The sequence below is a fragment of the Thamnophis elegans genome, chromosome 1, assembly GCF_009769535.1.
Source record: "Thamnophis elegans isolate rThaEle1 chromosome 1, rThaEle1.pri, whole genome shotgun sequence".
Classification (NCBI taxonomy): Eukaryota; Metazoa; Chordata; class Lepidosauria; order Squamata; family Colubridae; genus Thamnophis; species Thamnophis elegans.
Genome location: NC_045541.1, coordinates 133751990 through 133824078, shown reverse-complemented (window position 1 = coordinate 133824078; position 72089 = coordinate 133751990).

Sequence of the window (72089 nt, the reverse complement as noted above, 5' to 3'; positions counted from 1 at the left end):
AAGACTGAAAATCACTGCCCTACATAATCTATCTTTAGGGCTGTATGGCATGCTTAATATGGCTTAATAAGTTGGTCCAGATTCAAATCTATCCTCAACAATGGATATTGGTTCCATGGAATTCAGTTTTGGAAAACAATCATTTAGACTATATTTATGATAAGCCTTATGTAACCTCCCTATCACAAGATCCATTACAAGACCCTCACTGATGACTGACACCTGACCCATCAAAATACCCATCACAAGACCCTCACTTGACACAACCACATCTGAAGCCCTTATAAATAGGAGAACACTGACATCCCCTAAACTCTGCTGAAGATGTTACCTAGTCTGGTAACGAAATGTTCATAACCAACCCACAAGCTCAGGCAATGAACCTTCACCGTCGTCCTACACCCAAGCTACAGATATTTTCCACTCTTGCAAAGTTTACAAACTGTTTGAAAACATTATACATGCATATATAGACATGACAACAACAAAATATCAGATTCTATGATTGAGATCAGGGGTGTCAAACTGGTGGCCCACAGCTAGATGCATCATGCATAGGCCATGCTCACCCCAGCTCTGCAAAGCAAAAAAATGCCACATCGAGTTTGACACCCATGATTTAGATAATATTTATATTGCAAATCAATTTGTCTTAATTAGGAATGTGCTTTATCTCATAAAATGGTTTATGCATGGGGGAAAACAATTATGACCCATCATCTCAGACAGGATGCAGTGATTAATAACAAGGCTATCCTGAACACAACATAGTTAAATCATAAGCTATAATTTCATACATAACCCCCAAACCTGGAAAATTATATATCATGACCTAAGGCAATATGTAAACCAATCCTAGTCAGAAATAATAGTTCAATGTTCCGGAAAGAGCCATGGTGGCATAGTGGTTAGAATGCAGTACTGTAGGCTACTTCTGCTGACTGCTGACTTTTGGCAGTTCGATTTTCACTGGCTCAAGGTTCACTCACCCTTCTATCCTTCTGAGGTCAGTAAAATGAGGACTCAGATTGTTGGGGATAATATGCAAACTCTGTAAACCACTTAGGGAGGGCTGTAAAGCACTATGAAGTGATATATAAGTGCTACTGCTGTTGCTATTAAACCATATATTATTTCTAAAACATAATCTTGTTTATTCTTAGAAATTTTGGGAAGTAAATGTAAATTAACCAATTTTGCTTCACTGCAATGGGTCTTATGAAAAACAAAAGCTTCTCTACAAAAGTATTAGCTCACTTCTTTTGTGCTTCCAGATCTATATAATTACTGTGACATTAAGACTTCACCTTCAACATGCACATTTGAGGTGCAGAACTTTCTTGATTGCTGATGTGTCTAATATGATTGAACCAGAAGATGGCAGTATTGCACTTTTAGAGAGCTCCAATCTCAACCTAAATGTATTTAACTGTATTTTTGCATCTCAGAATTTCTTTTTGTGTTCTTTCTATGGCAAATATGCAGATGATATAATATTATGACCATTTTTCACAGATGGGGAGTTCCTACATAGTAAAATGTATTTACCATATAGAACTAATCACTTATGAAATTGTGGCTAAAGTCAAATTAAATGACATTGGTCTCTAGGCTTGATAATGAAAATTGTATGGTTGATTCCTTAAACAAAACAAGAAATTAACAGTGTGGGTTCTCCCCACCCCCTAAATTAAACTGAACTAAACTGAAAGTAAAAGGCATTCGGACTATGTATGCACTGTGATCATTTAGAGTGGTGATCTCAAAAAGTATCTTAGTCCTTGGAGGTTCAGGGAATTGAGAGAGAAGGCTGTCCATAGCTAATTCTAGATAAATAAGAGATATTTAAATGTAAGGATTTCTACAAATTTGCATGAAAACAGTTGTAGCTTTTTCTGGGCAATATAATTACAGATTTAATGGCAGATAATATGTTTTGAATACAAAAGAGCCCAAATTCAATTCATTATAATTTCTCATCTTTTGTTCAAATCATCCCATGCTCATATAATTCCTAAATAAGCACACAAGACATTTTAGGTCAAATGGATGACTTATGCAAAAGAATTGCCTTTTGTCTTTTTTCTACCTTTTATTAGTTTTATTGTAATTCCTTTGGTGAGATCGTTGTGAGCCACCCAGAATCAGGCAACATGCAAGTTTCGTAATAAATAAACCACGATTTCAAGTAGACAAAATGATAGTAGGCTGTTCTTCCTTTTGCTGATATATACAGGTACCACACATGCAGGGGTTGCTTCGACTGAAAAGTAATCTATCAAAGAAATTCTGATGTAACCAGCCAGGAACCAAGTACAACGGGAATAAACACAATCTGATAAGGTTAAAATAGATTTCAGGAATCATATGGAGATGTTCTCAGTTAGGACAGGGAGTGCAGCTTCTTTTTCTTTTCCAATAACTTTTTGTTTTTGTCAGAAAGAATTCTCAGATGTCAATCCTCTCTAGTTGTAAGAATATCAACCATGCTTATAGCTAAATGAAGCTGGATTGGATCAGTTTTTAGTTAAATGCCATCTTTTTTCCATGTATTTAAATTACATCAACAAGTAACCTTAGTGTACCTATTTCTCCATTTGATTTCTTTAATTTAATTTAATACTTACCTAATATCCCCTCTAACCAATACAGATGATTACTGGCCAAGGGTAGTGTGTAAAGCTCATTGGAGGTGGGGGCTCAATAATCCTTCCAATTGAGCAGGGGAAAGTACTTCATTAAAATAATTCTGCTTTCCAATGCAGGGGCTTGTATTCTGCCTTTCGCATTAATGCATTTGTAATAGTTATTCCCCCACAGAAAATAAATTACTACTCGTAGTTTTATTGTATGTATGTTTGTTTGTTTTTTTAAAAGAACGCTACATATTTAAAATGCTGCTGCAAGAGTAAATATCACCTCTGGCATATTTGTCCTGGAAGAAAATAGTGTGATTTGGAATACCTAATTGAAATGTGCTAGAGGAGATAAGACTGGCTGCAGAGACTGACATTTAAAAGCAAGAGACACCAAACAAGACATGAAATATCACTGTTGCTGCCTCAAGCAGAAAGCCACTTTCACAAGACTGAAGCCTTTTTGCCCAGCAGCTCTCTCTGTGCCTGGGTGTTTTGACAGGCAAGGCCAGCAAATTAACCCTTTCCCTATCTCAGTGAAAAGGCTCGCTCTGGGAGAGCAAAGAACTGGTGGCTTCTCAGCTCAATCATGACAGGTCCCATCTCAGGAGTTTAAGTACATAAAGCAAAGCTTCACCATAAGAGCAAGACAAAAATAAAACCATTTATTTACCAAATGCACAAGCACCAAAGATGAGCCCAAACAGGTTTAACAAGACTTTCCAGAAGAGCTCCAGCTTCCTTTCTTTCTGATGCACTCAAGGATGGTGCCAGCGTGATGTCTACAGAAAAACTGTTTCAGAGGATTGGTGATGCCATGGAAAAACATCACCCCCTTGCTTCAATTTCCCTTATTTCCCAATGGTGCGGCACTGCCTTTAGTTTTACCTAAATAAGAGGGCTGATTCAGGCTGATGCTATGCTATAAGGGCTGTAGAGGTGAAAATTTGCTTTATAAATTGCATGCAGATGTTAATCAATACAAGTTATTCTCGCTTACTGTTCACTCGTTCAGCAATGGTTCAAAGTTGCAACAGCGCTAAATGAGTGGTACTTATGACCCATTTTCAAGTTTTGGCTGTCACAGCACCCTGGCACTCATGTGGTTGGGATTTGGACACTTGGGGCCTGGTTCACACTTATGGCAGGTGCAACATCCTACAGTCATAGGATTATCATTTACACCTTTTCCTGCCATTCTCTCAGAAGGAAAATCATTGGGGAAGCCAGAGGGGAAGGACACAAGTTGCTCTGGAAAGTCTCACCTGGCCTCCCTTCACTGCTGCCCTAGTGTACCATCCACCTGTGGCTTCCCTTTTCTCCTGCCACACCATCAACGCTGCTTTCCTGCACTTATTGCCCTAATGCACCCTCCACTCCATGGCACTCCTGTACTCACACACACAGCCTGTGCTAGATTTCCCAAGCTTTCCCCAGTTTCCCTGACCACCATCCAGCACTCTCCTGCTCCTTAACTAAGACGTCTGGTGGCTCAATGGTTAAGACGCTGAGCTTGTAGATCAGCGGTTCTAATCCCTAGCGCTGCGTAATGGAGTGAGCTCCCGTTACTTGTCCGAGCTTCTGCCAACCAGTTCAAAAGCATGTAAAAATGCAAGCAGAAAAAATAAGAACCACCTTTGGTGCAAAGGTAATAGAATTCCATGCTGGCCACATGACAACAGAGACATCTTCGGACAGCGCTGGCTCTTTGGCTTTGAAACGGATATGAACACCGCCCCCTAGAGTCAAGAACAACTAGCACATATGTGCAAGGGGAAGCTTTACATTTACTTAAGTTATACCACTACAAAAATTTTATTGAAATTTAAGTTGCTTTTGCTCAATTGCCTATTAAGTTCTCTTAAGGAGTGATGATGACTAACATCATTTTGTACAATATTCCTTCTTGATCGAAATTAGTTTGGAGCAATGAACCAGTGAGGGAAAAAATGCCTAAGGAGGAAGAGGAGGAGGAGGAGGAGGAAAAAGATTCATTTCATGTTCCAACCATGAGCCCGATCAATATAAAAACTATGTTTTATTGTTAACAATAAAAGAAGCAACGGTTGACACAGATGGACTCTGTCGCTTGACAAACTTTTACAGACTGGCAAACAGACTGGGCCTTGCTGCACAGCCAAGCAATTCTACTCTACCATATAATTAGCAACATTACACAGCTGTGCCTGCAAAAGAAATTAATGCAAAAAGAGGCATTTGTGGCCCTTGCTCATCCACCCATGACGCCGACTGAAGGGTTGCTACCAGCTCCTTCTTGCCATTATGAAACAAAGAGGGAACCTCTCTATTTCCATATGAGAGAACAGTTAGTGATGGAGGAAAGCACTGCATCCCTTCTCCAGGGCCAAACCAGTTGATTCATTTCAGGCTATCAGAAGCAGAACAGCCCTGAGCCTACTTGTAAAAAAAGCCAAATCAAAGCCCTTGACATTGATTTGAGGGAGGCAGTCATGTGGGTTCTGTTGACCTAACAGTAACTCTGTAGTTCCCCAAATTCTAACTCGGGAATTAAAGCAGAAAAACCAACACTACAGTCAATCTCTACTGACAGACAACTAGCTCCTTTCCAAGGAACCATGGCTAGCCTGAGCAATCCCAATTCAAAGTAAGAATGCAGAAGACAACATTGTTTTTCCCCCATCTTTGAATTATTATATATTTGTAATATTTTCCAACTGAGTTTTTAGTTGCTATGGATCGGTATGGTTCTGACAACCTCCATCTATTATTTCTACTGTTAGTCTCATGAAGCAATTTACAGCAACATCTAACTATTGCCACAATGATATAAAGCTTTTCTGCCTTGGTGACATCATTTCAAGATATGGATTATTTTCACTAATGATGATTTTTCTATTACAATGTCTGCCATACAGAACAGCTTTTTATTTATTTGTTTGTCAAACATGTACAAGGTAACAAATATAAGTGTGAACATAAATATGAACAAAGGAAGTAGATACAGATACAGAAAGAGCCGAGGTGGCGCAGTGGTTAAATGCAGCACTGCAGGCTACTTCAGCTGACTGCAGTTCTGCAGTTTGGCTGTTCAAATCTCACTGGCTCAGAGTTGACTCAGCCTTCCATCCTTCCGAGGTGGGTAAAATGAGGACCCGGATTGTTGTTGGGGGCAATATGCTGACTCTGTAAACCGCTTAGAGAGAGCTGAAAGCCTCATGAAGCGGTATATAAGTCTAACTGCTATTACTATTGCTATACAGATAAATGGGGACAGTAAGACAGGGATGGTAAGCACGCGGGTGCGCTTATGCACACCCCTTTACGGACCTCTTAAGAATGGGATGAGGTCCACAGTAGACAGTTGAAGGTTGAAGTTTTGAGGGTTTGAGGATATAAAAATGGAGTCAGGTAGAGCATTCAAGGTATTGACTACTCTGTTGGTTGTATGAAGTCGTATTTTCTGCAATCGAGTTTGGAGCGGTTTACCTTCAGTTTGTATCGATTGTTTGCCTGTGTATTATTGTGGTTGAAACTGAAGTACTCATTTACAGGTAGGACATTGTAGTGGACACTTTTGTGTACTATGCTTAGGTCCGACCACAGGTGGTGCAGTTCCAGATTGTCCAAGCCCAAAATTTCAAGCTTGGTGGTATAAGGTATTCTGTTGCAAGTAGAGGAGTGAAGTACTCTTCTCATGAAATATCTCTGGACCTGCTCAATTGTATTAATGTCCAATATACAGTGTGGGTTCCAGGCAGATGAGCCTATATTCGAGAATTGGTCTGGCAAAAGTTTTGTATGCCCTAGTTAACAATTCAATGTTACCAGAAAAGAAGGTTCACAAAATAAGGTTAAGAACTCTTAATGCCTTTCTTCCCCTTGAGATTCAGATGGGGCAAACTCTGCTAGCCTTCCAGAGAGCTATGAATAGCAGCAATAGCAGTAGACTTATATACCGCTTCATAGGCCTTTCAGGCCTCTCTAAGCAGTTTACAGAGAGTCAGCATATTGCCCCCAACAATCTGGGTCCTCATTTTACCCACCTCGGAAGGATGGAAGGCTGAGTCAACCCTGAGCCGGTGAGATTTGAACCGCTGACCTGCTGATCTAGCAGTAGCCTGCAGTGCTGCATTTAACCACTGCGCCACCTTGGCTTATTCATAAGCATTGGCATCAAAATGTCCGTTGAGTCCAGTATGCATGTTTCATGATATATTACTAGGTTATTGTGCTTCAAGCCTGGCATATTGTATTTTATCCTGTTACATTGTAAATATTCTGGATGCGAAATATGTTCTTATCAATAAGGATCCAACTGCTTGCTGAAAACCATCTTCCAACCTCCTCTATCACCAGTAATATCCCCCAGATGGCTCAGCCTGATTCCAGCAATGGATTGTGTGACATCAGAAAGGAACAAAGCAGCTGCTTTAAGTTTCGTGTTCCCCTCCTCTGCCAAAGCAAAGACAATGACCAAAAATGGACGATGATGAGGGCTCTCCATAAATGGATGTGGCAACTGTCACTATCAACTCAGAACAGCTTTTCACATCATTGAGCCTAATGCATGGGATCCTGTATGAATTGTGGTTGATAAAGGGCTTGGCATTCCTGCAGCATACATGATTTTCATGCATAAAATTACAGATTCTATCAGTGACAAGTCCTCATGCAAATGAGAAAGACCCTTGGCTGAAACCCTGGTGATCCACCATCGGTTGCTGTGGACAAACAAGATTTCCAAATATACTGAGTGGGACATTATGGCAATCCTTATTTTATAGCTACCTGCTGTCCGCAAGCATCAACAACTTCAGGTGGGGGCATATATCATTTTATTATCAGACCTTAACAAATTAATAAGCAAAGAAGCAGCCCCTTAGAAGTGCAGACAGCCCCAAGCGAGATGAAAACACCCTGATTTATATGTGTTGACACTGTGTCCCTCCTTCTTCTTTCCTTGGTGAATGTAGGTGTAAGCACTGTCAATTTTTCCCTTTCCTTCTTCAGCAGCTTCCAGAGCATCATCCCTATTTTTGGAACTGCTGATTGATGCTGACAGGAGGAGAGAGCAGTAGAAGGGAATTTACTACAAATCTCCCCTCCCTCACACCTTCTGATAATTTGATTGAAGCTTTTCACAGAGGCTGATGAGTCAGAGCCATGACAGCTTGCGAGGCTCTCTCAAAGGGGCGCTCATAGACTACATGCCTAAATGAAATTATATAGCAAAGTGTTAGATGGGGTGAGCCATGTGCCTCAGGCAACTCCTGCCTTTACAACATGACTAGTCAGCACACTGTCTCACTGCTCCTCTCCCCTACCTAGCTCCAATTTAGTTGTAAAGATTTGGAGTGCATATTAGCCAGTCAGGTCTCAAAGCAAATTAGAACTGATGTTTTTTCACTAGTGAGAAACAGCAGTCAAATTGGGCATGGAAATAAATAAAACAATGGCGCCCACACCTACTCTTTCCAGGTTTATGTCTGCCTCTGCTTACCTCCCTCTTCCTTCGATCACATGATAGGTCAGGAGTGGGCAACCTTTTTGTCTGAAATACTCACAAGAGAGGAATGATTGGTGAACATGACAGAATTTGCAGAAGTGGCAAAATTGACTTGCTTGGTTAAGGAAAGGACAACAACTACAATTGTTAGTGACTGGGACACCCTTTATTTTATTGAAAACAGAAAAACATGAACTTGGGATTTATGAGTTTAACAATTAGAAAGGGCAGAAAATGGAAAGAAGGGAGCCATGATATACTGTAACTATATAGAGCAGGGATCCCCCAACCCCCAGTCTGTGGCCCACTACAAGGCCGCAGCCCATTTAGAACTGGGCCACAGAAGTGGGGGGCGAGAGTGCATGCGTGCGTGCAGTTCCACCTCCATGCACAGCGGACAGGCAAGCACGCATGCAGCACCATTTGTGTGAGCGGCTTGCCTGGCGCTCATGTGGAACCATCTCATCTCCACCTCCTAGATAATTCACAGTGATCAAGCTCAGAAAAAGATGTCAACATATCTCAGCAAAAGCCCAGGCAAACTCTGCTTTATGTCAATCCCATAACAACCTATGTGACAAGTAATAAATTAACTCTTTGAAATGGTTGCTGTCTAGATTCTTGATAGATGTATTTGGGCTTTTTTTTTAGTTTTGGTTTCTTTTTTAAAGAGCCAAAGTTGAATCATTTTTGTCACAGTCTGCTTCATCTCTGCACTACTCCCCTCCCCCCTCTTTTTTTTTGCCTTCCTTCTAAGTTGAAAGTAGTCATCATTTGGCATTTGAAATACTATGTTGCATTGTCTTTCAGAAGTCCATAAAATTCCCTTAAAAAGTTTTTTTTTTCTATTCAGGAAAACATTATTCTCTTTACTACCACGTCTCCCTGGAGTGTTTGCAAGAACAGCCTGCTCCTTCAATTGTGGTTTCACTTATAAACTGCTGGTGGCATAGAGCATTCTGTTATAGGTATCATGTAGTACTTCAAAACAGCCCTGGATATTGAAAATGTCCCATGTATTAGGGATAGCTAAAAGGAGTTGGGGAGGAAATGTTTTAACCCCCATTTGCTCTCTTAAAACCTCAATAACAGGCAGAACCCCTATGGGCTGACTAGATGGAAATAAAACTTGGTTTTCTCCTAAATTGTATTAAATGACAATTTTATAAAAAAAAATGCTTGCTGCTATTATCTAAGTTTATAAACAATAGACATTCCCTGGTCAGTAATGATAAATAAGGATTGGTTTCCAGATGACCAACATGGGCAACCTTTGTGAAATTAAAGGGAAATTATTTTCTTCCATTACAAATATTAAATATACATTTTTCAAATGATGACCACAAATACAAAGGGGTGTGATGGCTCAGCAATTAAAGATACTGAGCTTCTCAGCTGGACAGCTGACAGCCCAGGTTCGAGACCAGAGCTCCACGCAACGGGGTGAATTCCCATTACTTGCCCCAGCTTCTGCCCACCTAAACAGTTCAAAAGTATGCAAATGAAAGTAGATTAATAGGTACCACTTTGGTGGGAAGGTAACAGCATTCTATGTGCCTTTGTCATATAGCCTTGCTGGCCACTTGACCATGGAAATTGTCTTTGGACAATGTTGGCTCCCTTGACCAAGAAGTGGAGATGAACACAATGCTGTTGAATCGGATACAACTAGCAGAGAAACCTTTACTTTTATCATTTGAAAAATTATGTCCTGACTTAAAAAAAAATCATTAGCACTAAAATGTAAACATACATAAAGAGGAAATGCGTGCGAGTTTTAGTCCCTACTTAAAATCCTGTAAAATATAAATTTTAAATGTCTAAATTTTACATGTGAATCACTATCGGGTCTCTGGAGAAGTCATTCCAGGTAAAAATGAAAATAAATTCTGGGGTAATTGGTAGTCAATAAATATCAAGGTGCAAGGAAGGGAGGAAAGGAAGCAGGGAGGGAAGGAAGGGACGGAGGGAGGGAGGGAAGCAGGGAGGGAGGGCAGGAAGGAAGGGAGGGAGGGAGGCCTTATTTGCATTCCTCTGCATCTCACATCCCTCAGGGAAAGTGGAGCTGCTTGTCATTCTTTTGTCCGTGTCATTTCTGCTGCATTGACTGTCCAGAATGATAAAACAGATGGATGTCCTGATTTTATAGGTCAAGAGCATAACAAAAAGTGAACAATGGTGGTGAACAAGGCAGAGACAAGAGGGAGAGAGCATACAAAGCTTAGGCCCTGAAGCCATCTTTTTGAGGGAACTGTTCAGCAGGGGAAAGGGAATAAAGGTATGCGTTTGTGGCTCCTGATAGCCTTTCAAACAGGGTGAATAACCCTTCCTTCTAGGATTGCAAGAGGCCAATAAAGTTCTTTTTGGCAGTCTCATGATGCTCGTTTGACATTATTTCTAAAAACCGATGCGTTATGGTACTTCTTTATTTAGAGAAAGAAAGAAATGACAGTTACCATGAATGCCAAGAAACAGGTTTAGCATAGTTTAAAGCTAAAATAATTTTTAAAATATTTACCTCCTCCTCCTAAATAAGCTCTCAGAGAAAAGTCCTGCGAATCAGAATTCTTTCCCATCTATAACAATCCCACCTAAAGTATGTCAGATAATTGTTTCATGCGAGACTCCTAATTTTTTTTAAAAAGTTCATATTGTTTCTAAGACCTACTATAACATTGCAAAATGGAGTGAAGCCTAGAGCCTTCAAAATCACCTCTGGCACATTTCTTGGCCACTTTATGAGAGGATATGCATGGAATGTATGGTAAGAGCATAACATTGGAATATCACAATTATAAAAATAAATAAATTCCATCTACCCCAAATTCAAGCCTGCCTACAAATTGGTGTGGTCCCGTTCACTTTTCAATCTTCAGCCTTTATTCTCCTGAATATATTTGAGGAAGGATGCTGAAAAGGTGATCTTCGCTTCAAAAGGCATTGGAGAATAGCACTGTATATTTATTAGATATGGAATTGTTTATCTATAGCTGTAGTCTTAATTGGGGAGTGCGGTGGCTCATAATGCTGGGCTAATTATTGGCAGGCTTGTGTTTGATACACAGTTGCTGCTGCAGAGCGGAATGGGCTTCTGTCACTCTCTCTAGCACCTGCCAATCTAGCAGTTGGAAAGTGGGTCACCGCAAGTAGATAAAAGGGTACCGCATAAGTGGGCAATTTAATGGGGATATAAAAGGAAGCACCAATGGCAACAACATTGTGACCATTCAATCCTTTCAATCTGGAAGTGTTTCGGTGCTGTCGATGTGATTGTGGTAGTAGCCTTAATTTTTTTTGAATGGCGGAATTAGATGTTTCATTTGTTACAAACTATTGAGAGTTTTTGATTGCAATGATCTAAAAAGTCCTATAAAGAAGTCAAGAAATATGATATCAACATTTTGAGGACCTATTTCCTGGACATGTGCACAAGCAGGCTATTTCACATGTTGATGGGTACAATCTTCCTAAAAGCATATCTTGACAGGGCACACTGGCCATCAATGGTACCTGCTTTTTGAAAGATATTCTTTTACCTATCTGCTAATGTGCCAGTGTACTGAAGTATACAATGGTAGTGCTTATCATTACAGGGAAATTACTGATTTATATCCAAAAGGTGTATGCCCTACATCATAAAAGTATTGTTTACTATAGTTCAGTTCTTTAAAATACAAATATGCACTTTTAATTGCTTCTTATTTCAAGGAAACCAAGTTAGTTAAGTAGAGGCATCTGGTAGTGCAAGATAATAAAAGAATTGATCAACTCATGATTACTAAACTCTGGAAAAATGTTCTTCCAACATGGCGTCCTCCACATATATTGGACCTCATTCTTCTCATTCTTTCAACTTTGTACAGGAGGCATTAGAAATTATGGGAGTTGAAAGTAAATGTAGAACTAAGCACAGATTAACAAAAATACTATATGAAACTCATAGTTAAAGAAGAGTGGATGATTTCTCTGAATTGCTTCAAGTGTAGGACAATTTTTCCAACTACATAAATGTCACATATTCCTTATGATATCATCTTTTGGGATTTAATGAACTACAAGAAAGATCACTGGAGAAATGCCTGCACAATGCAAGGTAGGATATTCACCGAGACACTTTACCATCTACACAATAAATGAGTGCAGGGCACCATAGCCTTAGGAGAACTTATCTTTTCCTTGGAAATTATTTTGAAAGCAAAATCTCTTATCAAATTAATGGAAAAAGGAGAAGAATAGAACAAGTAAATTTATCTTTCCAATGTTAAATTTAATAAATGTGGAGAAATTCAGGTTGGGGAAGGCTGCTTGAAAATGTCCTGATGAAAGGGGAAAGGGGCAGCACTGACAGATAAGCTGGTGTTTGACTAACAGTTATGTCAGTCCGCTGTTTCAGCTCTATGCCTGCTATTGTAGCAGCTTTTTCTGTTCCTTCTATATATTCTATCTTTGGAAATTGTGCTTCATTTTAATTCCTTAGTAAACCCATATTAACAATCTACAACGCTTTGGATTTGCACTCATTAATCAGTTCTTTCCTATTCTCTCCTGTTATGGCTATTGTTACAACTATTCAATTCCTTTGCAGACCCACTTAACCATAGAGGTCTATTGGCAACTCAATATTTTGTTATCCTGTTTTTATTTTGCCCACCCTCAAACCCCTTTTCTAAAATGAACTCCTTCCTATGTTATTGTTTCTCTCTTTTTTTTGAAAAAGAAAATGATGCACGCTGTTTAATAATAAATAACTTTTCTCAAAAGCAAAGGGATTAACCAAGGAAAAGAAAGCACTGTGTTATTGTTCAGTACATCCTAATCATATTCATAAGAGCCTCTAATTTACTTGCACCAGGGCATCCTTCAGTGGTAAATTACTTCACTTTCAGACTTTCTCCATTACAAAGTCTGTTTTCTCCTCAGTAGATAATATAGGCAATGCAGGACGTTGATGAAAATGTTTGCTGGGATAACCAACTGCCATCAAAAAGTATATATTAAAGCATGGCTCAGATTTCTTTGCAATAAAGGGCCTTCCTTCCTTCCTTCCTTCCTTCCTTCCTTCCTTCCTTCCTTCCTTCCTTCCTTCCTACCTTCTTTCCTTCCTTTTTAAAGGCTTATATAAATAAACAATATGAGTCTCTGGTGGAATATAATTCCAGAGCATACAACAGAGAAGAATCCCCTTCCACATGGCAGTGTTTTTAATCAATGGGGCACAGAACAAGCCAACTGTGCTATAACATATAGGACGGGTAGCAGTTATGGGAGAACAGAGGATCCTGCATATGATCATGATCTCTGCTATGAAAATGATTTTATAGGGGATCTTTCAATTCTAGCTGGAAGTCTACTGGTAATATTGCAGTTTATGCAGCAGAGGTGTTACATGGGCATACTTTGAAATGTAAGTAACAGTCTATGCGGCTGCATTCTGACCCAGCTGCTGCTGGTCTTTAAGAGATTATGTCTTCAAGAGTAGCCCCCTCTAAAGCAGCAGTACAGTGCATGACTGGCTCTCTAATGGGTTTCATGGTCTAAATATGGACATAATTGGCACACTAGGTGGATTTCAGCAAAGTTTTTCCTGGAGCTGTGACTCTAGGAGGACTCCTACCCAATTGTATGGGAGGAAAATGCAACCCTATTCAGAACTAAAGGTGGAACATCTGCAGGTCCAGATGCTCCAAACATCCCAGCTACTCATATTTGTCAAGGATAAGTTTGAGGCTTTTCCTGTCCATCCAACACCACCACCCCCCGCCCCGATTCTCCAGACATTGGGACAAAACAGTGATAGCATTACCTGATTGGCCTACACTCGAGATTCACAACTGATTATCACCAGCATATTGATGACACCTGACTGCAAATAAATAGATGACCTTCCCAGTCATCTGAAGAGGAGAAGTGATAGTAAATAGCTCATAGATATCCCATATGGCAAAAGATGCTCAATTACTTTTCAACTTCAGGATAATTGCACTTTGTATCTGGCAAAAGACCAACAAGTGTTCTATGACCTGGTCTAAAGCCTAAATCAAACGGGTCTAGATAATCTTTATTCTATAACTAGGGACATGGTGGCTCAGTGGCTAAGACGCTAAGCTTCTCAATCAGAAAGGTCGGCAGTTCAGCAGTTCAAATTCCTACTGCCGTGTAACAGAGTGAACTTCCGTTACTTGCCCCAGCTTTTGCCAACCTAGCAGTTCGAAAGTATGTAAAAATGCAAGTAGAAAAATAGGTATCACTTTGGTGGAAGGTAACTGTGTTCCGTATACTTTCGACGTTTAGTCATGCTGGCCACATGACCACAGAGACGTCTTCGGACAGTGCTGGCTCTTTGGCTTTGAAATGGAGATGAGTACCGCCCCCGAGGGTTGGGAACCACTAGCACATATGTGTGAGGGGAACCTTTACCTTTACCTTTATTCTATAACTAATAAAAAGTTTTTTGGAAGAACTCCATTTAACATGCTTCTGGAAGGCTACCAGGATTGGTGCAACTCTGGAAAAACGTTACACATTAGTGATTACAACAGAGAAGCTCTGCCACCTAGTATTGCAATCTGTTTTTACGATTACTCATTTTGGCTGGATCAAGGATCTTATCACTACCTTATTACTGAGTCATGTCATCAAAACAAATTAATTGACTACATGCAATTTGCATTCCACCTAGTCAGCTTGCAATACTAAAAAATAAAATATACAATGCATACAATAAAATAAAAAACAACAACCACATCATTCATTGTTGCTATCAACTGTTTACTTTTATATTCTGAACGATCTGCAAAAAAAGGGCATTTTTTTAGCCCTTTTCTAAATGACAAAAGTGTGGAAGCCATCCTTATCTGAGGAGACAAAATATTCCTGAAAAGCTGCTATTGAAAAAACTCACCTGATGTACCCTGGTCTCCTTGACCTATTGGAAGCAAGTAACTTATAGGACCTTCTTCCAATTAAATTGCAATGGTTAAAGCAGATAGTTCTGAATTTAACAAGGACCTAATCTATATAAAATGTTATAGATAACCATCTTGGTTTGCACCTGAAAGCCTACTGCAATTGCAGTACCTCCCACAAAAAGGTTAATGGTGTTAACCTGTTTAATATTAGTCACTAAGCAGGTAGGTTATTTCAAAGCAGCCCCAATGAATTGCAATAGTTTAACTTTTAGGAGATGACAAGGGCATGAGTCGCACTCTTCAACACCTCTTGGGCCAGGAAAAGTGCAAACTGACAGAACAGACAAAGGACAAGATTGTCCCAGCTATGACTTGTCACAATAGTCTAGTGGGAGCCACAATATAGGTGAATCTAAGATTACAAACTACTCATTCTAGCACAATGCTCATGTTCATCTGAATATGGCTATAATTCATAACTCACTGGAAAAAGCCAGATGAAGAAACTGGAAAATGGGTGTTGGTTTGGCAAAGATGGAAATTGGAATGAAACCATCATGTGCTACTCTGGAAAATTTAAACACCCTTAAATATTCTATTTTGGCTTATAACATTGATTGCACTTGTTGATGATCTCTGGTGGTATGGGGATGAGAGTGAGACAACTCTCTTGACTTTCCTTAATTTCTCAGTGGTTTTCAACACCATAACTCATGGTACTGAGTGGACTGACTAGGAGAATAGAATTAGGACAACATAGTGTTGACCTGTTCCTCCATGGCTGATTTCAGTTGGTGTTGATACTGGCAAGGTTAAGCTTGAAGCCCTACTTTATATGGCTTAATTCCTTCACCCCTTTTATATGGAGCTGTCTAGTGAAGTTCTCTCTTGACATGACATCAGATCTCATCAGTATACTGATTATTCCCAAGTATATATCTTGACCCTCACTTGTATGAGTTTCCCCTCATGATTTCCATATTTTGTGGATTGTAGACTTACCCACATTCACCCCTCATAGTATACATATTTGTTTGTTGGTTTACTTGCAACAGAGAAGCAATGGTGACAAAAATATGCTGCTTATACAAGAAGGCATTTGTATTTCTTAGTAATAGGCTTGTGGAAAAGTAAATTTGCAGAATCCTAAGATCTATGAGATCTTTTGCCAGGGACCATACTATTGTACCATAAATGGGTAAAAAAAATCAATTTAGGCTATCAATCTGGTGTTTTTTTAAATGTAATGATTAATAACAGCACGGAATACATATGATTCTTCTCCAGTTATTTAGAAAGAGTATCATTGCTTTTTGAGGGTATCCCTCTTGCTAAATGAAGTATGTTTACAAAATATACCTTCAGAAGGCTATTCATTTTTTAGATGTCTTATTGAGTTTGTGATCCACTGACAATAATAAATACTGCTGAGTCTCTAGTCTCCCATATATCTTGTGCTTGATATTTTGTCTAATTTATCTTTCTAACAGAACTGAAAAGAGCTTCTTAGCCTTATATAGGCATTTATTTATAATTCACATTTTTAAGGCCATCAATTCATCAGAGACTCTAAGCAGAATACAAAATTAAAAAGAAATTTGTAAAATAATCAGCATAAACAAAAAGAATACGAATAGTCCTTGCTTAATTACTGAGTCATTAAGTTATGTTGACTCAAAAAAGCTATTTACTACCTGTCCTTAAAAGTTATGATTGTCACACCCACCGACCCCTGACATCACTCAATTGCATTTTGGTTGCCTGGCAATTGGCTTGCATTTACAACTGCTTGCAGTATCCTGTGGGTCACATAACTACGACTTGCTTTTTTTTTGCCCGTTTCCAGTATTTTTTCTGGTTTCTGGCAAAAACTGTCAATTAGGGAGAATGGATTTGCTTAATTGCCATAATTTGTTTAATGACTGCACTGACTCACTTTATGATTATCGTGAAAAATGTTCGTAAAATCAAGTCAGGTCACATGGTGACCTGTTTAACAACTGTAATGATTTATGACCAAAATTCCAAGCCCAATTGAGGATTGTTAAGTGAGGACTAGCTGTATGCTCATCCTGGCAGAACAGACATCCATTAAAAACTACAAAAACCTCACTCATTGTCTCATAGTCTGAAGGAATAGCCTGGTTTTCAAGACACACTGAAAAGAAAGCAAAATCAGGGGCACTCAATTTTCTGGAGTGAGGTTATACTAGAGGGCCTCATATAACAAAGATGCATGATTCTTGGCCCTATCAAATAATGGGATTTGATCAAGCCATCTATCTCATCTTAGAGGGTCCATGGAAACAATGGGAGACATTAGAGTTCTCAAATAACTAAGACCTTATGTCCTGTAAGTGTTTGTAGGTAAAAAACTACTATTGCACTAGGAAATCTTCTGGTAACCATACAGTTTGCATAGCAAAGTTGTCCCACAACAGCTCATGATACTATGTGCACCATACCATGTATGTAATTCACACTGAAAGTTTAGGACAGGAGTGACTTCGAGAAGAGCTTCCTGATTCAGAAATGCTTCTGTGTGATAGTCTATTCTTTGAGCAGAAACTGAGAGCCTAAAAGGAGTGCAGAAATACCCCCAGTTTGCATATTAATTCAATCTGGGGAAGTATTTAGAACTAAATATGAAGAATCCCTGGTCCCAGATGGTCAATGAATCCACAATAACTCACTCACTGAGACTCTTCCCCAACTATTGGGGAAGTAAGTTGGGGATTAAGTGACATAGTTGTAATGCATGTAACCATGCCAATCTAAGATGGCAGTTACAAAACTTCCAATTGCCCAAATCTGGGGATACAAAGACCTGTGGATCTTTGATCTTTATTCATTTACATTAAATTCAAATTACATTATGAGAAATACTTATTTGGAAGACATAGAAATGTGAATTAAAATTGCTGAGAAAACCCTTAACAATCTCAGATATGCTGACAATATGATATTGAAGGTTGAAAATGAACAGGACTGAAGGAACCTCTTGCTAAAGGTTAAAGAAGATAATTCAAAAAATGTGCTGCTCAATATTAACAGAAACCTATGTTAAAGTCAAAAGGTAATGCCAACCAATGCAAATAAATGGCAAAGTTAAACTTGTAATAGACTTTGTCTTACTAGGGTCAAAAACTAACAAGTGAGTATAGCCATTAAATAAAGAAATACTTGGGGGAAATACCATGGGAGATAAGACACAATATTAAAGTGCACATAACACACAAGCCTTTATCTGCTGACCACAAGACAAATAAAAAAAAATTAAAAATGCACTTAGTGTTTGTAGAGCTACTTCTATTAAGGATCCTTTGTAGCATCATTGTAGTATTACAGTAACCAGTGGATAATAGCCCTTTCTGCAATCCAGTATTTAACTGTAGGATTCTCAGCCAACTTTCTGATTTCCTGAAATACCATACCATATCTTAAGAATTGATTGAGGGTTTTGCCACTCGCTTAACTCAATTTTAACACTTTTAATGTGAGGGCATACAGCCTGAAATTGATAAAACTTTCCAATTGCTCATCATATATGGCAGCTAGGCTTACTGCCCATAATAGCAGATACCATGACAACAATGTTTTTGGAGGGTACAAATTGATACTGCTAAGAGAATCTATAGTTAATGGACTGTTTCCCTGTGGAAACATATATCATTCCCCCTTGTAATAATAATAAAAAATAGCTACACTTCAACAATTCGCATACACATCTATTCTAACCATATAAATGCAGCTTCTAGCGCTAAATATACATTCTTCAGTTTAACTCTATAAAATAAAGATAGGATTGACATTAGTCCATTAGGAATTCTTAAATCACCATCTTAAACTATAATACAATTTTGGTACAACAATGCACATTTGTGCTAATTGAGATTTGGCTTCTATTTGGCCTGAATTCACAAATCACTAATAGAGCAAAGTAAGGGCTTTTTTTTTCAGTTTCAAGAATCTGAACTCAGTTACAACCTGAGCCAGTGGTGGTAGGTTAAGTTGTTGGACTAGGAATAAAGAGAGTTTTGTTCAAATGTACTGCCAACTTTGGCTAAGTCACTTTATTACTTCCCAAGTTAATATTGATAGTCTACTATATATGAAGCCTTGAATTCTGAGGCTAAGGCATAATATAAAGATAACAAATAAGAAAGGTATCTGAGACATACGGAAAATCAAAATTGGTATGTCTATGCATCTATTTATGTATATAAGTATGTGTATATGTCTGTGTCTGTGTGTATACATGGTGTATGTTTATATACACACACACACATACATACATACATACATACATACATACACACACACACAAATACATGACATAGTCATTATACCAATGGATGCAGAAACCATAGTTGCTCTTAATAAATGTTGGCACAACTGTGGAATCACATGACCAATGAATGTAATCAGTCTGGTAAGAGATTAATTTCTCATATTCTACTTTTCATTTTTTCAACATAAGCTTTTCATCAGATCAATCAAAAAGAATATGTTCAAATCCCAGAACAAGGGTCCAAATGTTACATAATGAAACATGGGACTTTTCTTTCTCCGCCAAAATATCTGCATCTGTCCAAATCCATAAGTAACCTTAGTTCCTTTATCCTAATAGCCTAAGATAGATGAAGCTTCATATAAATACCCATTCCTATTCCAATTCTCTTATTTGAGACAACACAATATGTACCAGACTCCTAAGAGCAGACAGACAGATAAGAGCACCTAGGGCTCCTTGATAATTGTTCTAAAAGTTTCTTTCCAATTAAATGATAAGCCAAAGATTTGGAGGAATTGATTCTCATTTCCTTAAATTATAGCCTTAATTTACTCATTAGACATAATTATTAAATTTACTTACAATGATTAGATAAACTCTAGTTATAAGAGATAAAGAAGGGCTTTTGAGATATTAAGTGTCTTTTCCCATAAGTAAGCTGAAATTTCAGGGAACCACACTTTCTTTGGTAGGAAATTGCATTCTTTAGAGAAAATGCATATTAAAAACAAACAGAGTACACACTGCCCATGATTGTAATAGGGCTGGATACATGGGTGAGATTCAGCAGATTCAGACAGGTCCGAATTTTACATATGGTTCACCAAACCGGTAGTTGGAAGGACTGGCTCGTCCCATCCACCCCTCCCCTCCCTTTCCAGGAGTCTCTATGTAGCCCATTCATCATGCTCATTCCTCATGCAGGGCCCACGTGGAGGCTCTGGGAGGGGAAAAAATGAGCCTCCCGGAAGTTCTGGAAGTCAGGAAATGGGTCTGTTTCTGGCCTCTGGAGGGCCTCCGAAGCCTGGGGAGGTCATTTTTGCCCTCCTGGAGTTTAAGGAAAGCCTCCAGAGCCTGGGAAGGGCGAAAATGCCCCTCAGCTATTGGTGCAGGAGGCCGAGTAGGCCTCACCCCATAGTCACGCCCACCCAGCAACTGGGCAAAGAACCGGTTGCTAATTTTTTTTCAATTTCACCCCTGGCTGGCTGGAAACAAAAAAAGCACACCCATGGAAACTGACCCAGGTCATTGGGAGAACAGTTTCCCAACCAATACAGAATTTCATTTCCAGTACTTTTGGAGGGCAACAAATTGAGAAAAATCAAGATGCATGTACAAGATCTCTACAGAAAGGTAGATGGATTTCTAAAGATATCTCATTTTCCTATACAGGAGGACAATGCATTTATCATGGCAAATAAAATAGCAGTACATACAAAGGCCCAAGTTTTATATTCCTTTACATCTCCCTCAGCACCATGATACTCAAATAAAAGTTTTTAATAAAAAGACCAGTAATCCAAAGAAACTAAACTTGACATATATCCTATTAAAATCTATTCTACTTAAGCACATTAAACTGCTTCAGGATGTTGCTCTTTGCACAGTATAAATAGTAATTGTCCTTTATAAATCAAACCACACAAGACACATGTAAGAAGGAAGGTTTCAAGGAGCCTTCCTAATGAGTTCCAACTGCTGACTGCAATAATTTTGCATAACAGCCTTCAATGCCTTGATTGCTATTTGTATACAAATGTGCAATAACATTTATCAGAGCTTACAGTAAAATGCAGGGAGGCAGAAGCGGTGATGATAGCCAAATGAATGGCCAATGAGGATAGGAAATTTGAGGTGCTCAGAAATATATTCGGTTATGAACAAGTAGAGTCAGTTTATGAAACTGAAAATTTTAAGAGTATTTTATTGAAAATATTGTTGATAAACAAAGCTAAGAAAGGATGTGGGGGGATTTTGGCCTTATTAAATATATGAAAGATACAGTAGCCAAGCACAATCACCAGAATGCTCATCGGTTGAACCTTTTTTTTAAAGAAACATGATGGTATTGTTAAGTGCCGAGAGACTTTTTTGAGCAAAAGTACATTGACCTTCTCTATGCGAGCTTCTGGGAAAAGAAGTTGCAAGTGTAAGCTTGCCACTATGTTCCTGCCATAGGCCATGATGCCACGACCCTTTTTCCCTGCAATCTTTCCAGGGTTCCTATTGATATATGGTAGGGAATGTTGCCAATGAAGATCGTGTGATCATGGCAGCATGATGGCAATGCTGATAAGCTGCAATATTGTGGCATTGAAACTTCAAGAACTTTCTAAAATTTCATTCCCCCAGGGGTAATGGGTCCTAGTATTTTGTAAGTTGATCCATTTTAGATTCCTTGATTGAAAAAGTTTTGCCCTATGATGCACCATTTCCTCCAGTTAAAAGTTTACAGAACTAGTGTTTTAGTAGTATATAGTTCAATCAGAAGAGAGGTCTTGGAGGTCTTCTAGTCCAGCATTCTGCTCAATCAGAAAACTCTACACCATTTCAGACAAGTGACTCTCCAGCCTTTTCTTGAAAGCCTCCAGTGATGAAGCACTCACAACTTCTGAAGGCAAAGGTGTTCCATTGGCTAATTGTCCTCACTGTTAGGAAGATTCTCCTTAATTTCAGGTTGCTTCTCTTATCCCAAATCAAATTTGACCTGAAGGAGCTTTACTTTTTGTGCTGAATATATAGATGCATAGAACACTCTAACACTCACTTTACAACCAGAGGGGAAAACACACTCGATGTTGTTTACACAAACATCCCGGGTGCATATCGGATGAAGCCCCTCCCCCACCTTTGCTACTCAGACCACATCTCTGTTATGCTAATTCCAGCATACAGACCACTCATCAGGCATTCAAGACCAGTTCGGAAGCAGGTGAGGACCTGGTCAGCAGGAGCCATCTCTGCTGTTCAGGATGGCTTTGAATGCACTGACTGGGACATGTTCAGGGAGTCTGCAACCAACAGTGACTCCATTGACTTGGAGGAGTACACATCATCAGTGTCCGGCTATATCAGCAAGTGCATTGATGATGTCACAGTCTCCAAGAAAATTATCTCACATCCCAACCAGAAGCCGTGGATAACTGGAGAGGTGCGTGCTCTACTGAAAACCCGAGATTCTGCATTCAGGGCAGGTGATAAAGCAGCCCTAAGAACAGCGAGAGTCAATCTGTCCCGGACCATCAGAGATGCAAAGCGTGAACTTGCCCAGAGCATCCACCAACACTTTATGAACAGTGGCAACACAAGGCATATTTGGCAGGGCATCCAAGCCATAGCTAATTACAGAAAATCACCATCTGCCTGTGAGAGTGATGGCTCACTTCCAGATGTGTTAAACAGCTTCTACGCCCATTTCTAAGCACAGAACGACGTGACAGCGAGGAAGACCACACCTCCTTCCAATGACCAGATACTTTGTCTCTCCAATACTGATGTGAGGAAAGCTCTAAGCAGAGTCAACCCACAGAAAGCTGCAGGACCAGACAATATTCCTGGCAGAGTGCTCAGAGGTTGTGCAGACCAAGTGGCAAATGTTTTCACTGACATCTTCAACATCTCTCTGAGTACCACTGTTGTCCCAAAGTGCTTCAAGACAACAGCCATCGTCCCCGTGCTGAAGAAACCATCAATGTCCTGCCTCAATTACTACCGTCCCGTTGCACTTACTCCCATCATCATGAAGTGCTTCGAGAGGCTCGTCATTAGGCATATAAAGACCCTGCTGCCCATAACATTGGATCCACTGCAGTTTGCATACTGCTCGAATCACTCCACTGATGATGCCATCTCCACTACACTGCATCTATCCCTCACTCACCTAGAAAACAAAGACTCATATGTACAAATGCTGTTCATAGACTTTAGTTCAGCATTCAACACTATTATTCCTCAACATCTGATTGGGAAGCTGACCCTGTTGGGCCTCCCTCTGTAATTGGATCCTGGACTTTTTGATTGGAAGATCTCAGACAGTCCGGATTGCGACACTTCTAACACCATCATACTGAGCACTGGAGCCCCTCAGGGTTGTGTGCTCAGTCCCTTGCTGTTCAACCTGCTGACACATGACTGTGTAGCAATGCACAGTTCAAATCACATCATAAAGTTAGCTGATGACACAACCGTGGTGGGTCTTATCAGCAAGAACGACAAGACAGCATACACAGAGGAGGTGGAGAAGTTAACGAACTGGTGTAAAGCCAACAATCTGTCTCTGAATGTAGACAAAACAAAAGAGATTGTTGACTTCAGGATGACACAACATGACCGCTCCCCACTGAAGATCAATGGCTCCTCTGTGGAGATCATAGAGAGCACCAAATTCCTTGTTGTTCACCTGGCGGAGAATCTCACCTGTTTCCTCAACACCGGTTCCATAACAAGGAAGGCCCAGCAGTGTCTTTACTTTCTTAGGAAACTGAGGAAGGCACAGCTTCCACCACACATCCTTACAATCTTCTACAGAGGGACCATTGAGAGCACCCTGAGCAGCTGCATCACCACCTGGTTTGGGAATTGCACCATGTTGGATCGCAAGACCTTACAGTGAATAGTGAGGACGGCAGAGAAGATCATCGGGGTTATTCTTCCCTCTGTCATGGACATATGCACTGCACGCTGCATTCGTAAAGCCAGAAACATTGTGGCTGACCACACACACACCCTCATACATGCTCTTTACTCTCCTACCATCTGGAAAAAGGTACAGAAGCATTCGGGCCCGCACAAACAGACTGTGTAACAGTTTCTTTCCACAAGCCATCAGACTCCTCAACACTCTTTAAGTTCTTAGATTTAGAGCTATATGTAGTTCTGTGTCCTGCTTTTTCTTTTTATCTATGCTGTCTGATGGAGCACCTTGGTCCTGGGGAAACGTTTCGTTTCGCTATGTACTGTACTGTATATTGTTGAAATGACAATAAAACCTCCTTGACTTGACTTGACTTGAACTTCACTCTAGGAGTGTCTTCACACATCATCCCAGCTATATCTTTTCTTGGTTTTATTTGTTGTCACCACTGTAGCTCTGTCCAAAACAAAAATGGTTGTTTAGGATTTTGTTTATTTTTCTTTCAAATATCACATTATCTTAATTCTGAATGGTCAATCATCCTCTTTCACAATGAACGGATGTTCAGTCAAACTCAGTTTAAAGAGTGATCCATTGAAATGGAAGTTGGGGTCCTGAAATGGATTATCACCCATTAGCTTCTTGACATAGACTGAGCAATTAATATGTCAGGGTTCCAAGTAACCCCTCCAACGAATAATTGACATAATTCTAAAGCCATTCCAGTGGGAATAATTTTATTGAAATTAGGGTAATCACTGCCAAATTTGCATCTATAAATATAAATATATACTTTACCTAAATGAATACATGTAAAATCCAAAGTATCTGTGGATGTTGGAGATATAGACAATAAATAATTTTACCATATGTGGTGGATGTGGTGGACATATAGTAACCATTGCAAGGATTGTCCTTGCGCAAAATTAGAAACAAAAAACTACACCACCACCACCCCAGATGGCATGGTAATTAGGAAGATACTTGAATGTGCTGAATTGGACAGTTAAAAGAAAGAGATGAGTCGGGTTTTTATAAAATTTGGAGTAGACTGTACAAGGGCTAGAAAATAGAAGCCAAAACAAGAAATAAAAGTTTTGAAAACTATTGAATATACTATGAAGAAAAATGTATATATGTAAATTTTGATTATATGCACTATACTACTATATTATAATATAACTATCACATTAACATTAGAATTGTTAAAAACTACAAGAAGGCAATAATTGAATAGTAAACCACAAAAGCAGAATATACATACTGATACAGAAAGCTGTAAAACTATATTATATTGTTATGTTGTTTTAACTATTTAAAAAAAAAGAATATATGCAAAATCCATCATTTGGAACACTCCTTCTCTGTTTTTCTAATGATGCATAAGTAGCCCCCCTATTTCAACACCAGGCTCTCTTTTGTTACATTCACTTAGGTTCTAGAAAGGGTCATGTTATGGCTTGTATGATTAATTATATTCTCAGCCCTTATTAAGTCTGCAGATTGGCAGTCCTGAAAGAAAGCAACAGAATCAGAAGGAAAAACACTCGGAGCAACAGGATCTATCTGTGCACCATAGTTTGTGACTGAGCAGCTGCTGTGTTGACTTTTCTGTCAAAACAGGATTATGTTAATGAATCTCTCTCTCTCCTCTCTTTCAACCTTCCAACTCTTGCATTTGGGAAATTGCAAAGTCTATGAGTGAACTGAATTGGTTCAATCAGTACAGAGAATGCAGGTCAGATTGAGGTGTAGTTGGCCCAGACCTACTTACTCCGCAGTAATCCTCAATGATTTCAAAGGGGTTTACATGTTTCGATGCCATATGTATGGGATTGCACTGTGAATATTTTTACTTAAACACATCTGCTGCTGTTTTCCCAGGGAGCTCTGTACAACATTTAAAAAAATTAGAATTTGTCTTCTAGCAGCCTTAACTAGTTTGAGAAAGTGACTGGGAATATGAGGGAGGTTTTCACCTCTTTTTAATTAGAACCATCAGATTTGAATTGAGTTTTAAAAATCTAGATGAGCATCTTCTGTCATGCTTAGCACCTTTTTTTGGTCTTTTCTTGATTTTATTGTAATCTCTTTATTTGATATTTTGAGTCAATGATTCAAGATGGAATGAAGCAATGAAATCGAATCCTGGGCAAAAAACTATAGAGAAGGTATACTTCATGGAAACTGATAGATAACATTGGAAGTCGGATGGCATACAAGTTTTAGATGATTGTTGTTATCACACTCATTGCATGATTCATTTAAAAGGCTCTGATTCACTTTCTCTTCTGAAATAATAATATCAAATCAGAGCTTTATTATAGTCAAAGACCACATAGAAATAATAATATACACCTGTAGGCATAAAGAGCAAGAGACATACTTGACTACTCTGCATGTGTTATGTGTAAACTCCCACTCTATTCTATGCCATTCTTACTAACCAATTTCAGTGCATACATGACGTACAATGACAATAAAGCTTATACTATATTTTACAGATGTAAATTTCCTTGCATCTTTCCCCTCCCCATAAAGTACGCAGGCTCCTAGAGTTTATATTTGCATACAGGTCCTAGCCATTCCTAGAAATTTTGGCATGCTTAAATCCAGATAGTTTTAGGCGTCACACCAACAATTGCTTAAACCTAGCAGAACAACAGAAGGTTGGTAAGCTGGAGATCTGATGTCACCCTCTCCCCCCCACAAAAAAAGCACTCAGTAAACTTTGACATAGATCATTGCCTTGGCACATATCATCTTACTCCCATGTCATTTTTAAGAGGGTTAGGTTTACTGCAGTTTCTCAAGGGTGCTATACAACCATTCAAACCAATGCCATTGCCAAAGAACTTGCAGATAAAATTAGGCTTTAAATCTAAATATTGCCATAATCATCACTGGCACTGATATTATTCTTGCTATTTTTTCTTCTTCTTCTTCTTCTTCTTCTTCTTCTTCTTCTTCTTCTTCTTCTTCTTCTTCTTCTTCTTCTTCTTCTTCTTCTTCTTCTTCTTCTTCTTCTCCCCCTCCTCTCCCTTCATCATCACCATATATACATATACATATACATATACATATACATATACATATACGATATACGATATACGATATACGATATACGATATACGGTATATATTATTGGTATCATCATCCAGGAAGAAAATGATCTGCTATCATCAATATATCCAGAGGGTCCCTCTTTGAAGTGAAGGGGGAAAAACAGCTTGTTGGTAAAGGGACAAATAAAAAAGCCCAGATATCTTGTTTTCAAGAGAGAGAGACAAATAGAAAAATCAGATAAAAGCCCAACAGAACAGATGCTCTGAGAAGATTAGAAGCATACAGATTAGTGGCCCTATTGCAAAAAAATTAAAATAATCATCACCATTAGCTGCAGCTTTGAGCTTCTAGAATAATCAGACATAAGAACTGTTGTCCCACTCTCTCAATGTCTTTACTCCAAGTACTTAATTTTTCATGTTCCTAATGGTACTCCTTGTTTTCCACTACACTTGTTTTAGAAAGATCAGTTGAAGGATTTGCAACTACAAAGCAGGATTGGCTTTGAGGCTAATTCACACATTTTAACAAAAATGTTGTTAAAGGTCTCAGTATTTCTAGGTCTTCCTTGGTTGGTGTCTCTATAAAATTTGTCCTCAGGTGAAAGGAAGATGTAGTCATTGATTTCTAGCAGTGATAACTTTATCTGAAATCCATGATTGTATCTTCCCATATTTTCCACAAAGCTGCTAAGAAAATGGGTAGCACATACCATACATTTTCTAAGTATATATTTATACAAATTATAATCCATTCAGAATTTAAGTTCTGACCTTGTGGTTAGGAATCTCTAGAAAAATAAATGAATAAATTTATCCAAATAGGCAAAATAATACAGATTACTGAATAAATATACAAACTTCAATGAAACAATGGGGGGGGGGACTCCACAGAGAGTTCAAACACAATTAATTCTAGATACTGTTTTAACTTCTATAAAACAGTCAAAATTTGTGACTTAACATTCATACTTAGTTGAGTGACTTATCAGTAACTTAAGAGCATGTTTAACTCACCTGCTAGTGATCAAATTTCATTTCATATTTACAGCTAGCACTCTTGTTTGCAATTGTGATCTGCCAAATTTTCTGAAGCTATTCTGTTCAATATAATGTTTTACAGCAGTCCGATTTCTGACCACCAGCTTTCCCATTTTTATCAAATTAATTATTTCTTAAAACACTAGGTAGATAGATAGATATAGATGGATGGATGGATGGATGGATGGACGGACGGACGGACGGACGGACAGACAGACAGACAGACAGACAGACAGATAGACAGACAGACAGATAGATCAAACTATATACTAAGTCTGCATTACTATTACTATTAAACTTCTCATCGTTCCTATCAGCATCTCCTCCCACTTATGACTGTATGGCTGTAATTTTTTTGTTTGTATCCTTATGATTTAAATTTATTGTTTTCTAGTATAATTTTATTGCTTATTTGTACCCTATGACTATCATTAAGTGTTGTACCTTATGATTCATGACAAATGTATCCTTTCTTTTATGTACACTAAGTATATGCACCAAAGACAAATTCCTTGTATACACAAACACTTGGCCAATAAAGAATTCTCTTCTATTCTATTCTAGATAGGCAAACAGGCAGGCAAGCTACAAGATATGAATTAACAACTTTGTATATTTAATCAGTTGCAAATAAATCGGATAATTTGATTAGTCTTTTATTTGTATAAAATGATTAATGTCTTGGCTCTAAAATTCATATATAATACATCATTCTCTATACATGATCAACTTGAATTTCACTGAATATGGTATATAAGTCTCAATTCTGAAGCTGTTGAAATACTGAGCTAATTATCTGAAACTTTCAGCTTCAAATGACACTTCAGAATCACTTTTCAATAAGGAAGGTTGCGGTACATCAGGTATGCTTAGCTAAATCTTGAAATGACCTTCTCACAAGACTACTATTAATTTTAACTGGCTTCTATGAACCTGGAAGCTGCTCAATCCATGTTTCCCGATAGAATACAACCAGGTTTTCAGGAGCTTTCCTTATCCAGGCAATCTTGCATGTAGGATACAGGCAGTCCACCTCATAAATACTAAGCCTAGTTCACAGCATCCATCCTAGATTATTTGCAAAGAAAAGTTATGGTGAAGCCAAGGAGTGAAATCTAAGCATAGCGCTCAAAAACAAAAAAAGGAAATTTGTCAGATCAATAAGGGCATGTCCACAACAATTATAAATTTAATTATAAATCTCCCTTGTACTGAAAGTTATATATCATATCCATTAGAAAAATGAAATTAGTCTCTCAGTGCTGTATAATCCATTTTACATGTGGAAACAAACAATCAAAATCTGTGGCAAAAATTCCACAATTGGATTACATCACATGGATTAATACAGGGGTACTATTTAAATTAGGTGACAACAGGTCCTAATATTAGTCAAGGGAGAGGTTTATGTTGGAGATGGGTCTTCCCCCTTTTTGAGTTTGGTGATATATTATAGTTTTAAAAACATCATTATTATTGTAGAAGAGCCAGTTTGTAGGGTGGTTAAGGCATCAGGCTAAAAACTACAGGAGATTGTAACTTGTAGTCCTGCCTAAGGCACAAAGCCACCTGGGTGACAATGGGCCAGTCATTTCATCTTAGCCATAGAAAGAAGAAGGTAATGACAAACCACTTTCAAGAAAATCTTTGCCAAGAAAACTGCAACAACTAGATCAGCCATTTGCAGGTCAAAGACTGACTTTTAGGCACATTCGCCCACACATACACCTGCACACACATTATAGAATATCTCTAGCTCAGAGTTAACCTGTGAAGTTCTTGGTTACTGAGTGTGGTTGTTTACTTGCAGACATTTCATGACCTAACCCTGTAACATTATCAGTACAAGCGAGTGGGAGTTTTGCTACCTGTTCATATCAGTAATGGTATCCTATTATCTCCACTACCAGTTCGATAGCAGGAGCGCATGTGCAGAAGGTCTGTGATGACATCTGGGTGGGTGGGTGGAGCCTCACAACAACACCACTACTGCGAAACGGCAGCATAGCAACCTTTGGTTGATATGCAATAGCTTGCTTGCCAGTTTTGGTGTGGATGTGGTTTCCTCGTTGGTTTCTCAATTATATAGTTTTCTGCATGATTGTTTCCTCTGGTGCTGATTTCTGCTGATCTGAATAAGGGTTGTCACAACACATGGGCAGAGTCAATCACAGTTTCAACTGGGAAGCTGTTAGCACCTTAGACCAAAGCAAATTCCAACATGCTAGAGAATTCCTAAAAGCTAGTCATTCAGACAAATCAGCCATCGATACACACATAAAGAGCAACCACATTTACACTGTTCGAAAGAGACAATACAAAACCCAGGAATGTAATAAAAGGATTACAAGATATCTCCTTCAGCAGCCCACATTCAGATATGTGAGAAATACGATTGATGGACTTAGTTACAATGGTGATGTTGGAAGGCACAAAAGACCAGGTTAGGGATAGATCATTAGGTAGAAATTTCATCTATATAGTTGCTAGGACTGGATAACAACTTGACCCATAATCAAACAACTTTGCATAATCCTCATGAAGAAAGAAGTTCAAATTGAAATAAGATTGAACATCCTTGGAAAAAAGAACGTTGAAGCTTTGGACAATTTTATTTCAGTATTTCTAGATTTTCTAGCTCCAAAAGCAGTACAGACCTGCTCTGATACAAGCTAATATTTCATTCTAAATCTTCATGCCACCTGTGAATTTAGTCTTAAAGGCTAAACATTCTTGGGTATCTGGTAGAAAATATGTATTTTTTCAAAGTCCATTTAAAAGCCAGGAAGGACTCGACCCTGCTACTTCACTTCATGAATTCTCTGAGTGGACCATAAAAGTGAGGGGTTCCTTGGTGGTTTCTGAGCTTGATTGTTTTCTTGCAGACATTTCATTACCAAACTAGGCACATCATCAGTGAACTTTCAGAGTGTACCAAAGAATCCTCATTTCAACCCTGAGCTACAAATATTCTCCTCATTGGAACATAAAAGTAATGTTCAGTAAATTTAATTGTCATATGGAACAGAAAAACTCTATGTGGACTCAGGATCATATTATATTAATAAACATCACTGCTGTTAAAGATATCTCTCTTTCTCTCCCCCCCCCTTTCTCGTTTTATTTAAAAACAAAACAAAACAGTCTGGTCACCACAATAAAAAAAAGATGGTAGGATATGAAAAGTGTAAAGGGAAGAACAACAAAGATGATGTTGTTTCTGGAAGCTAAACAGTTGAATAGTTAAGGGAACTAGGTATGTCTAACCTAACTAAAAGGATTAGGGATGACATGGTAGCTGTCTTCCAGAGCTTGAGGGCTATCGCATGGAGGACAGGGTTGACTTATTCAAAGCACGATAGGACAAGAAGCAATGGGTGACAGCTCATTAAAGAGAAATCCAAGCTGGAACTAAAGAAAAAAATCCTGATCATGAGGACAATTAATCAATGGAACAGCTTTTCTCCTAGAGTTGTACTGTAGGTGTCCATTGCTGGATTTTTTAAAAAAAGAGTGGACAAATATTTGTCTAGGATGGTGTAAGGCCTCCTGCCTTGGGCAAGATTGGAAGGCCGCCAAGACTTCCACTCCTATGATTCTATGATTATAAACAGATCCAGATCCCTGTGTTAAAGATACTTGCCTGTTCAGTACTCTTCTAAGAAGTAGGCTTATGATTGGCAATGCATTATAGAAGTATTATAATAAAATAAAAACATTCAATCCATGTGAAGAAATAATATTAATCCAGGCCACTCTTATTTTTCTTCTTTCCTTTTCTATACTGCAGCAGTACAATAATCCTCTATGATTTCAGATTTTGATTTAGAATGATATTGGCAAAAGTGAGATGGCTGTCTCGGGTCCCTGTGTTTGGGAGAGGGATTATTTCCATGGCTTCCACCTAATCCATAGAGTTTATTTGTTATATTTTAATTAGTCTATTAAAGCTGCCTCTCATTTTTATCCAGCTGAGAATACCTATCTTTGTAACAAAATCAACCTTGTAATACAGACGATGAAAAAAGATAATAAATGACCTCAAATCACCCAGAGAGTTTTCATGTCTGAGCATGAATTCAAATCTGAATCTTCCAAATCTTAATCTGACAACATTACATATAGATCAGGCCAACTAATTTCTCCTAAATATTTTATCTATTAATTACCTGAAATGGTACACACGAACAACTTTTGTTTGTTGCAGGCTTGGTCTTGGAATTCTCTGTGAGTCTGTTCTTTTTCAATCTCACCCAAGATACAACCCAAGTCTATGCCACTGAGAAAGGTCTCTCACTGCATAGAAAGAAAGTTGATCAGCCAAGGCCATCTTCTCTAGCATGAAGCAGACATTTGAATGTATTGCTCTACTCACATAGTGTACACTCCTAAACCACTTCTGTATCACTGCAGCATTTGTCTGAATGTGCAATGATCATACATCAGTTGGAACAGTGTGCTAGCTCACATCTCTTAAGCCAGGGATGTCAAACTTGTGTCATCACAGCATCATCATTTGACTTATTGGGACTTCCCCCTTCACTAAACTGTGATGCATCCAGCGACTTTGATGTCTAGGTTATGCTAGACATTTCAGATACAGTGATGTAACATACATTTTGGACTACATTTCCACACTTAGTCCCATAAAACACAATGTTTTTTCCTTACACTGATTTATTTGAAATATTGCTTCATTTCAGAAAAGCCTTTCCAATTGTCCTGCTTTACTTGAAATCTCAGAAATTAGAATTAGTATTCTATTGTTAAGTACTTGTAGTAACCCTATATATGAATTTTGAATTAATTTACAAGGATGACTCCTTAGAAGGTAATGCTTTCTCCCATTTGAGCTGTATATTTAAAAGTTCTTATGAAAGGACACATTCCCCATATGAGTATCACATGCAAGCAATAAAACACTGAAAAAAAACTTAAGAGGCTCACTAAGGACTAATCACTTTAGAATTGTATACTACAAGTAGTCTTCAACTTATGATCATAATTGAGCCCATAATTTCTGTTGCTAAGTGAAACATTTGTCAAGTGAGTTTTGTGTTATTTTATGATCTCTATTGTCATAGTTGTTAATTGAATCACTGAAGCTGTTAAATTAGTGAATTGTGTTTCTCCATTGATCTTGCTTGTCAGAATGTTGCAACAGGAGATGACATGACCCTGGGATACTGCAGTTGCCATAAATATGAGTCAGTTGCCAAGCATCTGAATTTTGATCACATAATGAAAGCAGGGGTGGGTTGCTACCCGCATTACTGCCAGTTCGGTGCAAAAAATGTTTTGCTCTGCGCACATGTGCATTTACGCCAAAAAGGTTCTGTGCATGCACAGAACATTAGAAAAAGGGAAAAAAAGTACATTTCTGCAATGGAGATTGTTCAGTGCATGCACAGAACCAAAAATCAAGATAGTGCCACCAACAATAGAATTGGTTCGGGTGCGTGGGTACCAATTTACTACCTACTCGGCTGAACTGGTTCGAACCAGTAGGAACCCACCTCTGGATGGAAGGCTGAGTCAACCTTAGCCTGGTGAGATTTGAAGTGCCACATTGCAGGCAGCCAGCATGCAGCAGAAGTAGCCTGCAGTACTGCACTCTAACCACCGGGCCACTGTGGCATAGAAACTTACCAAGGAGTAGCCCTATTATAATTTTCCACTATAATATAGGAAGACATAGGGGAAAGTTCAATAGTTAATGACTCATCTCTTTAAAATAATTATATGAATCAGTACACAGTAGGAAGGGAGACCAAGAATATACTATCTATGGTGGCCTGAGATTTATATTGCAGAGTGTTAACAAAGAGTCTCTTGGTACTTGCTCCTTAATCAATGCATCGCTGGTATTTCCAGGATGCTCTAATGTGAGAATTCTATAAAAATCAGAGAACTTATTGGTGAACTAAATAGCCTAGTAGTGAAGAGCAGTTGCTATTCCTAGCTGGAGCAGCCATACCTGTGCATAGCTTCTCTTCTTAAACTTTAAGCACCTTGATATATTACTCTGAACACTGATTGCTCTGAACTAACATACTTCAAGTCTTGTTTGATTGCCTTTTCAGGATTGTAATATTTTCTAAAAGGATTTTCCTTTTAGTGCAGCATGCAGCATCCATAGTTGAGAAATGAGAAAAAGAAGGGGGGAAAAAAACTCCAGAAAATGGGATTCTTTATGACCCTATTAAAGAAATGTAGGGCAATAATTCAATGAGTTTGAATCCATGCAAGAAACACATCCTGCTCTCCCTATAACACAATGAACAAATACGTAAATCTACCTGTGGATCAAGAGAGAAAAAATAGCTGTCAAAATGAAATGGGCTATTACTAGGATTAAGAACAACCTGATTTTAAAATATATTTTATTTTCTTATTCACTAGAGACAAATGGTTAGCTGATGCTAAAAGACATAGCTATTCATGATTCAAGGAACATGGTGGCTCAGTAGCTAAGACGCTGAGCTTGTCAAACAGAAAGGTCAGCAGTTCAGCGGTTTGAATCCCTAACGCCGTGTAACAGAGTTGAAGGCTTGTGTGTTGTTGCAATATGTGCAGCAAAAAGGGTTCTGTGGGGTCCTTGATGTTCTATGAACTTGCTTGCTTTCTTGAAGACATTTCATTATTTAACTAGGTAACATCAACATATTTTTCCCTCGTATATTACAACCGCAAGGATAAAGTCTACCGAACTGTTCTAGATTGGGAACTTACTAGCTGGGGAATTCTGGGAGTTAAAGTTCACACATTTTAAATTTGCCAAAGTTGAGAAACATTATTCTAGTAATTTGATTTTTCTCTCAGGTAAAATCTCTCACAATCCAGCAGCATAAATGCCATCATTGATGCATGGTGAATTATGGGGTGAATCCTCTTCTACATTAGAAAGAATCAGTTCAAATTCATGACATCTGAGGAAGTGGATAAGTAACTTAGAGCAATACATATAATATTGTATACTGCTTTTAATGTTGTTTAATTTGTTTTGACAGGGATGCGGTGGCTCAGTGGCTAAGACACTGAGCTTGTTGATCAGAAAGGTCAGCAGTTTGAATCCCTAGCACCATATAATGGAGTGAGCTCCCATTACTTGTCCCAGCTTCTGCCAACCTAGCAGTTCAAAAGCACATAAAAAATGCAAGTAGAAAAATAGGGACTACCTTTGGTGGGAAGGTAACAGCGTTTCGTCATGCTGGCCACATGACCACGGAGATGACTTCGGGCAACGCCGGCTCTTTGGCTTTGAAACAGAGATGAGCACCACTCCCTAGAATTGGGAACGACTAGTACATATGTGCAAGGGAAATGGAATACATTTTCCAGTGTTGTAGTTATAAGAAAAAAGGATCTACACTTATATAAAAATTTGTTTTTTCAAAAAATGCTAATATATGTAAACTTATCGTATGAATGATTAACTCTATTTCTACGAGCTTCAACAATTAAAAATATTATTTATTTTTGAATACCAGTAAATACAAAGTGGAATATCCCCCCCCCCCCCAAGTTCCATGTAAATTTGTTCTTTAGATCAATAACTTTCTGAGTTATCCTTGCTTCATAACCCTAAGAAAAAAATTTCCACCGTTTCATTTTAATTAATAAACATTACTTCTGGCAGATGAATATCCTTATATTTGGGTTGCATGAATACAAATCAATACATTTTTTTCTCTAAGCAAAAGAGACCTTTAAAATCCAAGCATGAAAGCCTAAATTAATCTAAACTCTTTTAGATTAAAGCTCCCTGCTGAGTTGGAACACTTTTTGTTAAAAAATATTTACCATGACAAATATAACCTAAATTAAAATAAAGGTAGAAACTCTTTCAACTGAGTTTGGCGATGGCATGGACACTTCATGCTGTTTTCGTGGCTATAGTTTAGAAGTTATTTGATATGCTTTCTTTGTGAATTTTTCAACTTCAAAGTCTAGCTGTCTGGTTTCAGATCTCATAGTATTTTTCCATCTAAGCACTAACTATATTTGGATTTGTCTCTGCTTGTTTTTTCTGATATCAACCAAACTACAACTGAGGAAAAGAAAAAAAATAGAAACACCTTACTCTTAAGCCATCTACCAATGGAGATGTTGCAGTTAGGTGGCATGTTAAAAAATGTTATAATGAGAGAAGTAATTTATACCACAGGTGGGTGGAAAGAAAAAAAGAAAGAACTTCTCCAAAAACTTCACTCTGATTTTTCAAGCTAATATCCATAAATCCAAAATTTACAAAATAATTAGTATTAAATAATGATTATTAAAATAAGTCAGTGTTAAAACTCATTTTTAACCAAGCAATAACTATTCATATTTGCTTTTGGGATGTAAAATTGCTGCCCAATTGTGTACCTGAGTATAGATGGAAAGACGAATTACTGTACTGGCAAGCATTAACTTAAATTCTGTGCCAATAAAATTTAATGGTTAATTAAAAATAAAACTTACTTGAATAAAATGGCTGGTGTACTGGGATCAGACTGAATTGAAAATAATGACAATTGGTAGAAAGTTAACAGACTAATTTCACACAATTATGGTTTTAACAATTAAACAAATCATCAGACATAGAGGGAACCATGCACGCTAAATAAATACATGTTGGTCAAGGCCATCTTTATTAAAATGTGTCTCATTTTGATTGCAGTGGAGTTTTGTATTGTTTTGTTTTGTTTTCCTGGCAATGTTACAGGACACACTTTGTGACTTTACTTCATAAGAAAATTAAGTAGATGTTTTAAATTGATTTTGCATTGCTTAGTTAGGCTAAGCTGTTACATGGCCTTTTCTCTATTTGGGGGAGGATGGGGAAGGCTTATAACTATTTTCATTTACTGTAGGTTTTGACAAAATTAACTAAATTGATTCAGATTGAAATTTAGACAGATCTGGATTTTCTTTAAAAAAGATAGAAGGCAAGTTTAGTATGAATGGATTTTCCTAATCAAGAGTTTCAACAGAATTTAGAAGGTGAACATACTTGATAATAGATATTATATAAACCTCCATCTTCTAAATCAAGTGATATGTATAGGATGTATTCTACTCACATTTAAAAAAATCTGGAATCAGCATGGATAACAGAATTTTAAAATAGGATTTTTTAAAAGGATATTTTATAGAACCAACTATATAAATAAACCTCTGATTTTTCAGCTTTTTTCATTTACTAGTGCTTTTTTAACAATAAATAAAACTCACTAAGCCACCTTTGGATAAGCCCCAAAGATCAATGCTTCATCATTTTCCCCAGATTAGCTGGTTTGATACTGATCCTTTCTAGCAGGGAAATAGATAAAATATGTCTGTGTTTGATTCTATCTGTAAAACAACAGCCTCAGTACTTGTTAGAAATTGAAAATAGATTTTCTTTTCTTGATTAGATTGTAGAGGATTGAAAGTTAAGAAATGCCTGTGATGGTCTAGGTTACCTACTGCCATAGTTAAGAGAAAGAGACCAAGGATTCAGATTGAATCAAGGTTAGAGCAGACTCATTAAATGTAATGGGAGTTACTGTAAGTTTGTTATTAATAACATATTATATTGCTTTAAATAATTCTGCTCTAATTCTGGACCCCATATCTATAAAGACAATGCAATCAGACAAAAGGATTATAGCCCTTCAGTCTGTAAGTATCTTCACTGGTATTTTAAAATTAGAAAAGACAAAAAAGGAAGCATTACTTCCTTTGGAACCAGCTCCCCCTGGAAATCCGGACCATACCCATTCTGATGGCCTTTAGGAAAGCCGTAAAAACTTGGCTGTTCCGGCAGGCCTGGGGCTGTTGACCTCACTATTGAGGTCCGGCCCCGACTAGAATTGAATTTATGATGGATGATTGTTGTTTTAAATTGTATTGATTTTATGTTTTTTATATTCTGTTTATAAGCCGCCCGGAGTCGTTTGGGATTAGGCAGCATATAAAAGTTTTAAATAAATAAAATAAATAAATAAATAAGTAAATAAATAAAGCACTAGAATTTAAAGAAGAAGCAATAACCTCCGAACTACTGGGAACTCCAGATTTTTGAGACTGCTTCAGATTCAGGCTGACTTACAACCATTTGTTTTAGTGACCGTATGAAGTTATTATGGCACTGAAAAAAGTAACTTATGAATGTTGCAGAAGCCCCACAGTCACATGATTAAAATTCAGGTGCCTGGTAAAGCTACATGTATGTGGGTTTTTTTTTAAGTGAGTTGTAAATAAAGTACTACTTTATGTTGAACTGAAAACAACCCTACAAAAGCACAGCTGATAACCATGGCAAAGACTAAGAAACCAGCCTACTGACTTCTCTAAATGAAGAGAGCACATGAAACCACACACTTGAGGATACTGTAGGAAAATTATTTTCCTGCAGAGATATGACAATCTTTAGTTATCTCAACACTAAGTTCACAAAACGTTATAACAAAAAATACGATGACTTTTGAAAAATGGAATCAGAATATAGCAGCTACAATATCAACAATATCAGTAATGATGTCTGCTTCTATGGATAGATTGCATCCAAAAGATATTAGAATATAATAACAGAGTTGGAAGGGACCTAGGAGGACTTCTAGTCTAGCCCCCTGCCTAGGCAGGAAACCCTACACCACTTCAGACAAATGGTTAAAAAACTTAAAAACTTCCAGTGTTGGAGCATTCACAATTTCTATTGCGAATGTTATTGAAGAAAATGTTATTGAAGAAAATGTTATTGAAAAAAGGATCAGTATTTCTCAACCTTGGCGATTTTAAGATTTCTGAGAATTTAAATCCACATATCTCAAAATAGGTAAGGATGAGAAAAAAACTACAACAGTTTGTTGATGACTCAAAATTCAGGAATCAGCAAGTTATCTATGAAACTGGAAAAGCCCTTTGCCCACTCATCACCTGCTTCAGTACCTTTGGACATTTTATATTTCATATATATTCATTAGTGGCACCTATAATTTTTCAACTATGAAAAAGATTCAAGATTCAAGATGAAAAATCTTTCCAATCAAACAACTGTTCAGTTCCAGTCAAGGTTACTACCCAGAGGTATTTGTGCTTAAGTTTCTAACTTTGGATAACTTCCCCTCAGAGATTTCAAAAGCCCCTGGCTTTAAGCTCACAGACTTCTTATTAAACTGTCAGTTCTAGATAGAGGTAAAATAGTGCTCTGGGCCCCTTTAAAGCAGTCTCTCTCTATGTGTTTCAGTCAAACAACGTGAATAGAGGTAAAAGTGTAGAGTAAAAACCAACAGTGATTTATGACAGAGTTTCTTCCTTAGAAATCTTTGTAGTCTTGGAAGAGACCAGTAGATCTAGGAAATAGCAAATGAGAAGAAAACACCTTACAGCAAGAGCTTTTAATTATTGTGCTATGATTCTCTTTCATTCCCAAAAATTAAAGCAGTATCTCAAATCAAATCAGAATCTTTATTAAAGAGTCCATATAGATATGACTTTATCAGAAAGAGCCAATAACTACAGTAGTTTAAAATTAAGGAATCATTTTTCCCTCCATTGAAAGTAGGCTTAATGGAGCCTCTCTATACTGAAAACAGTTGTACTGAATTTCCACATTGTAGATAACGGAGAGTCTTGCTTAATTCGTTTTTTATATGTATCTATCAACATTTTCTAATTTCTTCATAAACGGAATGGAAACTTTCTGAATTTTGTATTTTAAAAAAGAGGGGGAAAGAGAAGCTAACGGATTTATCCAATCTCAACACCAAACCCTGTCCTAAACATGTAAAGTGTGTTAGGGTGGGCAAAGTATTGAAGAAACTGAATTCTTTGGAATGTTCATATCTTTAATTCTCTACATGTGTATTGGCATGCATAGACAACACTGCTGGCATCCAAAGGTTTCGAGATGCAATTCAAGGTGGCCATAATCTTTAAAGCCACATAGAGCTGGGGTACATCAGGACAACCTCTCTCCAGTAATTTCTCCTTGCCCCACCAGATCTATCAGGGTAGATATGCTCTTCCATGAAATCGTGCGATTCAGAAGGTATGCCTACTCTGGGCATTGGATCTATCCTGTGGAATAGCCTCCCCACAGAGGTTTAGATAGCCCCACTCTGGCTGGTTTTGTGGAAGGCCTTAAAAACCTGTTATTTCCTCAAGTTTTAAGGCCAAGAATTTAGTGGACCCCAGTTTGACAATTTAGGTAAAGAGTGAATTGGGGGGGGGGGTGTTGTAATGTTTTTATGTGTGTATTTAAGGAAGGAAAGAAGGCGGGAGGGATGGAGGGAGGAGCTATGCATATTCACACAGATGCAATTTGTCAGGGGTATCTTTCAAACCAGCCTCATGAACCTTCTATAGGACATATATGCTTTAGAGATGCGAGGAGGGTGTTTCATTTATTTATTTAGCATACAGTAAACAATGTCAGAGAAATATATAAATACTAAACACAATGCAGTCCTGACAGTCTAAATTGCTAGTTCATTCTGTTCAGAACCTGCATGCCTACCCTTTGTGCACCATAGGGGACAAACTAGCTTACACCAGCTGACTAGTGACACGAAGGTTGCTGTTTCTTCCGGGCTCCTAGACCAGTTTTGCCTTGCCTTGCCTCATGTTGCATTGTTTCATGTCCATATAATATATTGGTAAGTATTCTTGTAAGATTAACCAAATAGTGAATATTTATGTAAAATCTTCCCTTTTGTACTACTTAATTTTCACATAATAAAATCATCCGACACATACTTATCTAACTTGTAATGACATATGAAGACCGTGGGAGACATCCCTGTGGCTGCCCAGCCAATTTCGTTGTATTTAAGTACAATGACAATAAAGATTATACTTAAACATATTAAATAATAACAATAATAAAAAAATGGAACTTAAGCTTTAGTGTCTCTCCATCATAGCCTCTGCAGTAGATAGATTTTCAGATGGGTTATATAAGAAAACCAGTTCAGGTTGATAGTCTGATGGAATTTTTAGATCCCAAAACAGATCCTGTCCTGAAACATCTCTCAAATAGAATATCCAATGTGTCATCTCAATGTTAGACTATCTCATTGAATCTCAGCATCACAATGATAGACTATCTCTCAATTAATGGAAAAGGGTATTTTATTCAATAAATTTTCAGCCCATTTTCAATACTTGAAAATGGAGCCTTATTATGTGGCCACCTTTTCACACCAAACTCTGGCATGAAACATCAGCAAAAAATTACATACAGACTATGTAGTTGTGTGGCAGGGTTATATTGGATAATATTGGGGCTTATTTTATTTCCAGATCCCAGAAGCCTAGACATGGCAATGCAAATTCATTATTACCAATATTCTTATCTGTAAGTGTCAGTGGTATTTAAAAAGAGGGTTGAATGAAGAAGGGGAGGGAAAGAACCTTTGCTGAGGGGAGGGTTAGATATCTGTTCCATTTCTCTTTTCTGTCTGTTCCTTAGAGTACACAACCCAGACAGACGTGGCTATTAAACAAAGAAGTATCAAGGGACACACTAAAGCCAAATTAATTCCTGATTTAGGAACAGAAAATGTGATAACCATAAAAGGAATTGACATATTGTCCTTGTACTAAATGATAGTTTCTCAGAAAGACATGAGAATAATCCAGCGATGAAGAAGGGAGAAAGAGTTGAATGTTAATCCTCAATGGGGCTATTTGGAGAGAACTATAAATTCATTTTTTTGTAAGAAGTAAAGACACCTACTCCTATCTTAATCTGGAGTCCGTGGGAGGAAAGCTGCAGTCTTTTGACCAATATATTCATGCGTTAACATGATTGATTTTAATCCACAGAATACTTGCTACTTTTTATTATTAGAATGTTCCAGGAATAGCTTATTAAAAATAGACAAGGACTGGGAAAAATAGGCAAGAAAGGTAAAAACAGCAAACTCATGCCATAGCTGTCAGCTCTGATCACCAGTGATGCTGTACACAATTTATAACTCAGAAGTTATCACCAGGCTTTATGTAGTAAGTACAGAGGGCCAAGGCCTGTTTGGGGAAGTGGTTCCAGGATTTTTACATTTTTGTGAGGATTAAGGTATTCATTTTTTCCCATTAATCCTCCTTGTTTTCCCAAAAAAACAAAAAACAAAAAGAGGGGCCAAATATTTGACTTTACCAAACTCAGTAGCAAGTTATGCTGGGCACATGAGGTCACCAGATCATGATTTGGGCATCCTTGGCCTAGGCATATTTTTAATACATACTTCAACAAGGGCCGCCATCTTTGTCATTGCAACTAATACTACAGACACTTTTTCTTGCCCAGTATTTATTATGTAAATTAATTTTGCAGAATGAAATGAATCTTCTCAAAACTTCATTGCAGTCTATTCAGTCCAAGTATCTTTCAGTCCTTGCATAGAACCATTGTTCCTCTAATGTCCTGCAGTTTTCATACTTACATTATTTCCCTTGAAAATACTGTTTCCTACATGATCTTGCAGTTCTACTGTCCCAACTGGTGAACTATACAAGAACAGATTAAGGTAAGGAAGAGGTAATCAGGTGCATGAGCAATGTAGATGTAACTTCAGTCCCTTCTTCAGTCCAGCTCTCTATGAACTTTTGTTTAATTCTTAATAAGCATAGCAATAATAAATGTGGTTGGAATTTTAGCTGCAGAGTAAGAGTAGACAATAGTTTCAGTTACACAGAGCTACTGATGGATCCAAAAGCATGATCTATATTTTAGAAATATTTATGATAATTGAATTAACTGATTCAGAGTTCAAAAACAGAATAAAATACTTCTCTCTATATGCGAAAAAAGTATGCCCAGAAACAAAATGGGCAATTCATAATTATTATTAATTTTCCCAGGTTAAGACTTGGATTATACTATCAAATTCATTTATTTGTAAATAGTTCAGGTAATATAATAACATTAATAAGAAAACACCCATCCCGAAGAAACAATAAAAAAAAAAGAAAAGAAAAAAAAGATTTTTTTTCTGGTCACTATCAAAATAAATTATTACTATTATGTAAGCTAGAAAACAAACTATCATAACAGAAGCTATAATTGAAATTGTCCAACTGTCATTAATTTTTGCTATGATAATTGCCAAGTATATAAGCACAAAAATGATGGTTCACATAAAATAATACATTAAGAGCAATCACAGATTTTGGCCAAAGATGTTATTAGATTTATATGATATTCTAATCCAGGCCTTGATCTTGACCTACCTAAACATGTAAATGCAGCTACCGGACCTTCAAAAGACATAATCAGACCATCTTGTCCTTGATTTTTTTACATTTCAAAGTAATAAACAAAACAGGAGAAGGCATGTGGGCAGCCATAGCAAAGTGACTAGAGTACCATTAGATGAAAACTATTATATAAACTGCCCCATAAAACAGTTTTATATGGGGTTTTGAATTGAGCCAATCAGACTGGATTCAAATTTTCAGTCCTCATCAAAGATTGATAGACAATGCTCATTTTTTTAGTCTTTCTGATCCCAATCTACCTCAAAGGGTTGTAAACATATTACATCCCCATCTACACTACTTTTTTATTAAGAGAAAAAATGTGAGGCAAACAATGATATACAAATATGAAACAAATAATATGGAACATAGGTTTCACCTAAAGTATACATTAGAGGCAGACCTTTAACCCATAATTAATACTGACTTTAATACTGCAGGGTAGCATTGAGTGAGTTTGTGAAACCTAATTGTGGGACTATGGGAACAAGTGGATGCAAAACTGGAGGAAAAATATATAATAAAAGAATAACATTAAAAGAGTGATGCCTAAATCCTACAATTTGGATATATAAGAACACTGCAATGTCAGTTACCTTAGAGTCAAATTAAAAAATACAGCCAAATTATGATTGAAATAATAAACCTTACTAATTAATCAATGTCACTCAAGCTTTGTTTCATATTTATATACTTTGTTCTCTCCCATTCCCAAAGCATTTTAAATGATTGATGAAGAATCTCAAGAAAATTCTACCTAGATATCATATGTTTGTGCTCTTCCTTTCTCCAAGACTTCTGGACAGACAGTAATGCTCAGCTAATGATAGTCAATTTGACTGCAATTGTTGTACTGCTGTGTTACTTTTATTTTGCTCATGGTATCAATAAACAAGGGAAACAGAAACCGATAAGAAAGATGCAGTAAATCTATTATAATGCATGCATAGAGTAAATAGCATAATATTAAATAGCACAGCATAATAAGGACTGATAACCAATTTATCAATCATGCATTATCTGTGAGAAGTGCATCTCCCAGACACCTATCCTAATAAAATGAATAGCCATATGTAGAAATACATCTTTTAAAATATGCAAACTAATTCTAAGCAAAGCAACTAGATGCCACTGAAATACATACATAGTCAAACTTGAAAATGGGACAAGATCAAATTAATAATGTCCAAGGAAGAGACTTCCATATTTAAGGCATTTGAGAATCCCCTTCCCCAATCCTTATTTTACAATCTACAGTTCCTACTGAAAATCTACTTCTACTGTCTGCCAACGACATCACAGAATTAACCATAACAACAGAATAAAGGAGTTGGAAGTGTCCTTGGAGGTCAGGCAGGAAACCCTGTACCATTTGAGACAAATGTGTTGCACAGTCTCTTCTTAAAAACTTCCAGTGTTGTAGAATTCACAACTTCTGGAGGCAGGTTGTTCCAATGATTAATTGTTCTGTCTGGAAATTTCTCCTTAGTTCTAGGTTGCTTCTCTCTTTCATTAGTTTCCACCCATTGCTTCTTGTTCTGCCTTCAGGTGCTTTGGAGAATAGCTTGACTTCTTTGTGGCAACCCCTGAGATAGTGGAACACTGTCACCCCTAGTGCTTCCTTTCATTAAACTAGACATACCCAATTCCAACAACTGTTCTTTATATGTTTTAGCCTCCAGTCCCCTAATCATCTTTGTTACTCTTCTCTGCACTCTTTCTAGAGTCTCAACATCTTTTTTACATTGTGACCAAAACTGGATGCAGTATCCAAGTGTGGTCTTATCAAGATAAAGTGGTATTAACACTTCACTTGATCTTGATTATTTCCCTCCATTAATGTAGCCTAGAATTGTGTTGGCTTTTTTGGCAGCTGCTGCACATTGCTAGCTCATATTTAAGTGATTGTCCACTAGGACTCCCAAGATCTCTTTTACAGTTACTACTATTGAGCCAGGTACCATTTACACTATACCTGTGTATTTGGTTTTTAATAATCCCAGGTTGATAATGACTGCTGCATCAATTACCCTTTTTTATAATATATTTGTTTCTAATATGCATGAATCAATTACTAAAAAGTCCCAAATCAGAACAAATTCTCCAAATCTCACATTGTGGAAATTCAAAGTGCTTTTAATTTGTTGACTGCATTTTATTCTTTGATATCTGTTACTTCCCTATAGCAATATTTTTATTCTATATCTACTTTTATTTCCTATTTCTTTCTTCATATCTTCCTTCTTCCAAGTCCTTCTTACTGATTTCATTCATTTATCAACAGTTCTTTACGGCAATGTATATTGCTATGTTTGTATACATCCATGATGCCATCACAATGTTTTGAACATTTTGCCTGTATCAACAGAACTCACAAGATACAACTCTAATAATCAATATGTTAAGCAAACTGAGTTCAAAAGAGACCAAAGAAAGTGCAAACAAGAAAAACTACCCATGAAGCAAGAACCTGTGTCCCTCAGAATCACTTCATGGGTATCATAGCTAAACTGCCCATGAACTGCAGCTCTGGTGACTCAGAACATGTCTAATCATTTGCCAAATATATAATTTTAGCAATTCTGATGTTCCTTTATGAAACAGAAGTAGAGATTCACGTTAGTCCAACTAAGTAACACCCTATCCATTTTAACTGCTAAAATATCACTGTTGACGCTCAAATTAGAAAGTCCTCAATCCCAAAGATAGAAGGTGTTTTGGTTTTTTTTTTTTAATTTATTTTGACTCCTAATACACTAAATAACTCCAGCTTTTAAATAATTCCATGACTCGGAAATCTAGAATCACTCTGAAAGCTGTGGGTTTCCTTAGTTATTTCTATCTGTAACGTATCAAACTCTACTGTGTCCAGGCCTTTAGTAAAATGGATACAGTCAATACAACAAATGTTGCCTATTACTTTTTAATGGCAATAAGTATGCTTTATTTTTATGATGGTTTATTAATGAGCTTCATAATAAATGTATACACTGGCCTAAGGCTCTGTCTGGTTGTGTTACAGTATGTCATGGCTTGCAGCTCGGGAGTGATAGATAGTACTTCTTGTGTAGCTGACTAAGGGGACTTCCTGCTATGCAAACCATATACCCAGTAGGAGTCTTGCTGCCTTTAGATTAAAATAACTCAGTATAGATCAAATAGTTTTTGCTGTCAAATTTCAGCTGAGAATTTTCCTCTTTTTTCTTCTTCTTCCAGTTGTCTTCTCATTATTCCATTCCCAGACTCCAGGGAAAATCCTTGTGATAAAAAAAGGTGATCAACTTGCATATAATCTGCATTTCTTTACAAGTTGTTTAAGCCTTCCAGTTCTGACACTAACTAGAGCTCTTATATAAATACAGAGCATGTGTGTTGTAAAAGAAAAAGGTTGGGCTTCAAAGTATGAAATGCAGGTCTCAAAATCCAGTCAGCCAGAACAGCTAACATGGGAAAAATGTATTTATCTAAATTGAGTGTATGAAGTACCTTTCCTATATTCCAACCATAGGTTTTAGGAATTCATAGATTAAAATAAATTATTTAAACAGCATTTAGAAAAAAGTGGTATCTAGATTGTTTCAATCCAGTGTAATATAGCAAAGAAAGTACACTTTGATTAAAATTCAGATTTCATTTTTGCGCTAACTATAGTTTCCAAAAAATGCTTAGAGACATTCCCATGCAGAGTATTTGACAATAAAAATAAATCACATAATATATGAACAATTTGGTTCAGATCTCTCCTCTACAATAAAGGGAGCTGTCCTATTAGGAAAATGCATCTTGGCTGCCATAAATCACTTTTCCCCACCTAGCAGCTCCATATATGTCACTTTTAGCTCCCAGAATTTCCCAGCTAGCAGGGAGTTGATACCTTCATATCTCAATGTTTTCCAGACTAGGAAAATTTACTAATGTCACTTGACTTTTTAAAAACAATATCAGATCCAACAAGGTACGTGAGGGAGTGAGCTTTACCATTGAGAACAAGCAGTAATCCCAAACACAAGGCTTTAAAATGATCAAATGCAAAATATTTGTAGAATATGTTGCCATAGACTTCATCAAATACAGGTGTTCTCTTATAGTAACAAATGTCATATATGTAGTCAAAACCAACAAAAATAAACACCATGTTTACCTGAAAATAAGACAGGGTGTTATTTTCTTTTGACCCACGGAATAAACATTTGGCCTTATTTTCAGGGAGGTCTTATTATTTTTGAGGTGCAGGAGGCAGCGAGCATGGTCACCTCATGGCAGCTGCTGTGTTGCAATATTTTCACGGAGGGTTTATTTTAGGGTGAAGGCTAATTTTAGCACATGTGCTCAAAAGTCCGATTGGGCTTATTATCTGGGGAAGTCTTATTTTTGGTGAAAACAGGATAACAGGATTAGATGTTTATGAAATGCAAGAAGTATAATAAAATGGACTTTGCACAGCAAAAACTATAGCTGACAAAGAAGACTGGACCCCATAATAATGGATATAAATAGAGATTTATTAGCATCGCATGTATCAACACCCCTTATTTTATGTTTGCCCTGGAATTCATCATGCAAGGCTGGGCTAAAGATAGTTTGGAGGAAGGGAGAAAGAGAGGAGAAAATGGTCAACCAACCAACAGTTAAAGTGCTAACTGAATCAAATTGACTTAACTCTTGATATTCAACATTAAAATTATTCTGTTTGTTATTGAAAAATAATTTGAGTCCGAGATTACTACAGTATGGCTGAAAAATTTTGGAATGCTAATTTTTATCCTCAGGAGGGCAGTCTAGGGAACAAGAGCCCTGATTTTATGGAATTTATGGATTTTATTTATGGTTAAGTGCTATCACTGAAGTTAATTAAGGAATTCACATATATTTAATTGTGACCAATGCCAGTTTCTGGGGTGTACACTGAGCTTGCAACGTATACCAAAGAAATATATGAAATGTTAACTGCATGGACCTTTCCTATTACTCCTCCAATATTTTTTTTTCTATGTCCTTACCCTTTGTATTCCCTTCCCCCTTCTTAAGGGTTTCCTTGATGTTTTCAGATGAAAATCTACAGGGAAAGGATATTTTATTTTATTTTATTTTTGCATTCACCTTTTCATAGGAACTTTAGTCAACATACATTCCAACTTTTAACGTCAGTTCTACCTTAACATATAGGTCTTATGAGAATTAAGAATCAATAATGTAATCTCTGAATCTTTTTCTCCTATAGAAAATCTTTGCAGTTCAAAGATGAACCAAAAGAGGGTAGGAGAGTCTATTTAATACGGCATTACATTCTTTCTTTTACTATTTAAACTGCAGAATATAAAAAGTTTTGTTTTGTGGTTACCCTGAAAATTAGGTTAGTTTGCCACAATTTCAGGTCATTGTTTTTATATGTGATGCTTAATTGTTCCACTTAAATTGTTTCATAATCATTTTTTTAAAGAAAGAAAAACGTATAATTGCTGCACCATTGTGTTTAATATCTACAAAAGTCCTATATTAATTGCTTATATAAAGTAATGCCGGAAATCCCTTATAAATCTTGGGACAGCATTTTGACTTTCAGAGTTAGTTATAAAAGTTGAAAACAAACATCAAACATTGTAAGTCAAGGAAGCTTAGACTACTGATCATTGAGGTTGAGAATTCATACTGCTCATAAAAATCTATTGCTGCTACCACTTCAAAAGATTTTTAAGCCACAGCACAAGGATTGGTATATGTTTAATTTTCATCAATGAACTTCTTTTAATCCATTTAATAGCAAGACCTTATGATCAAGAGAATAGCACAGAATTTGGATACTAACCTTTAACTGGCATATTGCTATCTAAAATTAATTTTTCAAATTTAATAAGCTGCTGTTTGATAGCCTGGAAATTTTGTTGAGAAGACAAAACATCATGACTCCCAAGCCCAAGTCTACCCTTTCAATCTTGCCTCATGGTGTCACACACATATATAACGGGCAACGTCATGATACAGGTTTCATCACTTGCTTGATTCACTTTGGACTTCCTTTGGATGAAATGGAGGGAGATAGGCATCTTCTTTAAAATACCATATTAATTTTAAAAAGGGATTCAAAGCAGAATGTATGATTTGATTAAAGTTTTTCAAAAGATGTCTTAGAACAGCTGTGGAAGAAGGCTAATCATTCCAATTATTACAACTAGGTTTAACATTTTAGTTTTGCCTTAGTGGGTAAAGAATAACCTTCCCTCCTATGATCGTCTTGGTTAACATAGGCTAATTTTAAGAATTTGGGCAGATTTTGTCAGCCATGCTAAGAAAAAGAGATCTTAACTAGATGTTGTTTCATTATATTCTATTATTCCAGGGCCATTCTGACTAGACTTTAGAGAAGAGTGTTGTAAAGTAGACAGCAAACTATTACCAATTAATTAATAATCGTGCTCACTTTATACTCAATAAAAGTTTTAAAGCTAAGAGACACTTTACTTGATGCTCTGAAGATGCCCTTGAGATTAATTTTAATGTAATATGAAGGAATTGAAAAAACACAACTTATTTCCTGGAGAATTCATTTTCAGCATATTGAATGTTATTTTTTTTTCCAGATTTTGCAAATTAAAATTGAATTATTGTTTGTAATTTAGAAAAAAATTTACCTGTGTTTTTAAAGGTATTCAAATAATATTTCAAATTTGTTATGCAAATTATGACTGTTTTATCATATTGAACCAAGTTACAATTACATTTGGGTTTTTAACAAAGTGATTTTAGAATTATAAAGCTAAAATATTTTAGTTTTTCTAACATTTCTTTTTCTTAGAATGAAAAAATATTTCTCTGCAACTCTGATTTTTCTCTCTGTAGCTCTTATTTTGCTATTTTCTCAAGCAGGCATTACAGTGTTTCAGAGTTTTCCATAAATGCAGTTATTTTTTTTTAGATAGTCTGCCTTTTAATAGCTGCATTAAAGAATAAGAGCCAGATAATTTTAATTACATTTATGGAATATAATCCTAATGGGGACTTAAAGCCAGTGTTTATTGTACGTTTAATGTTATTACTACCTCAAGACTAATTTTAAATAAAAAACCTAGCTAAATTAAAATGCTTTTAATACAATAAACACACCGCTCACACTGAAAAGCCATTTACTGTTCAGAGATGAATTAAGTGTTGTGACCTCTTTGTGGATATTTTGCAAGGGTATGTTTTGAAATCCCAAAGAGCCAAGAAATTCAGAAAACTATATCCAAGACAGGCAAGGCTTTCCTTAATATTGGGCATTCTATGGCTACTGTCAGACCCAGAAGCCATCTTTTACATTGGGCCTTCAGGCCTGTCCCATTTTCCCACAGTAGAGTAGATAATCTGGGTAATTCAAACTCTTTTTATTGCCATAGGCGAACATAATTTTCACTCTCCTGGCCCATATCTTCTGTGCAAGCTTTTTGTAATAGAAAAAGACTCAAAATAGAATCCCTTCCCACCTGGGGTTGAAAGAAAAGGTATAATCAACCATACCATTCCACCCTCCAATTATTAGAGTTTTGCAGAATAGTCCCGTTCCAATAGAATGTACTTCTCTTTGGGACAGGCTGGGCTTTTCTGCATTGTTAAGAACATAATATCCCCCCCCCCCGTCCCCTTTATTCCTGTGCTGTGGCAGAGTCCACTTATCATTTCCCTTCCACAACTCTATTATAATAAAGCATAAATCTAATCAAAAGTTTCTGGATTCCTTATTTCTATGGAGGTTGTGGGGGGGAAGCATTGCATATACCATACCAATCTAAATTCACTCCAAATTTGTGAAATGCAATGTGGCATTTTTATCCTTAAAAATCTCTCCACCGGTTTTCCTGTCTATTGAGAGCCTCAAGAGTTAACAGCACACCCTCATATCGCTCTCTGGGGACTTTTCCTCCTTGACTCTGGCAAAGGTGAAGTGGCACAGAGAGTCGATTATCAGTAACTTCCTCTGCCAGCCCTTTAGCTGGCTCAATAAAAGGTCAGTGAGGTGGAAAATGAAAAGAATAATGCACGTTTAAGGCCCTACTAATCAGGTCACAGCTGGTCCCACTTCAGATCAGCTGACAGCTGGTGCCTTCAGTTTTGCATGCTATTCCACCCTCATCAAGGCCCAGATTTCAGGACAGATTTCCTTCCATTCTTTAGAAACAAGGCAGAGGAAAGATGTTTAGATGTTTAGATGTTTAGATGTTTAGATGTTTATTAACATTTGTAGGCCGCCCTTTTCCCTGAGGGGACTCAGGGCGGCTCACATAAAATCAGGAAGGGGGAATACAAACAATGACGTAGACACATATAATAAAAGTAATAAGCAACATACATTCATCATTCGGGAGGGGCGGCTATCCTTGTCCCCAGGCCTGACGGGCTAGCCAGTTCTTAAGGGCTGTGCGGAAGGCCTGGACGGTGGTGAGGGTACGAATCTCCACGGGGAGCTCGTTCCAAAGGGTCGGGGCTACTACTGAGAAGGCCCTCCTCCTTGTAGTTGCCAGCCGGCACTGGCTGGCCGATGGAATACGGAGGAGGCCCAATCTATGAGATCTAATTGGTCGCAGGGAGGTAATTGGCAGAAGGCGGGCATAAACCAACTAAACAAACCATCAACTGCTACTAATCCACCAGGTTTTAGGCCAACAGTTTTAATCTGTGATTGTCCTATGCATTTGCTTCCTAAAATGCATTAAAACTCTTCCTTTCTCACTAACCTCCGTCGCATCATGCCATACAAGGCCTATGCTCTTCTTCCTTGTTCCCATTGTGTTCTCATTTTATTTCCCACTGCCTGCAACCCCAGCAGCCTATCCATTTCCAAACATAATCTTAATGTTTGCTTGTTTTAGTTTTCCTAATCCTGTTGTTTCACAAATCTCTTCACCATAATCTCTCCTTTGTCTGTCAATACAATTTGTTTGCAGTAGGTGTCTGGAAAGAGAGGGGAAAACATGGCTGGGAAAAAGGATGAAATCCATTAATCGGGTCCTGAGTCTTTGCAGAAAATTGCTTTTACAAGCATAAGGTCATTGTTGCAGCTTCACTCATCTTGCTTTTCAAGTTTTCAGATTTTAGAACAATTATTATTCTTTGTAATAATTGTGATACAAATAAATACAGTTAGGATTCCCAAGGTAATATTTTGAAAGGACAAGCATCAGTTTTTTCATCTTGGAGGTGTAAAAATGAGTTCACTGACCCATATTATATTGTCATGCAAACATTTGGCAACTTTTTCAGATAGTGTATGATATAAGCAAATTTATGGGGAAATCTTTAAATATTAAAGTAGTTATTTAATATTCAAACTTACTTTAAAGGTTAAAGTAATATTGGACTATATACCAAAATTTTGGGATCTCATATTATGATTACACAGAGCCTGGGGGAATGGCTAAAAGAATTACAATGAGAAATTGGAAATGTGATTTTATTACAGATGTCCAGGAATATTTGTTAGAAATATGCGATCTATTTGTTTTGGAAAAGGACATATTTTCTTCTAATAATATGATGCAGTTTAAATATTGTTTTCTGAATTATGTATATATAAAATAAAATAGTCCTATATTAACATCAAAAATATACAGCATATCAAATCTTATTTTAGAATGTTTAAAGTCAAGAGTTGAAAACTACCAAATTTAAGACATTGTTACACATAGTTTAAAATCTACACAGGAAGGCAGCTAAATCCTTTTCAATCGTCTGATAAAATTCCTGGGTTCTTTTCACCATTCCTGCTTCAATTGTCTTAAGCTCAAATTTGCTTCCCATACAAATATTAAAACATATCTAGTAAATTAGATATGAAAGAATTGGAAGCATTCCCCAAATTAACTTAGCCCAACACCTATTAGATGCATGAAGTATATAGATTCATGACTGTGAATCCACAATAGTCAAATATCCAAATAATGAAGAAGGGACCATATTTTCCCAAGATTCTCTTCTTCCCTCTCAAACAGCATGTGGAATTTCTTCCTAGACTTTAAATTTCATTGCCTTGTGACTTGAACCTATTCATTTGTGTCACTGCTTCTTGGAAACAGAAAATAATTTGTTTCATCAGAATAAGCTGAGCATTTGCACCTGAGACTGGCAAAGTGAAATTTCTCTTCCAATTATGGATCCTATGAAAATTGGCATGGGTCAAAAAGGAGAAAAATGAATGAAGAAAATACTGTATATAAATCTATACTGTAATATGTATGTAATACAATTAGAACAAATGTCTTATTAGGACAGACAAGGGAGGCCCTGATTTAACTGCAACGCTATGTTGGGAGCAATGAATATCACATCTACTCTGCCAAATAGTTTCATGGAGAACCAGAGGACATAATAAACAATGTCAAGATGGTAGCCATAATAGTGCAATTGAAGCTCAGACCTTTTTTAAAAATGTGCAGCACACATAAAAAAACAGATGGAGTTTTGATCACACTATCATGGTCCCCATGTTGAATTTATTTACTGCAACCTGCAAACAATCTTGGAATGTATAATTGTTTCAGAATAAGTAAAAAGTGAATCATCGAGGACCTACTTGGTATAGTTGATATTTGTTCCAGAAGAGACAGAAAAACAGATGAAGCCCGACAAATACTTTCATTCCCCCCCCCCACCCCCAATTCCCATTGTTCTGTGCAGAAGACTGGCCTCTTTCAATAGCAGTGACAGAAAAGAACCTCATTTAGCTCCCTTTTCTCTTCACATATCAATAAGATTAGAAAAGGCGATGGGAAAAAGGTGAACCTGATAGGTAAGATGATTTTTAGCAAGCCATTACACATAGCTGTATAGCGGTAATAAAGCACTTGGCTTGTAATGACTTAAATCTTTCTGAATAAGAGACATTCAATGGTTGTATATTCTTTCTTTCATCTGAGGTCTATCACATAAGCCAAGGATTGGTGATGGCACTTACAAGCATCATGACAAAATCAATTTCCTACAAGACTCTCCAAATTAAATAAAAACTGTTTTAATTAAAAGAGCTGGAATGTATGTATTATTAAACTTACATTTCCATGAATCTCACAAAATCACCTCATGTTTTGTTTAGGCCATTGTGTTACAACTCCATCTGTCCCCATTCCTATATTTTCTGGCTTCCTTCCATGATATCTAACATTGCCAAACAGCAGACAATTCCTATTAATTGCCTTCACACCTTTCTAAGAGATCCTGACCTGCTTGTAATCAGAGGTCCACGTGCAAAACTATGTTGGTTACCATTTTGGATATTTCTGATTTTAGTATAAAAAGAAATCAGGAATGTAACAAAATCCAGGTGTAGACTCTACTTACAATTTATTTCATAACCCACTTCAATAAGCTTGGCTTCAAGGAAGTCTTTTTTGCTAGTATTTTCTGCCCAGTTTCAGAATAAGTCAATAAGACTCAAATGGGTATGACTGCTGCATAGCAAAGACATTAATTCTTCTTAATTAAGATTAGATGTCTGTATTAAGACAATTTAACTATGGTCCAGTGCAAATGCATTTTCTCACAGTGCCTCATCCATCAGTGTTAGCGGGAATTCTGCTTTCCAGCACAACAATAGGAAAAAACGCCTGTGGAAGTACAGTAAATAACCCAATGCAGGTTGAATCCTACATTTGTAGTTCATCTGCATCCCATACTTGAATAGATCTCATACATATGAAGCAGCTGTTCATTTCTCAGTAGAAGAGACTGGTAGCATATCTAAAGAATGCTTAACCAATATTTTCTTAAAGTCTGATCCCAAGGATTGGACATAGTTATTCAAGGTGGAATACCAGAAGATAGTACAATGATTACTTCCTGTGATTTGGAAGTTATGCTTTTCTTGATGTAGATTAAAATTGTATTTCTCTGTTTTGCAGCCACTTCATCCTGCTGTTAACTTCTATTCCAAAATCATTTTCACCAGGAATATTATCAAAGCAGGACTAAATGGAAGAAGACGTTCTTCATTATATCATGCTGCCTCTCATACTATGCATTACAATGTTCATTTATTCCTCTCAAAATACCAGAGGGGGGAAGGTTATTAGTTGTGTTTTCAACAGTTACATCACTTTGTAAATAGCTACCTAATTAGTCGCTCTGTTTAAAAAAAGAAATACATGTACTTTATAGCCTTTAAAAAGATAACAAAGGAGGCAAAGTCACCCTCCCTTAAACTCAAGACACCCGCAATATAAAATAAGATTTTTGATGTAAAGTAATATTTTGGCATCTGAGTCTTAAGCACAAGAATTTGAATTTCATTTTTTTGTCCTATAACTTGACCAGGACAAAAACCAATGGAAGGATTCTCTGAAATTTTTGCAAAGCCAGATTAACAAGATGGAAGTAATGGGCACTGAGGAAGAAAGCAGAAGAAAGTAGTGTGTTAAGATTTGGGAAAAGATGACCATGCCAGTCTCTTGATGCCAAGTGCATCAGCTTTCTGGAGAGTACCTAACTTGTGGCTGAAGGTCAATGTTGTGAGAGATTTTTTTTTAATGTTCCATTTTTACAGTTTGCTGTTTCCAGTTACAGACTCACCGAAGAATATTTGGAGACAGGCAGCCAAATACATTGGTAGTTGATTTAATTTGATTCCAGGCTTCAGATTACAAATACCTGTCTCACCATTATCACAAGAAAGCCAAATTCTGGCAAATAAGCTTAAACCAGATCTTTTTCTGAAACTATGGAGAAGAAAAGAAGAAACCATTCTCTTCTCTAGCCCAAAACCTTAGTAGATACATTTTCATGAAAAACCCATAACTTGGTGAAAAACCAGGTGAAAATCTGATGTGCCGCATCGTTCTGAAATTAAAATTTCATATTAATCAATTATCTCTGGATCAGTTGATGGAGAGATCAGTTAATAGAAGAGACAGTAAACAAAAGGCATGTTGACTTAATTTTAAAACTGCTTCAATTTTGATTATTTGGTTGAGGTAAACTTTGCAGTCAACAAAAGCCTTAATACCATATTTACAGTATTTATCCTTGTGATATTGTTGCATATTGTATGATGTGAAATAAATCTAAGCAATAAATCTGTTAAGACTGTTGATTAATCATCAAATATTATTGAACCAGTTGTCAGCATTCATGAGTTTTATTTAAAATGGAAATAATGTTTATGAGAAGGCAAAATAGAATAAAAGTTCTGCTCTGTGATCTTTAACCAATTTTCAAGTTCACCATGTTTGAAAAGAATCAAGAGTCCATTGACAGTGTTTTCCCATGTTTTTCTTTGTTTTCCCATCACCTCATTCACATATATTTAGCCCCTCATTTCTCACTAAAACATCGTGCTGAATGTGCCCCCTTGAAAGACTGATTGTCTTTATTTTTCTCTGTTATTTACTTTACAGAGAAACACACTCCCAGCTCAGAGGGGTAGCCATGCTTGCACTGTATACTGCTTCTTATTCTTCTCACTCCATTTTTCTCCCAACTCAGACATGGCAGTTCTGCTTCAGTGCTGCTCTCTAGAGATTCTCGCAGCACAGAACAGCCTTGACTGCAGTCTCTTAAACGTCAGTAAGTTAGGGCACACTAAGCTGGGAAGCTTCTGGGAAGAAGTAAAACTGGCTGCAGTCAATCTGAAGGATACATCACAGGGGGCTTTGCCAATTTCAGATTATTATGTCTACTTACAGGGAAGTGTGGAATGCAAATTTTACCACATACACTCCAATAATAATTGTTCAATGTAGTTGCAACATTGGTGTCACGCCCCACTCCACTCCATAATTAGGAAAGAAGACTAAGAGACTCCATGGGTTGGAAATCCAAAGTACTTTTATTAATTACAAATGGTAAGCGAGCAGTAGTGAAGCAAAGTCTGAATAATATGGCGCGAAAGCAATTGATATATAGGAAAGCCCGTTCCCCCCCCTTAGGATCAAAGCTCCAGTCCAATCATAAGTCCTTCAAATGTCAGGTGTGAGATAACTTCAAAAAGACAGGCCAAAGATGGAATGTGAAGGCCGTTGATGCAGGCGGGAAACCCATACGCATGCGTGATCCCAACGACTGGTACATCCTAGAACATTCCTCCAGCACATCAATTAACCCCTCCCAAATCCACGCCCCCCCCCTCCCGTTTCATGGCAGCTGAAGCAACAGCAAAGCAGAAGCTGACATCCGGCCGTCCCCCGGAGAAAAGGCTGTCAGGCCTGGAAGAAAAAACAAACAAAACAGACAAATAACAAAACAAAACAAAGAGGGAGGGGAGAAAAGTCAAGGCTTGTCGGGATAGGAAGCATAAAACTTCTGGAGTAGGCGGGGTGCACGAACGTGGGACTTATCAACCCATTCTGTGTGGGAAGGAGGAAAATGTTTCCAAGCCACAAGGTATTGGATGCGATTACGGTGCCTACGAGAATCAAGAATGTCACGAACTTCAAAATGATGTTCCCCATCAATAAGTAATGGAGCGGGCGGAGGGTCATCTGTGGGTCGTAGGTTGGACACCCGAAGTGGTTTGATGAGGTTGATGTGGAACACCGGGTGGATACGGTTGAGATGTTTGGGCAATTGCAAACGAACAGAAACAGGATTGATAACTTTCACAATTGGGAAAGGGCCAACATACTTGGGCCCCAATTTCTTTGATTTCTGTGTAGTATGCAAGAATTTTGTAGACAAATACACCAAATCCCCAACGTGGTACTCATATGGCTGAGAGCGTTTCTTATCAGCTTGCTTCTTATGAGCCTTATGGGCAGCGTCCAAGGTGGAAAGAGTCAGAGGCCAAAGGCGACTGAGACGTTCACTCCAGTCTGCAACGGAAGGAACCTGAGGTTGGGCCGTAGGCAGTTCGGGAATAGGAACAAAATCCTGGCCGTAAACGACCCGGAAAGGGGTGAAGCCCGTGCTGGAGTGAACCGAATTGTTATAGGCCACTTCAGCATGTGGTAACAAGTCAACCCAATCGTCCTGTTCGTAATTGATGAAACAACGTAAATATTGTTCAAGGACGGAATTAGTACGTTCACAGCCGCCATTAGTCTGAGGATGGTAGGCGGAGCTAAGGCCCTGGGCGGAACCAATGCGTGTGAGAAACTCTTTCCAAAATTTAGATGTGAACTGGACTCCACGATCGGAGATAATACGGTCGGGAACCCCATGTAACCGGTAGATGTGGGAAAGGAACAGTTTAGCCAACGCCTTGGCGGAAGGAATTTTGTGGCAAGGCACGAAATGAACTTGCTTGGAAAACAAATCAGTGACCACCCAGATGACGGTGTGCCCCTGGCTTTCGGGAAGCTCAACAATAAAGTCCATAGAAATTTCCTTCCAAGGGGCAACCGGGCGGGCGACGGACTGTAGAAGGCCCTGCGGTTTTCCCGGCGGCTTTTTGGCGGTAGCGCAAACCGGGCAACTGGCCACATAAAGTTCAATGTCCTTTTTTAAAGAGGGCCACCAGAATTGTCTCTTTACGAGGTGCAAAGTTTTAACGAAGCCAAAATGACCCGCCATCCTGGAGTCATGAGCGCGACGAAGGATGACAAGTCGTAGGGAAGCGGGGATGTATAATTTAGCACCAATCCACGGTAGATCGTCCCTCATGGTGCACTCGTCCCGATGGTTCAGAAACCAGTCGTCTTGAGGAAGAGCCGCTTTGAGGTCAGAAAGTAGATCTTGAGGCACGTCCTTTTGAGCCCGGGTCTGTTGACGTGTGAGTACCGGAGCTGCCAAGAGTGGTTGGACGATACTCAGTTTGGAACAATTATACTGAGGTAAACGGGACAAAGCATCGGCCATGAAGTTCTTTCCACCCGGGATATACTTTAGAGTGAAATTGAATCGGTTAAAATATTGGGCCCAACGCATCTGTTTGGGGGAGAGGCGACGAGGTGTCCGCAACGCTTCCAAGTTCTTGTGGTCAGTCCACACCTCAAATGGGTGTTTAGAGCCTTCAAGGAAATGGCGCCAAGTCGCGAGAGCCGAACGGACCGCAAAAGCCTCTTTCTCCCAAACCGCCCAGCGCCGCTCCGTGTCAGTGAGTTTACGTGAGGTGTATGCGCAAGGCTGTAAGTTACCTTGGTCATTGGCTTGCAGTAGAATGGCCCCAACGGCGACATCACTGGCATCAGCCTGGACGACGAACGGCTGGTTGAGATCAGGATGTTTAAGAACTGGTTCAGCAGCAAAAAGGCGTTTAAGCTTTTCGAATGCCGCCTGGCATTCCATGGTCCAGTCCAAAGGCTTATTGGGTTTAGGCTTCGGGTCGCCTTTCGTCTTGAGCAAATTAGTAATAGGGAGAGCAATGTTGGCAAAAGAGGGAATAAATTGACGGTAGAAATTAGCGAAACCCAAAAAATTTTGCAATTGTTTACGAGTTTTGGGCGCGTCCCATTCAGTGACCGCCTTCACTTTTTCAGGGTCCATTTCAACGCCATCAGGGGAGATACGGTAGCCCAGATAGTCAATAGTCGGGATAGTCGCACTTAGACAATTTGGCATACAGGTTGGCAGCACGGAGTTTTTTCAAAACAGTGCGTACCAGATTGACGTGGTGGTCGTAAGAGCGGGTATAAATGAGGATATCGTCCAGATATACGATAACGCCCTTATAGAGATGATCGTGTAGGATCTCATTAATAAATTGCATGAACACAGCAGGAGCCCCCTGTAGGCCAAAAGGCATAACTCGGAATTGGAAACAACCAAGAGGGCAGTTGAATGCGGTCTTCCATTCGTCCCCTTCCTTAATGCGTACCCTATAGTAAGCTTCTCGCAGGTCCAATTTTGTGAAGATGCGGCCCTTCCCCAGTTGCGCCAACAAGTCCTTCATCAATGGGAGTGGGTAGAGGTTTTGAGTACAGATAGCGTTAAGGTTTCGAAAGTCACAGCATAAGCGAAGAGAACCATCTTTCTTTTCACGAAACAGTACCGGGGCAGCTACTTTAGGTCGGGCCGGTTCAATGAAACCACGTTTCAAATTTTTGTCAATGAAAGAACGCATCTCCTCCATTTCCCTAGGTGACATGGAGTAAATGCGGGGTTTGGGGAGTTTGACCCCGGGCAAAATGTCAATGGAGCAATCAGTAGGCCTGTGGGGGGGCAGAATGTCCGAAGATTGCTCGCTGAAGACTTCCTTAAGATCCAAATATTCTTTCGGAATTTTCTCCTCTCCTGCAATCCTCTCCTGCCCTCTAGCGGCTACTTCAGGAACGTTAGTGACGTCAGGTTGGTCCGGAGAGCCCTCCCCCACTGAAGGCACCTTCGAGCGAACACGCAAGCGGCCTGTCCGCCAATTTATGTGAGGGTTCCACTTCCGGAGCCATGGGATGCCCAAAATGAGTGGCCTGTCCATGCCAGGTGCGACCACAAAAGAGATTAATTCAGTATGGGTACCCATTCTCATTTCCAAAGGCTCAGTAAAAAAATGGGCGGGTCCCCCCCCCGCAATCGATCCATCTATTTGGCAAAACACAATAGGGGTTTTTAAAGTGCGCAATTTGATGCCTAATTTTTCTACCATGGCTGGGTTGATCATGGATCGGGAACAGCCGGAATCAAGTAAAGCTAGGAGGGTGGCAGGTGTCCCGTCAGGAGGAACTTTTAATTCAATAGGGATTAGGAGGGGCCCCTTGTTTGAACTCACCCAGTGAGGCGAAGTGTCGTCATCAGAGTCCTCAGAAGAAGAGGAGTTAGCATCTGCGTCATCCTTTAATGGCTGGGCAAAAGGAGGGGGGTTGGTGTCCCCAGCGAAAGCCGTTTCCTTCTTCTTCTTCTCAGAACCTCTGGTAGGCTTTTCTTCACGTCTGGGAGGGGGTTGGGCGGAGAGGGGCAATTTAGCCCGACAGTCGGGGGCGGTGTGCCCAAGCTTGCCACAGCGAAAGCATGTTAAAGGTCTGGAGGAGCCAGAAGGGGGCCCTCTCGCCTCGCCTCGTCGTTTGGAAAGCGATTGAGTAGCAGGAGGGGGGAGGGACCTGGCAGCCCTCTCTTTCCGCTTCCGTCTTTCTTCTGTGGCATAACGGAGACGGATTAAGTCAAGCTCGGCGTCAGCAGCATGCTCAAACCAAGTGATTAAACGTCTCGGCAGGTTACGATTGACACATTGTTGATAAATGTCCGCGTTCAACCCTTCAGCAAACCTGTCCAGAAGGGCGTCCTCCCCCCAGCCTCTCATGTATTGCGAGAGACACTGAAATTCCTGGATGTATTGGGCGACGGGTCTATCGTCTTGGTCGAAGGTTAAAAACTTCAATTTGTTCCGCTTTTCAGTTAACGGGTCATCAAAACGTTGGCGGAAAGCCTCCATAAAACGGTTGAAATTCCCCAAGAGGGGAGAGCCAGACATATGCAATGCAGTCGACCACGTAGCCGCCTCACCATCCAAAGATAAAAGAATCATCCTGACCCTTAAGGTGTCAGATTCAAAGTCCCGGCCATAAATTTCCATGTAGTTAAACACTTGCATAAGAAAGGAGGGAAGGCTAGCAGAACTACCATTAAAACGCACAGGCAAGGGAGGGATTTTAGCCATCCGATGTCTTCGGGGGGGAGGCTGGGGGGGAGGTGGTCCTTAATCAGCAAAACCTCTAGCCGCAGGGGGTGACACGGGCCGAGGGGGGGGCGGAGGAGATGCCTGGCGTGGGTAACGTTGCCAATTTCTCCAATCTCTTTCCTCCTCCCCCCTTCTCTCCTCCAAATATGTTTGACCCCAATAATCAGGTAATTCACTCCGGTGGGGTTTTCTCATGGGCCCCTGGTGCTGATAACTTCTCCATTCTCCTTCATCGCCCCCTCTTCTTTCCCCACAGTACCTTTGGCTCCAATAGTCAGGGAACTCACTTGCCTGGGGTCTTCTCACGGCACCTGGCTCCAGCGAAGCTTGTCGAGGTGGTCTTTGGGTGAGCCCAGCATTCCAGCTTGTCTCTATCTCTCTTTGCCCCACTGAAGTTGACCAACGGGGTGGGGGGGAAGGTTCAGGCTGATTGGAAATTTGCAGTTGAAATAAATCTTCGTGCAAAGGTCGGTCAGACGGGCTGGGCTGGTGTAAAGAAAGGTCGGGAGGTCCTAGTTCACTGGAATCCGCCCCTCCAACGGCGCCCTCCTCCTCTCTGGTCGGAGAAGACATTCTTTCCCTTCTCGGTAGATGTAAATCTCCTGGAAAGGGATATTATTCAGACTTTGCTTCTTGTCACGCCCCACTCCACTCCATAATTAGGAAAGAAGACTAAGAGACTCCATGGGTTGGAAATCCAAAGTACTTTTACTAATTACAAATGGTAAGCGAGCAGTAGTGAAGCAAAGTCTGAATAATATGGCGCGAAAGCAATTGATATATAGGAAAGCCCGTTCCCCCCCCTTAGGATCAAAGCTCCAGTCCAATCATAAGTCCTTCAAATGTCAGGTGTGAGATAACTTCAAAAAGACAGGCCAAAGATGGAATGTGAAGGCCGTTGATGCAGGCGGGAAACCCATACGCATGCGTGATCCCAACGACTGGTACATCCTAGAACATTCCTCCAGCACATCAATTAACCCCTCCCAAATCCACGCCCCCCCCTCCCGTTTCATGGCAGCTGAAGCAACAGCAAAGCAGAAGCTGACAATTGGTTTCTGAGTTCATCTATTGATCATGTGTCATGAAGTCATTTTTACTTCCCAGTGATCACATAAATTTTCTTCATGACAGTCTATCCCTAATCTGTTTTTAAGGGTGGACTCATTGCCACAATAACTGTGGGTTCATCCACCTTCTGCTAGTCATTCCCTTCTTCTCTTTCCTTCCACCTTTCCCAGCATTGGAGCCTTTTATATACAGCTAGGTGTTCATCTAATGTGTCAGAAGTAAGATAATTCGAGCCTGGTCATTTGTGCCTTGAGTTAGAACTCTTATTTGATTTGTGCCATGATCCATTAATTTGTTTTCCTGGCTGTCCATAGTATTGTCAGGAGTCTTTTCAAACACCAAGGTTCAAGGGCATCAATAATATCTCTATCTTATTTCTTTAGAATCCAATTTTTGCTTCCATAGATTGTTACAAGGAATACCACAGCTTGCACAGTTCTGATGTTTGTAGGTGCATACATAAATATGTGTATGTTTGAACAGTAAACACCTACTGTAGTGGAAGCAATTTAGAAGTTTAAGGAAGGCAAAAGTTTTCAAACTATAAATAAAGTGTCCACAGGACCTTGCATGAAACCTAAGGGATTTGTATTTTAAAAAACATGATCAGGATTTCACAGGCAAAATGAAAGTACTACCAAAAGTTATTCTGGGATATGTTCCTTTTTTATTTAACTTGAATACCATTGATTTCAATGAACAGTCTCAATGATTTACAGGAAAAACATAAACAATATGGTAAAAATAATGAAAGTTTGAGAATAAAGTTTAATTATTAAAAGTAATCCGTGTAGTCATTTCTTGCCTAGGCCCATTTGTCATTAAATTATTTATTGCACTTATAGGGGGTTGGTGGACCAAGGTTGTTTATTAATTTAGGATATTATGGTACTATAAAGTGTTGCACACTTCTGGTTTATGCTTCTGACAATGGCAGCAGCTCAGTGCAACTATGTATTATATGCAATAACTCTTCATCATCCAATGTATACATCTCTCTCTCTCTCTCTCTCTCTCTCTCTCTCTCTCTCTCTCTCTCTCTCTCTCTCTCTCTCTCTCTCTCTCTCTCTCCCCCTCCTCCCTCCCCCCTCTCACTCTTTGTCTGTCTGTCTAAACATTATGGAAGGATAGGGTTATGAGATCACTATGCATGGGGCTGAACAATCTTGGCTCCATGGATGAGTTTTATGAGGAATTGGAAATTATTTTACGGAACAAAATCTAACCCCTTATTCTATTAATCACAGAAAATTTACTACAAAATGTCTCCTATTGTGCAGTTTAAATATTGCCTAGGAATATACAAACTGGAGGTGAGGAACATATAGCATAATCATTGTTGGTTAATTCTCCTTGTACTAATAGAACAATATTCACCTTTTTCTTTTGGTGTCCTTATCTCAGGGTATTTTCGGAAAATACTATTGGAAAGATCAGGAAAATGGATCTCTAAGAAAGTGGAAATTTCATCTTCTAAGCCATAGTTCATGACTTTATGACATTACTTGAACCATCACAAATGAATGTGTGAGCACCTTTTTCCAAAAATGTCTTCTGTGTTCAAGGTTAACTAAGGACAGTAATCCATCATGAAATCCACTTTTCACACAATCATGTCATGCTGTAATCATCAAGTGACAAATGTGTCTATGTGAACCGGCACTGATGAAAGTCATTAAGCAAAAAGTCCTTAATATAACAGTATCTGATTGGCTATTGTTGGAAACAGGAAAGTTGGATAAAATAAGGTATTGATCTAATCAAGGATTGCAGTTTGCCTACATAGTTAAGAGAAATGACTGCTCCAAAAATTATTTAATTCAATATGCCTACAAAATAATTATAGTTATATATAGCAATAGTAACTATTCTATGTCTACACTTACTGCTTTTTTAAAAAAAAGGATATCTCTGATCCCTCATCCAATTGTTTGCACACCTCTTTGTATTACATTTCACAAAGGGAAAAATATATATCACTGAATACCTATGGAGGACTAGGAGTCTACAACATTAAAATTCATATATCCATGGATGGACAGAAAGTCCAAGTAATTCCACTGTTATTTACCAGGGTTGGAACTCACTGTTCTTTCCAGCTCATGCTGACTATACTAGTATAATAATCTTATTCAGCCACAATGATAATTTCATACTTTTCAATATACCCTGTCATCTGGAAGATAGTTTTTCAAAACCATCATGCAAAAAGGATTTGTTCCAGCTCTTGCAACAACTCTTTGCCTGAGTTTTAGGCAGCCAAGTGGAGAAGTCCATTTCCAACCAGGAACAGGCAATGGGATAATCAGAGAGGCAGAGAGACCGTGCATACACTGGCAGAATCTGTGGCTTGCATCCAATGAGTCCCAGATACATGCCAGTGTAACAGGCACTCTCTCTGCCCGAGTATCTGCAGAGTTTCTACCACTTCAAATGGGTTGGTCCGATAAAACCAGGGCCCCACATTTCTTACAACTGATTTGGAAGGCATGATCTTCTTTAGGCCAATATCCTCTGGATGTTAAAACTTAACTTTGTAAACATGTTTGCGTGTCTCTGTGTGACAAACAGAAAAAGAGTGGAATCCTCTCAGTCTAAATAAAATGTAACCAACAGAAAATATAAACAGAGATGAAGGTCAGAGATCAAAACTGGGTATTTTATGGCTTCCTATTAAAGCTAAGAAAGCAAATTGCACAAGCATAGTCAATGTGACTTAAAATTAGCATTTTTAAAAGCTTGAAGCACAAATTAGAAAGTTGAAGACTTAGTTGTATATTTTGGGGTTGAGCAAAACTATACTTGAATATGCCATTATTCTGTATTGTAGATAGTTTGCCAGTAACACATATACACACATTCACATATATGATTTCCAGAGGAGTTTCTAGTGTATCACTAAGTATTCCTCAGAATACAAATAGGGAAATGTGTTCATTTTGGAGTTACACAAATTCTACAATCTAGGATAGGAGTTTTTCCTCTAAATATCAAGGACCAAGTTTCATTTTCATTTTCTTCTCTTTTGTCCCCCCCCTCCCCCCACCAAAAATAGCATCTTATTTTAAGTAGATCTAAAGACTACCATGGAATAAAATGTCCCATGGAAATGTTTTAACATACTCCACCGGAAACCTTTTTCCCCACTGTCCCAAAAGGGACTAAGGAATTAATCAGAGTGAATATATAGACCACCATCAAAGCTGACATCAGTGAAGCACAGAAAAATTCAAAGCAACAGTACAAGATCAGAAGTTGTGGAGAGACCTGGCCCATAGAATTGCCAAGAGTTAGACACGACTGAATGGATAACATCTTCTTCTTCTTCTTCTTCTTCTTCTTCTTCTTCTTCTTCTTCTTCTTCTTCTTCTTCTTCTTCTTCATCATCATCATCATCATCATCATCGTCATCTCTTTTTAGAAACTCATTTACAAACTCTAGAATTATATCAACAGAGGTTCTTTTCAGTAAAGTTAGCCCAGTTTCGCAATTTCTTCTCTAGGCAGGGTTATGTAAACCCACCATCATTCTCACTGGCAAACAAAGGTGTTCTTTATTTCCCAAGTGTGTTCATTTCCCCTCCCCCCAAACTTTAGTATATTTATATTTCATGTTGTTTGGGGATTTTGTTTACCAGAATTTCATTATTATTTTGTAAATAATAAATATTGTATAATTACTTGCACTGGCAGGAAGAACAAAAACTGCAAAATGATAGTCACAAGGACATGATCAAAGCCAGGCCCTTTAGTAGATGAATGGGCTGTCAACACATGTACAAAAGGGGTGGGGCTTTGATCAAGCTGCCCTGGCTACCATATTGCCCTTTTTGACCTAAAGTGGCACATTACCAAAATGAACAATGGCTATCATATGTCTTGTGTATTGAATTCGGAGGGATTGTTTAAAACGCATGGTGAGTCTACTTCACAGGACTAGAGAAGAAGCAGATATTTTAAGGTAGGCAAGACATGACATGGAGACCAAACCAATTGCACAGGTTGATCACCTTTATTTTGACTTAGAACAGGGGGCCCAAGTCCAAGTCCATGGACTGGTATCAGTCTGTAGCATGCCAGAAACTGAGCCACACAAACAAGTGAAGCCCTATCTGCGGGATGCACACGAAACCCAGTTCGTAGAAAAAGCACTCTCCATGGAACCGGTCCCTGGTGCCCAAAAGATTGGAGGCCACTGACTTAGAGGATCACATTCCTTCTGCTTCTATTAAAATGCTGAGTGCTCGTCCAGCTACCCTGATTCCAAGGCTGAAGACGTAAAGTCAGCCACCTCTGAGTGATAGATCTGACTTGGTAGATGGCCACCAATTTCAACAGTAAGAAATGAGAGCCTGCACTTGGGAGAATGACACATCTTAAACATGCTACTAGCTGAGGAAGGTTGCATAGCAGAGATCAGCATGGCTGCTCAAAAGAAGGGGGCATTAACTAAAATGAAACAAACACAAGATTCAGTTTTCCTTCCTTTATTGAAAACAACACTCCTATTTTGTGATCCTTATTCCTATGACAGCCTTGTCCAGGTTCTTATTATTATTGACCTATGATTACTCCTACAGATGTCTTAGGTTTTTCAGATTTCAAGCTTCTGAATTCTTCACTAGCAGCAATGTATGAGATAAGCAACCTCTCATTGAACTCTCCAAATCTGTGTTACTTGCTGTCTAAATTACGGGCCATTAGCTTTCCCTCAGCTACTAGTGGAAGATTTACAATGTGCACTCACACTTTTAATTGCTTTTCTGTTTGCATCACTCTAAGGCTTGCATAGAAAACTTAGCTGCTTTCAGTACCATCAGCCACAGTGTTCTTCTGGGCTGTCTGTGAGACTTAGGAATTGGGGTACTATGTTCCAATATCTCTGGTTCTTATTTGGTGTACAATTCCAGTCATTAGTTTTGGATGAAAAAAGTTCATCCCATTTCCTCTTGTCAGTGAGTGCTGCAAAACTGGGTTCTTTCCCTCTTTACAGAATTCATGGAAATAAGAAGTGAGTAACAGTAATGAAGCCACAGGCCAGTTCTAACCTCTTCTATAGAAGAGGTTCCACAAATCTACCATGCCATTTAGAACCGGTTCCAGTTCCCTCCCACTGCCCATCCACACCACGCTTGCCCCACCCACTGCTCACTGATTGGCTGGCTCACCAATTGCCACGCCCACCTCTAAGAGTCCTATCTAAACCTTAAAGTCTTAAAGCTGTCAAGTTTGAACACCCCTGAGGTTATTTTCTAAAGGGTTAGGGGTGCAAGGGCCTTGTAACTTGGCAGCTTTAAGACTTGTGTGCTTCAAATGCCAGAGTTTCTGACATTTTGGTTGCTAAGCAAGAGTATTGTTAAGTGAGTTTCACCACATTTTACAAGTTGGCCACACCCACCCAATTACATGACTGCCAAGCCAACATGACTGCCAACTCCCACCTGGTCACATGGCCAGCAAGTCACTCCCACAAAGCAGGCCACACTTACAGAAGAGGCTCTAAAATTTTTTGAAACCCACCACTGCACAGGAGGCACCAGGATAGGTCATTCATTTTACAGCAGGTGTGGTATTACCAATATGTAGATGTTTCCCAACAGTGCTTCAATTAAGAACAATTGCTTTGCTTACCCAACACTCTGTCATTTGCTTCATGAAACTCTTTTCATTGAAGTTTCATACCCTTTTGACTTGGACCAACTGATGGCCTTGCTACAATGCTCTGAGCCTCAGAGTGACTCACACTATGCCTTGGTTTGTTCCTTCAAATTCTGACAACTGAGAAGCTCCTTCAGACAAGCTTTAGATTTTGAGGCTGTATGCATATATTTCTACAACCTGTCTGCCATAGTCCATTCTTATTTTTTTCCCCAAATTACATCCATTAAGTACCATGCCCCCCCCCTCCCAAGGAGAAAGGCTTGTGAGAATAACCCAAGTTCTCATGACCAAGCAGTTAGATTCTACAATGCATTGTATACATTGGCTGCCTAGAAACTTGCAGTAGCTATGTGTTAATTGGCACTAGATATCAAGATCATATTACATTATATTATATAGGATTATATCTTGCTTTATGAGCCCTTAATTCATTGTCAATGTGTTACTTGATGTAATTTAAATGCTGGTTTTAAATTACATGAATTTAAATTATATGAAATTAAATTATATGAAGATGCCTACAGAGATACCGAGTTCAACATATTTGATAAGAACATCTCAAAATAAATTTCTTGTCATTGCCCATCACTGAGAGCAGGAGATGTTTCCCAGTAATGTCCTATTATGTTTATTATATTTGAACACCCCTGGGGGTGTGGAACAATCTTCCCAAGAAGCTAGATTAGCTCAACATGATTGTCCTTTCATAAGCATGTTAAAATTGAGATCTTATGGAGGACTTTTTAAATGTAATGTATTGAGCAAACATCACATATATGTATGTATATATTGCTATAAATCTTTTTAAAGTATGTGTTGCATTATATTGTAATATTTTATGTTTATATATTTTACAAATATCAGCCAAGTTGTTTCATATTTGATCTATTTAAATTTCAAATAAATAAATAGTAACTCTCAATACTGCAGGTGTATGGGAATAACCTCACACATTTTTACAAATTAACTCTTCTTAATTTCATGTTTCATTATTTTCCTTTAATCCCATATTAATGCTAGGTTTTCTTGCTTAATATTAATAAAGAGGAATTCATTGTTCATGTAAAACAAATTTAAATAAACTGGATGTTTTGGAGAGAGAGCACAGAATGAACTTAGGGGTTAGAGAAAGAGAGGTTAATTTCTTAAAAGATTTCAATTTTCCTTTAATAAATAGGTATCACTGACAATATTTCTTGCAGACTAGAAATTCTGCTTTCCACTCTGTTAGGTAATGGATTATACGTTTCCAGATTCATGGTCTTATTATCTATGAGGGAATTCTGCTTACTTGTCTAAAAAACAATAAATGAAAATGTAAATTAAAAATGTCCCCCCATAAACAGTGCACAGGCATCCAACCAGAGGTGAGTTCCTACCGGTTCGGACTGGTTCAGCTGAGTAGGTAGTAACTCAACATGCCACGCCCCCAAACCGGTTCTATTGGCAGTCCCATAGGCGCCGCCATCTTGTTTTTGAGAAACGTGTCCCTGAGCAAACCAGCAGTAGAAGAAGCTGGAACCCACATTGTTAATATTGTATCTAACACATACAATAATTGTTATGCAAATAATAATGACTAAGAAAAAGTCTATTTCCAATTATGGGAAATGAATAATAATTGAAAAGTACAAATATTAAAGCAAACTACACTTTACCATTTGAGGCAAAATTATCCTGGCCTCTGGTTCCTCTACCGATTTTTCCCCCTACATCTCTTCCTATGTACCCAGTGTTCAAACATATCAGATAAACACAAGTAGTCTTTATCCCTATTGACCAACTTATGAATATAAATATAGTATCAGCTGAATATAAGTAGCAGTTGTATTAATGCAAAAATAATTAAAACTCTTGTGGCTCATTACACATAGTAATAAACAGACATTTGGCCTGTTTTGCAAACTGAAGGGAATTGGTGGCAACTGATTTTCTTGGAGAAGACATACATATATATAATAAATATGTAAAGTATTTTAAAGAGATAATACTGTATACTTTCATATATATAATCAATGTGTAAAAGATGTGTTTTAAATGCATTTTTAAAAAGGGCAAGTATTTTTATTTATGCTCAGTGCTGAAGAAGCTGCTTGGATAAGAAGCGAAACGTCTTCAAAGAAAAACCAGGTAGTCCAGTTGCCTCTTGAAAAAACACCTTTGGAACAACCATCACCTGAATGACTAAGAATTTCCATAGACAAAAAATGATTATATTAAATATTATTTATACCAATAGTGTTCACTATATTGTTCCATATCTTTCAGTGCATGCAAGTCATCCTTGGTTGCACTAATCCATGTACTGATTCATGCATTTGCCTTTGTCCTATCCCTTTATTTTATCACACACACAACACACCATTACACTATGCAATAGTTTTATGCTTCTCCCAACATATCTAACTCCCACTTCTATGAAAGAAAGAAAGCAGAAAAGCATGTTTTTACATACAACCACTTTCACTTCTTTCAACAAAGTTCACTCTTTAGGCCATATACCAATACCTTTAGGCTAACCAATACCTTTCTAGTAGCATAAATAGAGCATTTCTCTATTTTCTCACCCTTAGGAGGACACACACAGTTATCTATTTGCTTTAGGGTTTCACCATTTACATATAATTTAATGGGTCACTTCGCTTTCCCTGTCAAATGAAACTATCTTGATCTTTAATGAGTTAATTTTTGTTCCATGCTTCTAATTGCATCACACAATGTATCTAATGTTCATTGCAAATCATTTATGTTGTCACCAACAATATGGCATAAAGTAAAATGTAAAGGTTTCCCCTGTCCAGTTGTGTTCGATTCTAGGGCGTGGTGTTCATTTGTTGGGAGGGAGCCAGCATTGTCTGATGACATTTTCTGTGGTCATGTGACCAGCATGGCTATATGCCAAAGTTGCATGGAATGCTGTTACCTTCCCACCAAAGTGATACCTATTAATCTACTCACATTTGCATGCTTTCAAACTGCTAGATACGCAGGATCTGGGGCAGGAACAGTTGTGTGGTGTTCAGGTGTCAAACCCGGCCTGTCAGTTTTCCATCTGACAAGCTCAGCATCCTGAATATAGCCCACTTTTTGGCATAATGACAAATGTGCACATATCCCCATCTAATACATCTCAAAGTAGCATACATTTACTCATAGTATTTTAAGTAACCAAGGGACAATTGCACATTCTTGTTTTATATTCTTCTTATTGCAAGTTATAATTTTGCATATGTTCTGGTCATCAACAAATAATCCCATATATATATTGTTTAATGCACCTACCATAGCTTTACTAAATCAAGGTGACAGCTAAGTTATTAGTCTTATTCCTTGCTATTGGTAGAACAATCCTGTTAGTTGTGGCACATTTGGCCACAAGCATATCCAAAAGTTTTACTCTAAGTATGCTCGTGCTAGTCTATGCAAGCTAGAATCTCAAATCTCAATCTGAAATCTGAAAAGTAACATTTGTTGACATCTCACCAATGCATGCAGTAACTTACAAATACTGAAGGTAAATGAAAAATCAATATGATAATAATTTTATTCATTTCTA